Genomic DNA, 60,948 nt, shown 5'->3' with positions numbered 1-60,948 from the left:
ATTTTTCCCTATCTTTTTCCCTCTACTCCAAGGTTCTCAGAATGCCTTGCCCTCTCAGAAATCTGCAAGATGTCAGGTCAGTTTATTGTTTGTTATTGGAATATAATTGCTTAGCAATGTTGTGTTAATTTCTGCTGTGTTAGATCAGCTATATATACACATATATCCCCTCCCTCTCAAGCCAGCCTCCCCATCTCATCCCCCTAGATCATCAGCTAACACTGAACTCACCTCCCTGTGCTAGACAGCAGCCTCCCACTAGCTATCTGTTTTACACATGGGATTACAGATCACTTTTATATGGTGTCATGGATAAGCCACTGTCAGGGGCAAGTGGGTTTCTAGCCAAACCGCTCCGTGAAGTGTCTACCAACCTCCCTCTGAAACTTTGGTCACTGGCAATGTTCCAGCATTTTCCGGCTCCCTCCTGTACAGTATTAAGTGAAGAAGTGGTCAAGATGCAAACAGAATAGATTATTATTATCTTCTGGATATACAACTCCTTAGGCAGATTTTTTAAATATATATATAAGCCTCTATACAAATATATGCAAGATACATATATGTAAGTATGTATAAAAATTTCCCAGATTTCCCCTGTTAAAGAGATTTCTCACTTGGGCTCGTCAGGGTCTTCCTTTCACCCATATTCTGAGAAGGATCCTGACAGCCATTTTGAGTTTTGTAATGAGGAATTGAGAAGAACAAGACATGGGAGCTGGAGCTGAAATTAGAGTATTTGAGGAGAGATGAGGTGGTTATGACACGGAAGCAATTTTGGGTTTAAAATAAAATTTCCTTCCATCTTTTTTTATCTCTCCTTCAAAGCATCTATGAGTATGAGAAAGAGTTATTTCAAAATTACTTCAGTTGCTGGACTGTGTTTTCTGACCGCAAGGTCATTCTCTAAGACTGGACGACGTCTGTCATGATCACCAGCACTGCGGAGATTGTTTATCACTCGACAGACTCACCATCTGACAGAATTAGATCTTTTTCATCATCTGGCAATAGATCAGTAAACAAATCTTTATAGTCTGAAACAAAATTAGATAAAACATGGTGGGTTTAGAACATAACTAACAGCCCACGAGATGTTCTATGTGAGTGCTTTTCAAACTTTGTTGACCGTTACCCACTATAAAATTTTTTTTAACATTCCAGATCAATACCTGCACTTGTCTGTAAGCAATGAAACAAAAAGCTACATGAGAAAATACCCGTTTCTAATTTATTCTTACCCTTCTCTTTTCTACATACCTTTTTCTTTCTATTAATATTCTATTTAGTTTACTGGAAAAATGAACTAAATAGAATATTTAGTTTCTGCTCTTCTTACTTACCATTTATTATCTATTTTATTCTAGCTCAAGAAAAATGCTAGTTTTTATATCCACTTCATACCTACTAAATTTTTTCACAGTTTACCTTTCGATATGGAAAGCACCATACTGTTATAATTGATTCCAGTGCTCATTAAACAAATAGCCCCACAACAACCCAAATTCAACCCCATTTTTCCCACTTAACCATCACTAAAATTTTTTATGAATTAGTTAAGCCTAAGAGCCTAAGATTTTAATGAAAAACTTATATGGTTCTGGTGCAAAGACTCCATAATTTGGCTTTTCCTCCTCTGTCCTGGGAAGCTGCCAGTCATCCCCTTCATGACAGACCTTATAGTTTGCTCAGTCCTCCCACAGGGGCCCCAGTGGATTCCTGCTTTCCATGGGCATTGCTTATCACCAGTTGGGTTGACTGTTACCCAGATACCTAGAGACACTGGTCTAACTGAACCTCTTAAGATACATATTCTGAGTGGAACTGAATTTGCCATGCTCCTCTGGACAGTGATTTGGTCAGCTTGACCAACCTCTAGAGGAAGCTAGATTCGTTCATCAAGCCTGCCCCCATTCATTTCATGCTTTGTCCAACCACCCACCAGGCATGTTGCGAAGTCTTCCATCAACCATTCAGCCGAACAGCTGATGGCCTCTACCTATCTCTTTCAGCTCTCTCCATCCTTTCTGGATTCTCTGCTCTGTCCCAGCTACCCTGCTTATCATCTGAATACAATTTGATGCTGCCAAAGCATCAAATTGATGCTTTGACTGTATGCATCACAATAAACTGTGGAAAATTCTGAAAGAGATGAGAATACCAGACCACCTGACCTGCCTCTTGAGAAACCTGTATGCAGGTCAGGAAGCAACAGTTAGAACTGGACATGGACCAACAGACTGGTTCCAAATAGGAAAAGGAGTAGGTCAAGGCTGTATATTGTCACACTGCTTATTTAACTTATATGCAGAGTACATCATGAGAAAACACTGGGCTGGATGAAGCACAAGCTTGAATCAAGATTGCCAGGAGTAATATCAATAACCTCAGATATACAGATGACACCACCCTTATGGCAGAAAGTGAAGAACTAAAGAGCCTCTTGATGAAAGTGAAAGAGGAGAGTCAAAAAGTTGGCTTAAAGCTCAACATGAAGAAAACTAAGATCATGGCATCTAGTCCCATCACTTCATGGCAAATAGATGGGGAGACAGTGGAAACAGTAGCAAATTTTATTTTTTGGGTTCCAAAATCACTGCAGATAGTGATTGCAGCCATGAAATTAAAATATGCTTACTCCTTGGAAGAAAAGTTATGACCGACCCAGACAGCATATTAAAAAGCAGAGACATTACTTTGTCAACAAAGGTCCATTAGGACCTTGACCATAGTCAAGGCTATGGTTTTTCCAGTAGTCATGTGTGGATGTGAGAGTTGGACTATAAAGAAAGCTGAGTGCTGAAGAATTGATGCTTTTGAACTGTGGTGTTGGAGAAGACTCTTGAGAGTCCCTTGGACTGCAAGGAGATCCAACCAGTCCATCCTAAAGGAAATCAGTCCTGAATGTTCATTGGAAGGACTGATGCTGAAGCTGAAACTCCAATACTTTGGCCATCTCATGCGAAGAGTTGACTCATTTGAAAAGACCCTGATGCTGGGAAAGATTGAAGGTGAGAGGAGAAGGGGATGACAGAGGATGAGATGGTTGGATGGCATCACTGACTCAATGGACATGAGTCTGAGTAAACTCAGGGAGTTGGTGATAGACAGGGAGGCCTGGTGTGCTGCAGTCCATGAGATCGCAAAGAATTGGACATGACTGAGTGACTGAACTGAACTGAACAGTTTCACACCTCTGGCCCTGCCTGGACTCCCTGACATGCCTGCTTTGCTCCTGTTTTTCCTTCTGGTGGGACACCTTTCCCAATCTCTTTCCTACCTGCCCCTCCATTAGCACGCCTCCTTTTCACCAAATTACAGGAGTGATTCTTACTCCTCCTTTGAGGCTCAGTTCCCATTTTATCTCTTCTTGAAAGCCCCTTTCCTGATGCTCTTTATATGGTTCCCCTATACCCTGGGCCTCTCTGTCATAACACTTATCTCTCAGCAGTTTTTGCTCTGCTTTGCTGTCTCCAACGCTAGATGGTGAGCACTTTGAGGGCAAGGAAGATATCTGATCTATGTTGACATTACTAGCACCTCTCACAGTGTGTGTGTGTGACTGTGTGTGTGTGATAAAAATACATAACATGGAATCTACCCTTTTCACAAACTTTTAAGTCTACAGTACAGAACTGTTAAACATATGTACATCGTGTATGGCAGTTTGCTAGAATTTTTTCATCTTGCGTGACTAAACCAGCACAGTTTCTGAATAAATAAATAAGTGCCCATTTGATTATTTTTACCATCTTAAGTCTCAACTAGATTTCAAAATATTATTAAATTTCCTCCTTCATACATTACAAGGATCTGTTCTTTCCTTGTGAGTTTCTAGATTACTTACTTTGTTCCTTTGTGTCCTATCTTGCCCTGTTTCGTTGCATTTTTTAATTCACTGTGTATCTTGGTGTTTACTTTTTCATATTCTCCAGGGCTCCTTTCCCTGAATTTGTGTGGCCACAGCTGCCTTACTATGGGCCCCAGTGTCTTTCACAGTGACCAGCATCTAGAAGGTACTTAGTGAATATCTGGTACTTTCCTTCAAAGATTTCAATAGATTTTTAACAATGATATTTTTGAGTATAGGATGAGGGAGATGAAAGATTTAACTCCCGTTTTATAGCTAACAGATGATCCTTTCTCTGAAATTTCATGGTAAGCCTTGCATAAAAGCACACTTCTTTTTTCCAAATGATATACCTACCATTCGACAATTTTCGATGTCCCTGATGGTCATTTTTGGTCGGTAAGGTGGTCGTTACATCTTCTTGGTTTAAGTCAGTTTCTAAAAGTAGGGAAATTAAGTATTAAACTAATTGAAAAGATTAAATAAATCTTATACATGAATTATCTCATTGATATGATAATGAGCAGAAATTTCCACAACCTGCCAAGTTCTGATTATTTTCAATGCTCTAATCTTGGAATCTTTGGAACAGTGTTTTGGGCAAGGTACAAGGGTCCAATGTTGACAGAGTCATGATCAAATGAATGAACACACATACATATATATGTGTGTGTATGTGCACGCATGTGCGTGTGTGTGTGTATGGGGCTTCCCTGTTAGCTCAGATGGTAAAGAATCTGCCTACAATGCAGGAGACCCAGGTTAGAAGATCCCCTGGAGAAAGGGAATGGTTACCCACTCCAGCATTCTTGCCTAGAGAATTCCAAGGACAGAGAAGTCTGGCGGGCTACAGTTCATGGGGTTGCAAAGAGTCAGACATGACTGAATGACTAACACATATATGTATATGACTTAACTTTTGTTAATAAAATCACAGCACAAAATCAGGTCATTTTCTTTCAGAAAACCTTCTACAATGCAAGGGTTATGGGAAATTTAGGACCAATTTAGTCAATAGAGTCAAGTTTAGAATGACTGTCTTATCAGTCAATATCATGAGGAGTTTGCAACTCTTGCCTGCCAGGCAGGAAAAGAGCGCCTTACATTCTGAGCATGCAAGAGTTTGAGGTAAATGCAACTCCTCATTGGACTTCTGTACCCACTCCCACCTGCATGCTGTCTTGAGGCTTTGTTTGGTCTGGCCCACTCCTGGCGACTTGACCACCAGCCAGAACTGGGTCTCAATTCTCAAAAGCTACCCTCTGCGCATAACCTCTTTTCCTCGTGGTCTCTCTGCACTTCCTTGCACTGCTGGTACTTTGACCTCATTAAACCTTCTTGGGTATGACCAAGGGCACTCTTTTGTACCCTGCCAGCTCCTTTTTACTAGTTAATCCATTCTGAGGGGCAGCAACTTCTTGAATTGGTTGAAATCTGTATCACACTGATTGTTAAATGGTTTCAATATTACCCTACCCCTGCCTAGATTTTCTAAATTTTATTTCTATTTATTGCTTTCTTCTTTATCCAATAGAGACCCCCTGTAGTCTATTACTTCATCAGCTTTCTTTCAATTACCCTCGTCTTCACTGCCTCACTTGCCTCCAACCCAAATGCCAAGCAGAGTAACAAAAGTGAACCCATTTTCTATCCCCATGTTCAATACCAATGACCAAATCATCCGAGCACCCATTTAGGTTGCCAGTCAAACAAGACACACCCATACAAAAAAAAAAATAGGAGAAACAGGAAAACTTTGGGAAGATAATTTGATATTCCATATAAAGTCATCATGGAAATACTCAGAATTTTGTTGGAATACTGTATAGTGTCATCTTTATTCCAAATGTTATTTGTATTCTAAGTGCAGGCGTGGCCGCACTCTCTGATATTTCAGAACTTACTGCAAAGTAAGATCCCATGGACATGGGAACCTGGTGGGCTATAGTCCATGGGGTCACATGGACATGACTTAGTGACCAAAGAACAGCAACAATACACAAAGTTTATAAGGGAAAAGGGAATAGTGTCATTAAGATGTGGTTTCGTGGACTTCCTTGGTGGCATAGTGGATGAGAATCTGCTTGCCAATGCAGGGGACACGGGTTTGATCCCCGGTCTAGGAAGATTCCACATGCCGTGAGGCAACTAAGCCCGTGCCACATAACTACTGAGCTTATGTGCCTGCAAGCTGAGAGCCTGTGCTCCACAACAAGAGCAACCACTGCAGCGAGAAGCCTACAAGCCGCATCTGGAGAGCGGCCCACACGCAGCACCAAGACCCAGCATAGCCAAAAATAAATAAGCAGAAGAAAAAACTTTTTAAGGTGTGATTTCTTTAGCATTCTTATCAGATACTTTATTTCAAAAGATACACTAAACCTAAAGTTTATTTTGTCAATAATTTACCTGGAAAGTGATGAAATATGGATATTTATTTATATTAAATAGTGATTTTATTTTAACACATATTTCAATACTATTTTAATAGCAGCCCTCTAAAATATCGTATCTAATAGATTACCTGATTGATACGGCTGAAAATTTGCCAACTCTCCAAGTGCAACAAGTTTCTCCTGTGGAAACATTTTGCAAAAAAATTTTGTAATCAGAGAATTAAATGACCACATTACTAACCTAACCATTCTTTACTAGAAACGCACTTTGATTCTGGATATTTAAGTAACCAACTACTATCTTTAACATACTAGAAATTATACAATCAAATAAGTAGTGTTCTTCTGCGGATTTCTCCAAACTTCTATGGCCTTCTATTGTTTCTAGGAATAAGATGCAAATTGAAACCGCAGTAAAACAGTGTATGCCTTGATCTAGGGGAATCCATTTAAGACCATTATTAAAATCAGTTTCCTTGTGGCTATTCTGACATTACCTGAATTAGATCACTTGCCATTCTGATCATTACTTGTTGACTTATTTCTGTATTTTTGAGATCTGTAAGAACCACCCAAGTTCCATTCTCAAATTTCACAGGCATAGAAAAGACAATCCCTTTAGGAATCCCAAACTGGCCTGCAGGGAACAAACACAAAGCAAAAAGAAGCACTCAGATAAATAAAGCTTCCTGGTGACCCTGCAGAGAAGGACAGACCTAGTTTTTAATGATATGGTTTTTAATGATAATAGCGGCCCTAAACTTCTGCTGTTCCCTCTTTATCCCTTTCATCCCTGCTAGGTTCAGATGGCCTGCCTCTGCCTCAGGGACTAAAGCGGTCCTTCTCTCCCACCTCGTCTGGATTCCTCTGGTCTGCCTCCTTAGCTTTTCCTTGGGCCTCTAGGTGGTCCCTGAGCCCCAGACACTTGTCCAGTCTGGCCTTTGCTCTTCCAACCTATGACTGCAATCACAGAGCCAAAGAGCGAGCATTGGGAAGGAGAGCTGGTGATTTTCTCACAATTCCAGTTCCCAGTTTAAATGTGCTCCAAATAAAAAGATTGATAATGTTTATTACTAACCGAGCAACCTTCAGATAAAATGTCTCCTGTTTTCGTGCCTCAATGAAGTAGGAAAATTATTCACACCATTCTAGTCATCAAAAATGTTGTCACTATGGAGAACAGTGTGGAGGTTCCTTAAAAAACTAAAAATAAAGTTACTATATGATCCTGCAATCCCACTCCTGGGCATGCTTGTGGAGAAAACTCTAATTTGAAAAGATATATGCATTCCAAAATTCGTAGTACTATTTACAATAGCCAAGATGTAAAAGTAACCTAAACGTCCATTGACAGATGACCGGATAAAGAAGATGTGTTAACATATTATAATGAAATACTACTCACCCATAAAAAAGAATGAAATAATGCCATTTGAGTAATATGGATGGACCTAGAGATCATCATACTAAGTAAGACAAAGACAAATACCATATGATATCACTTATATGTGAAATATAAAAAAAATGGATACAAATGAACTTATTTACAAAACAGAAGTAGACCCACATACATAGGAAACAACTCATGGTCACCAAAGAGAAAGAGGGGAGGGATGAATTAGGAGGATGGGATTGACATATACATACTGTGCTATGCTGCGCTCAGTCATGTCCGACTCTTTGTGACCCCATGGACTGTAGCCCGCCAGGCTCCTCTGTCCATGGGATTCTCCAGGCAAGAATAATGCAGTGGGTTGCCATACCCTCCTCCAGGGGATTGTCCCAATCCAGGGATCGAATCTAGGTCTCCCGCATTGTAGGTGGATTCTTAACTGTCTGAGCCACCAAGGAAGCCCAAGGATACTGCAGTGGGTAGCCCATCCCTTCTCCAAGGATCTTCCTGACCCAGGAATTGAACTTGGGTCTCCTGCATTGCAGGCAGATTCTTTACTAACTGAGCCACCAAGGAAGCCCATATATACACCACTATATGTAAAACAGATGACCAACAGGGAACCAACAAGGACTTATTGTATAGCATAGGGAACTATGCTTAGTATTCTGTAATAATCTATATGGGAAAAGCATCTGAAAAGTATGTGTATATATATATATCTGAGTCACTGAACTGCATACCTGAACGTAACACGACATTGCAAATTAACCATACTTCAGTGAAAATAAATGTTGTCACTAGGGCAAAATATTGAGGAGAGTCAAGAAATCAGGAAACCAGGATCTGGAAGACTTTTCCGTAGAGGATGTCCCACTCTGTCCACTCTGTTTGGTCTGTAAGGAACCAACCTTACAAGCAGACAACAGATGGGATCTTATATACCTGGTACCATCTCAGGGACACAAGGATCACTTGCTTCTCACCTCACTTGCCCCCAGCATTGAGCACTTATTGATGAATTCCTATAGAGATGAACTAAACTTTATTTATTTATTTTTTTGGAATCTTCGTTCCCTGACCAGGGTTCAAATCCATGCCCCCTGCAATGGAAGCACGGAGTACTAACCACTTCCCTAATTACACCAGGGACTTCCTAATTAAACATTTTACCAAGAAAAGGTGAGGTTTTAAATGCCTATTTCACTAAAAAAGGTAACATAGTGGTTTGAATTCACATGATGGGGATGTTCATGCACTTTCACTTTAATTGAACAAGACTCTTTGAGCATCTACCCATGAAGGAGCAATAAGAAGACCCAGCCAAGGCCCTGCCCTCAGAGTGGATGAACTCTAATGAAGAGGACATATGCAGCTCACAGCCCATCCATAAAGGCAGGCCGTGATATCCTCTCCAATAGGGGAACACACGCTATGTGAGTACAGAGGAAAGACAGACATGAATTCTGACTTGCAGGATTTGGGGAGAATTCCTTGAGCTGTACCATAGTTGCTGAAACAATGGGAAGAATCACGGTTCCATTAATAATATAAAGGATACAAGAGGTGGGTCACACCGGGGAGCAAGACAATAGGTTTAATTTGGTGTATGTCAGTTTGAAGTGACAACATGACATCTAGGTGGCAATGTTTGACAGGGCAGGGATCAGCAGTGAGACCCGGGCCTGGTGCTTTGGGAATGAATGGGCTATGCCCAGGGAGAATAGAAAGCTAAAAGGTAAGAGATACTCTAGGTAGAGCCTACACTCTAGGTAGAGCATCAACTATTCTTTCTTTCCTATATTTTAAACACAGAAGTGCTTTGTATAGTTTTTAGCAGATTAAAATAGTAAGGATATAAAAATATATACACATCTTTTGCGGATGGAGAGCAAGCTTTCCACATCCCGGTTGCTGCCTGGTACCCAAAGAGCCGTGCCCTTTGTATCTTGCATCTGTGTCTTTGCTCCTGTGGCTCCAGCACCCAGGTGTTTTCCCCACACTTGTCTGTCAGGGAAACATGACTCAGACTTGCAGGGGACACTTCTGAAGTGTCCCCTCCTTTATGATGCCTGTCTTGATCTTCCTGCTGCCTACTGAAAACTGACATTGCTTTCCCCTCCTCAGCTGGGAAACAGTGAGAAAAACTCAATGGGATGATTTCATTGACATATGTGACTCTCTTCTTCTCTGCTGTGAGTTTCCTAATAGGCAGAAGCCAGGCCTTCTCCCTGTGTGTGCTCCCAGCACATACACACAAACTACTGTGGCATTGCTGAATGGACGAGTGAAGGAATGCATGCATGCATGATTATGGAATCGTGAAAATCCAGGTAGCTCACAGAACCTGTAAGGAGGTAGACAGGTGAGGACACAAAAGTAGGAGCACAAGGCATACATTGAGGTTTTTAACCATCATAAGATGTGAAAAAACCCAGATTTACCTTCGCTCAACACCCCTAGAGACACAGTCTCCCCCGGGGGTGAGCCATGGCACCAGTATTTCAGCGTAGTGGCCACACTGTGTGCGGCTAACATGCCTCCAAATTGTCTTCCTGTGGCAGTCAGCGTTTTAAGACCTGCCACAAACTCTCTGCTTACCCACTCCCTGTGAGGAGAGAAGGAAACGATTTTATAATGGAGAAAGGACTAGGAATGGAAAAGAATGTTCCCTGGGTCAGTGCATCTAAACACAAGAAATCACCTCCACAAAACAGAAATATGACTTCCTGAACCTCTCTTCAAACCTCCTCAATCCCACAAAGAGTCAACTGAAAAGTAATGAAACAGGGCAGAAAAGGAGTCCTAAAGTTTCAAACTAAAACCACGATGAAATCAATATGAACACAGAAGCATGGCCAAAGCCTGCGAGAGCAATTTCATCACAAAGAATGTATCCTACGTAGAAGCTATCTTGGAGCCAGGGGTATCTTTCATTTTAATTAAAATAGTATCATGAAATGTTGACTTCCTCATATTGGGAAGTAAGGAATTATTAAGTTTTTTATAATCTGAAGTTTAAAAACTCGGGGAATGGCCCAGCTGGACTAGAACAATCATGAAAAGGCCGTCCCTGCTGAGCCAGCACAACAGCTCCAGGGGATGCTGGCCCCGCCAGGAAGTCATTCAGCGGGACCGCAGGAACCATCCTCCGGGATGGTGAGCCCAAGGACACAAACTCTAGGCATGGGTGAGGGAAGGGAAGGGAAGAAAGGGCTGATGAAATGCATGTGCTACCACTGGGAAAGTACCGCAAAGCTTAGAAAAAAGTTCCAAGTGCGTCCCTCCGTCCACTTCTCCCATACTCTCTTTGTGATGGTGGTGCTGACTGTGACGGGCACAGTTCTGAGGGCCTCGCCTGTCTGAACCCATTTCGTCTTTCCAGGAACGCTGTAAGGCCCGTACTCTGTTATTGTTTCCAGTTGGCACATGGAAAAACTGGGGCACAGAGACGCTAAGTAACTTCTCTAAAGCCACACAGCTAATAAGTGACTGGATGAGAATTCCAGCCCTGGTGGCTTGGCTCCAGAGACAGTGCTTCTTAGTGCGTCTCGATTCTGTCTCTCCTGAGACTGAGCACCCAGCTTGGCCTGGACCTGCTCACCATCGGAATTCCTAATTCCTGAAGCTTGTTTCAACTAGTTTCGATTTGAACACATATCTCTGTCTTTGCATTAAGCACTTTACATAGGTTTGCTTTAGCAATAACATTAATGGAATATGTGAACCACTTTAAGGATAATCTGACATATAAAAATTCATAATTCCAAAATCAAATAAATTGGAGGTGGGGTCTGACTAGTTGAAATTCTGTGGAATTTTCTTTGCTTCTTCAATAAAAAGCATAAACGAGGCTGAGTATGAACAATGTCAGGTTATTTTTGTACACAGATTTCTAAGATGATTTTTAAAAGATTGTAACAATTATTATATGTTTATTCAATCTTGTTAGAATACTTCACTTAAAGAGATACCATACCTATCAAAAAGCAGGCTTAAAACAGGGCGTGAATAGTGCGGAGGTCCCCAAATAGCGCTCTCATATCTGTAAACCTTGGCTTTTCTCAGATCAACGTAGTTATTTCCACTAATATTACCCCAAATGATCACATCTTTGATGCCTGTGAAGAAAAGAAATTTTAAAAATAATATAACATAAAAAATGGCCTGCAGCCTTTCTGTTTGTGTGCTTGTTTTATAACTGGTCCTTTTAAAACAGACAAATTTATGCTCCCTAAAACTCTGCAAATGATGTGGATCATCTCCTTAATCGCCAGGGTTTGGCCATTCCTAATAATGGCTGTTGGTGGTGTGGGCATGTGACTGAATTCAGGAGACACTGAAATGCTCCCTGAGTGAAACTGCTACTGAAAATGAAACCCCTGCTGTGGTCCTAACTTCACCACTCTGCTTGCCATGAAGAGGATTGTTTTTTATCCGCTTTGATTCTGACAGTGAGTCCTTGATTCTAGACTAGAATGAAAATTTGGGCAAGTCACTTGACTCCCTGCATGGCTTGCATTTCCTGCAATATGGGGGTGTTGAAATAAGAGGACCCCTGAGGAACATCTTAATCCACAGAGTTACTGAATCAGCTTGTATGTAGGAGGTACTTTTAGATGGGAGGCTCAGAAGAAAACAAATCAGCCCAAATTCCTGCAGTATTCTGGGGGTGGAGGGGAGTGAGTGAGAAAATAACTACTAAAAACATGATATGTACTTTGAAGAAAAAGAAGAGGATGCAGTTAGAGAGAAATGGGGATTGGCATTTAATACAATTCTAATAATTGTGGATTTTTTTTACAAATGTAACCAAGGTGAAAGAAGGCATTATTGATTTATTTATGAAGTTATTTGCTTAAAAACTTAATTTCTTATAATTTCACACCATTTTCTAGTATGGTGATAGAATTCTTCCCTGTTCTGTATGAGTTAAGTTTGCTGTCGGCTTCAAGTAACAGAATATCCTTCTGACTTAGCTTAACTGGAAGTTCACTTTTCTCAAATAATAAGTAGAGGTAGGCAGTGACACTGGTGTTTGTTCAACAGCTCAAAGATGTTACTGTCTTGGCCTTCCCCTCATGGTCCAAAAATGGCTCCGGCAGTTTCAGTTATCACACTCATACAGGTGCGTTCAAAGGCAGGCAGTAGGAAAAAGAATTTTTCTTGTAAGCTTTAAGGCCCTTTATGGTTCTAAATGCCTTAAGTTACGCTAGAGAAAATTATAGTGGACATCTGCTATTTTTCCCTTAACATCTCTATTTTTTTTTTTTCCTTTAACTGCATACAGGTTTTTCTTTAAGGTATCCTGCCCCAATTTCAGTCCATTTGTTTTGGGTAAAGCTGTTCTCATACCTCAAGTTTATCAATGAGTATGAGACCGAGATTCCAGATTTCTGATCACAACAGTTGATCTGATCTCCTGTTCTGATCACAAGAGTTGAACAGATCTCCTCATCTCTGATTAGGAGACAGGCACATGGTCCAAGATTGAAGGCAAAAGGAGAAGAGGGTGGCAGAGGATGAGATGGTTGGATAGCATCACTGATTCAATGGACATGAACTTGTGCAAACTCTGGGAGATGGTGAGGGACAGGGAGGCCTGCTGTGCCATAGTCCATGGGGTTGCAAAGAGTCAGACACAACTTAGCGACTGAACAACACATGGTCCAAGCGTAGCCAATGAGAAAATATTCTGCTAGATTTTATACAAAGAATTAAGAGAGTGTTTTTTTTTTTTTTTTTGCCCCATGGGGTTGTTGAACGATAATGCCAGGGGCCATTTTGCCACTTTTTAGAGAAAGTCAGTCTGAGAATCAGCCCAAAGCTATGGAAAGTAGAGCTGAGTGATGAGGCAAGTGACAGCACAGACTTGACATCATCATTTAATTGACATCATCATTTGAATTCCAGCATCTGGCTATGCCTGAAATAAGAACTACCCCTGCATTCTTATGTGGGAAAACACCCTCTGTCTGACTTCCGTCTCTTTGAGTGGACTTTCTGTCACTTGTATGAAGCGAAAAGCAGAGGAGAAAAGGAAAGTTATACCCATTTGAATGCAGAGTTCTGAAGAATAGCAAGGAGAGCTAAGAGAGCCTTCTTCAGTGATCAGTGCAAAGCAACAGAGGAAAACAATAGAATGGGAAAGACTAGAGATCTCCTCAAGAAAATTAGAGGTACCAAGGGAATATTTCATGCGGGGATGGGCACAATAAAGGACAGAAATGGTATGGACCTAACAGAAGAAGATATTAAGAAGAGGTGGCAAGAACACACAGAACTATACAAAAAAGATCTCATGACACAGATAATCATGATGGTATGACCACTCACCTAGAGCCAGATATCCTGGAATGTGGAATCAGCTGGGCCTTAGGAAGCATCACTGTGAACAAAGCTAGTGGAGGTGATGAAATTCCAGTGGAGCTATTTCAAATCCTAAAAGATGATGCTATGAAAGTGCTGCCCTCAATATGCCAGCAAATTTGGAAAACTCAGCAGTGGCCACAGGACTGGAAAAGGTCAGTTTTCATTCCAATCCCTAAGAAAGACAATGCCAAAGAATGCTCAAACTACCACACAATTGCACTCTTCTCACACGCTAGTAAAGTAATACTCAAAATTCTCCAAGCCAGGCTTCAACAGTACATGAACTGTGAACTTCCAGGTGTTCAAACTGGTTTTAGAAAAGGCAGAGGAAGCAGAGATCAAATTGCCAACATCCAATGGATCATAGAGAAAGCAAGAGAGTTCCAGAAAAAATCTATTTCTTCTTTATTGACTATGCCAAAGCCTTTGACTGTGTGGATCACAACAAACTGTGGAAAATTCTGAAAGAGATGGGATCACCAGACCACCTGACCTGCCTCTTAAGAAACCTGCATGCAGGTCAGGAAGCAACAGTTAGAACTGGGTATGGAGCAACAGACTGGTTCCAAATTGGGAAAGGAGTACCTCAAGGCTGTATATTGTCACCCTGCTTATTTAACTTATATGCAGAGTACATCATGAGAAATGCTGGGCTTGGTGAAGCACAAGCTGGAATCAAGATTGCCGGGAGAAATGTCAATAATGTCAGATATGAAGATGACACCACCCTTATGACAGAAAGTGAAGAACTAGAGAGCCTCTTGATGACAGCAAAAGAAGAGAGTGAAAAAGCTGGCTTAAAACTCAAGATTCAGAAAACTCAGATCATGGCATCTGGTCCCATCACCTCATGGCAAATAGACGGGAAACAGTGGAAAAACAGTGACAGACTTTATTTTGGGGGGGTTCCAAAGTCACTGAAGATGGTGACTGTAGCCATGAAATTAAAAGATGCTTGTTCCTTGGAAGAAAAGTTATGCCCAACTTTTTTTAAAGTATATTAAAAAGTATATTAAAAAGCAGAGACATTACTTTGCCAACAAAGGCCCGTCTAGTCAAGGCTATGGTTTTTCCAGTAGTCGTGTATGGATGTGAGAGGTGGACTCTAAACAAAGCTGAGCACTGAAGAATTGATGCTTTTGAACTGTGGTGTTGGAGAAGACTCTTGAGAGTCCTTGGACTGCAAGGAGATCCAACCAGTCCATCCTAAAGGAGATCAGTCCTGGGTATTCATTGGAAGGACTGATGTTGAAGCTGAAACTCCAATACTTTGGCCACCTCATGCGAAGAGCTGATTCACTGGAAAAGACCCTGATGCTGGGAAAGACTGAGGGCAGGAGGAGAAGCGGATGACAGAGGATGAGATGGTTGGATGGCATCCCCGACTCAATGGACATGAGTTTGAGTAAACTCCGGGAGTTGGTGATGGACAGGGAGGCCTGGTGTGCTGCAGCTCACAGGTTCGCAAAGAGTCAGACATGACAGAGCAACTGAACTAAACTGAACTGTACGGAAAACGTCCCAAGTAAGCATCCCAATGCACTACGTCTGAGAAACAGGTTTATGTGTGACTGAACTCAAGGAAAATTCTGAAAATGTTTGCTACCTTCTTGGCATCTGGAATTTTCCTGAAATGATTCTCCATGGAGGCTTACCTAGTTCATGTCACTTTAACTCTGTCATTGCCAACTTCCTCCCTGCTACTCCACTTCAACTGCTACCCCTCTATCATTTCCCTTTCTTTGTCCCAACTGGTCTCCATTTGTTTTTCTTTTCTGCTTCTCCTGTGCTCCCTTTAAACACAATGCATTTTCTGATTCTGTCTCATCCTCTTATGATTCTGGAGTCTACCAGCCCAAACATTACTAGGAACAGAAACTGATGAGATAGCATAATCTTAACAAGTTTACTATCCTTACAAACCATTACCATGTGCCAGGCACTCCTCCAAGCCCTTTTGAAATGCTATCTCTTTGAGTCTTGGCATCAATTCTAGGAGGTAGGTGGTACACACATCCTGATTCTATAGGTGAGGAAGTAAATTAGAGTAAGGTTAAGTGATTGCCCCAGGTCACACAGCTGGGAAGTGGGGTGGGGCCATTTTAACAGAGCCCTGAATATGTTTTCAAAAACACTGATGACCTTAGATAACTATTCTCATGGGGGGAAAAAGATTGAATATTAAGTTTCAAATTACTACTTGAAAAATAGGAATCTTATTATTTAAACATTTGTTTCTTAATTTTTATAATGATGTTAAAAGATCAGCTAGTCATAAAAACTAAGGAAATCAAACCAGTCAATCCTAAAGGAAATCAACCCTGAATATTCACCAGAAGGACTGATGCTGAAGCTGAAGCTCCAATACTTTGGCCACCTGATGGGAAGAGCTGACTCATTGGAAAAGTCCCTGATGCTGGGAAAGATTGAGGACAAGAGGAGAAGGGGGTGACAGAAGATGAGATGGTTGGATGGCATCACTGACTCAATGGACATGAGTTTGAGCAAACTCAAGGAGATTGTGATGGACAGAGAAGCCTGAATTTCATGGGGTCACAAAAGTGCTGGTCACAACTGAGTGACTGGACAACAACAATTAAAATGTTTGCACAGAGTTGAAATCACACAATCAGAAATTCTTGGCATCTGCTCCATACTTTCTAGTCCGGATATCCTGGCTGATTTTAGAAGGGACAGGTTCTTCCTGGAACCTGCTGCTGTGACATATGTTAAAAACCAGACATGGAAACTCGAGTTCACTCACATGAGGGAGTAACGTTCAGTTTCCTGGCCAGTGCTGCCTTCGCTTGGCCTTCCACACCCAAGGCCACAGCGATAATATTGCAGGCAAAGGTTGGGGCATATTTCATAAGCAAAGCTGTTTTGAGATTCACAAAGGTTTTCCCTCCCACAATAATTCTGGCAAATTTGTGAGCATTTTTCTCAATCAAGGATCCATAGAGCTGACACAGAGAAGCTCTGCTGCGGATGCAGTCTTCCAGACTGTATATCTCCTTGTCCACGTGGTCATCCAGGATGATGATCACGTGGGCCCCGTGGAAGGCCTCCTCTGCTTGGGTGCAGATGGACACACTCTGGAGGTAGGGTGAGGCCAGGTCCTCAGCCTCTTGTTTGTGGCTTATGAGTATTTCTTCTGTGTGCTTATTGTCAAATAGGTTTATGCTGATTTCCATTTGTGGTCCAAACACTTCACCACTTGTCAAGATGGGAATTAGATGGTAGCAGGCAAGAGATGATGCACTAATAAAAATGGAAAACCAGATTATGAATGGTTAAATCTTTGGCTCCTTTTCAGGTTCTATTCTTAATAGGTATTTTTTTGCATGTGCACTAATACTTGATTAGTATCTTAAATTGACCTACACAGCCGCACAGATATTTTTAAGGCTAGGAATCAAAAGTAAAACAAAAAATTTATCACTGTTACCTTCTTGTTTTGGTTTTCTGAAAACAATCCCAAGGTAAGAAGTGTACTTATTTATAAGGCTTTTCCAATTAAACAGAATAGGCAGAAAGCAAAATTTAAAAGAACTGTGTCATGTTACTATAATTTCATGTTTGGAAGTGTGAAAGTGTTAGTCGTTCAGTTGTATCTGACTCTGTGCAACCCCATGGACTGTAGCCCACCAGGCTCTTTTGTCCATGCAATTCTCCAAGCAAGAATACTACAGTGGGTTGCCATTTCCTTCTCCAGGTGATCTTCCTGACCCAGGGAATGAACCCGCGTCTCCTGCATCGGCAGGTGGATTCTTCACCACTGAGCCACCAGGGAAGTCCATTTAACCACAGCTCTTTTCTATTTAGCCACAATTTAGCCGGTATTTGAGTACTCTATAGCTTGGCTGATAACGAGAGCCCTAATGACCCCTGCGGGGACTTCAGGAATACCTCTGGGCACTTTTGATTTTCATACTGGGTTTGGAGACAGCTGCAATGGGGTTTTCAAGAGCATCTGTACCATTTTAATCCTTTAAAAATACCTAAAGCAGATGTAATATTAAATCTGGGTGTCTGGTTCATGTACGGTTATTACATCATTTTCAGTTCTTTTAGCATTTGGAACATTTCATAATAAATAATTTTTCAGATGAGCCTGTATATTAGGATACACACATAAGCAGTAAGAAGGGCAGTGTGAGAGACAGATTAAGAGGTGAGGAAAGGAAAGGGGGAGGGAGAGATCCAGTAAGATGGACAGCAAAAGAGAAAAAGAGAGACACAGTGCAGAGAAAGAGAGAAAAAGCAGTGACAAACATTGAATGTGTCCTCCCAGCACTGAGAGCGAGGGTGATGAAAGTGAGAAAGAGAAAAAGAAAGAAGGGGCAGGAGTGAGGAGGGCAGGTTACAGAGCATGAGGGCATCGGGAAGACCCAAGGATGAGGACGGCGCTGGCACGTGTGGAAGAGGAAGAAGGCAGCAGTCAGGAAGACGGGGGCGGGAGGAAGGAAGCAAGGGGAAGGGAAGGATGGCACGAGGACGGACAGCGTGAGGCACACAGACAGAGGGCGGGGGGCTGGAGACAGTGACGCAAAGTAAATGTCCTTGCTATAAAGCTGCTCTTAGATTCAGTATGTGTGTGTATTACATACACATTAAAACTGTATGTAGTCTAGAACTCATGGTGGTGGTTTAGTCGCTGAATTGTGTCCCACTCTGTGTAACCCCATGGACTATAGCCCACCAGGCTTCTCTGTCCATGGGATTCTCCAGGCAAGAATACTGGAGTGGATGGCCTTTTCCTTCTCCAGGGGATCTTCCCAACCCAGGGATGGAACTGGGGTCTCCTGCATTGCAGGTGGATTCTTTACCAACTGAGCTATCAGGAAAGCCCCACCACTATAAGTAAGTAAGTGAAGTCGCTTAGTCGTGTCCGACTCTGTGACCCCATGGACTGTAGCCTACCAGAATCCTCAGTCCATGGGATTCTCCAGGCAAGAATACTGGAGTGGGTTGCCATTTCCTCCTCCAGGAGATCTTCCCGACTCAGGGGTCAAACCCAGGTCTCCTGCATTGCAGGCGGATTCTTTACAGATTGGGCCACCAGGGAAGCTCTAAAACTCATATATGGGGCTATATTAGGTGATATATATGCATATACATATACTGTGTATCTATAATAGTCTTATACCTACATAAAAATCTCAAACTTGACATTCAGAGATTCTTCCATCATGTAATTAATTCCATATCATTTTTCCTTTCTAAACATAAAAAGCCAGTCTCATGAATCCTGGGATTTGATGGTCCCACCTGGTGATCCAGACCTGCAAGGGGTTAACAAGACCTTTCAGGGATTCCTTCTCCAGCTCTTTTTCTATATGTGTCCCCAGGTTTTCTTCAGCAACTCTCTTCATCAGCTCAGTCGTCATGCTAGAGGTGACACCATAGTAAAGCTAAATATTGGGAAAGAAAAAAAATCAACAACAAGATAGCTGACAATGGCTATAATGGAAAGTTCTTGTTTCAAGCCCAAATATAGTAAAAACAGAGCTGAGAGACTACCTTATAAAGAAAGACATTTGAAAAATACAATAATAGAGCAATAATGTTTCAGACAGATAAGTCAACTTAATTTTTATACCTGTGCATGTTCTAGGAACTCGTTATATCCTCCCAAAAGCAAACCCTTTCCTCCACGATCCAACAGCTCTCTCCAGATGATAGGAGACTTGTTGTGACTCCACCTATTCTTTTTGCACAAATCTTCCAGCCACTCCTAGGGAATGATATTGTCCATGAGAAGTCACACATTGCATCTGCCTTGGAATTCAGTTCAGTACTTTGGACTTCAAACAGTAAAATTCTAGTTTTTTTTTTTTTTTTTTTTTAACCACCTCTGTGTATACATAATAAAATTTAGATATCTTTAAACTATAAAATACATATATAGAAATAGTGATGAGTTGAGTAACAAATTAATCAAGTAAGAAAGAGCATTCTTCAAATTCATTGACCAAATAAAGGTATTGAAAGTTGCTCTCTTTCCTGAGCAGACCTGAAGTGCAAGTGTTTAGCTTAAAGTAGAAGCCAAATTTTCTGACTCAAACGGTCTTTTGTATGAGCTGTCTCTGGTCTTAGGGCCGTATAAATTTGATATGGCTTTCCAAATATGTGAATATAGTTTATATTTTTTAGACTGAATTAATGAGCTAAAATTATCTGGGGATTTCTGATAATATTTACTGAGAAAAAGCTGAAATCATCATTATCTGGTTTGCACACACCAGGCCTTCCAATGATAATACCTGCAGAGAGAGAGTGCAATGTTGCTATGGGGATAAACCATGTGGCAACATCCTTGTCTTTGGAGGTGTGTGTAATGAGGCTACCTTACAAATAACATCTTAGAAATGAATTTCCCTTGTTGATGTTTTCACGATGACGATTCCCCCATGGTCCCTCCGGCTGCAACCGAGGCTGGCCAGTGAAGTATTGGTGAATCTGGAGGAAAGGGACTCTACCTCAAAGGCCTTCAGCAGCAAGCGGGGTATGGGGATATCCTGGCAGGAGCTGGGAGAGTATGTATAGAACTGGCCCCTGAGGGAGCTGAATCAGAGTGGAACATAAACCTGGATGAGAGAATTTATCAAAGTGAGGCACACTTCTGTTCAAAAGTGCTCCCTGACGAAGGCCTCAGAAGAGCGTGCTAACACGTTGCTAGGACGGTTCTTCAAAGCTTTGAGGAAGGGATGAAATAAAACGGAAATGCTAGAACTGTCATGAAAGATCATGGAAGAAGGGATGAAAATGCTTAGGAAAAAATGGGCTCGTTACAGTGGGTATGTTACAATGGAGGGCTGGAAACTCACTAGTCCGCTGTGTCCTTTGGAAGGGCCTGGAGGACACTACATTCACCAGAGTGACAAGGAATGCACCCATGAGAAGGGTCTCAGCATCACTGAGAAGCTCTGTGTGGCTGCCATTTCTGGGCCATGGCTGTAAAAGGTCACACTGTCATAAAAGAGCTGGACCCCCTAGGAACTGGGATGATAGAATTCTGAAATAAAAGAAGACAGGGGGCAGTGCCCACCAGAGGCCGTCTACTGTGAAAGAACCACTAAGCAACCCCAGCAGTAAGAAAACTTAGACAGCTGAAGGCACAATGGAGGCATGAGAAAGTTATGCAATGGCCCAAGAACACAAGTTATCACTCCACAGAGCTAATGCCGCCATTGCTATTGCCATTAATGCGGACTTCCTGTTAATGGCGCTATCCCTCAAAGACTATAACCAGCCTCTTGGTGGCAAACTGATTACGTTGGATCCCTCTTCCCTGGAAGCAGAAGTGATTTATCTCGATTTTAATCAACATATATTCTGGTAGAGAATTGCCTTTATTGTTTATAAGACTTTGGCCAGCACCCTGTTCAACACTTTTGAAAATGTTTAACCTGAGTGTGGGTAAGCTCTGGGAGTTGGTGATGGACAAGGAAGCCTGGCGAGCTGTAGTCCATGGGATCACAAAGAGTCGGGACATGACTGAGTGACTGAATTAAACCTACCACATGGTTCCTGCATAACGTCACTTTGAACCAAGAAGCCCAGTGCAGAGGAAAGGATGTATGGCTTTGAGCATGTAGCCAGGGGGTCCACTGGCCCTGTCATGTATGGAAGCATCTAGCAGCGCAGTTAAAGGAATGGAACAACCCACCAAAGGTGCAGGCACCAGCTTAGAGACTGATACCTGCACACCTGGGTAGCAGCTTGCTCAGTTTTGTCGGCAAATGGACAAGCACAGCGGTCACATCCTGAAAAAGGAGTTGAGACGAGGGCTTGGGCCGCTGAGGATACAGGTCTAAGTCACCACACCTACTGAGTCACCGGGATCTGCAGAGGGTGAGGGGGCTCCACAAAGGATAGAAGAGCAGAAATGTGAGGAGTGTCAGTTACGGTGCGGAAATGATGTGCAGTGGAGACCACTGTCCGTTAACTAAACTTCGACAGAGGATGAGATGGTTGGATGGTATCACCGACTCAGTGGACAAAAGTCTGAGCAAACTCAGGGAGACAGTGAAGGACAGGGGAGCCTGCTGTGCTGCAGTTCCTGGGGTCGCAAAGAGTCAGAAATGACTTAGCGACTGAACAATAACAATTTCTTATAAAGTTAACCAGAATTCTGGAAGAGTTGTTCCCAGATAGTGTGAAACTTACTATGTGGAGCATGTGGATCCCAAAGGCACAACTGTTGAGCTAGCAAATCCTGTTACACGTTGTCCCTATTTCTCCTTCGTGACCAAGGCATGCATGCCTTCTGCCACCGGGTTTACTGACTACTGATGTTCCAGTGCTGAGCATCTCTCTGGAAATTGACCTCAACCAAAATGTTCCTTTGCTTAAGGTTAAGTGTCTTCCCCAGGGCAGTCCACATCCTGTGACTGTTAGCTGTCGGAGAATAGAAACCTGGCCCCCTTGCTGACTTTGGGGGTATCTCTGCAGGGTCATACCAGCTTTAGAGTTCCCTGTAGGGCCAGCTGAACAATCCTGCATCCTTCATTCTTTCTCAGGATGCTGTTCCCAAGAGTATTCCCCAGTAAGGGAAACTCCTTCACCTAAATTTCCATCTCAATTCAAATGAAGGTCGTGTCAAGTAAACAAGTCCCTTATGCCATTAGAAATCAATATGAAGGAGAATTGAAAGTTAAAGAGTGCATACAGGCCATGTGGATTCTTATAGGAAAAAGAACAGCCAAATTTATTCTACTTACTGATTAGGGCCTCATTTGTTCTACTAGGCACTAGGAAGAAATATGAATAATGTTTTGATCCTGAGAAGTAGGGATTTATTAGTATCAAAATATCAATAGTACAAGAACATTCAATACTGGAAAGCTATCTGATACACTAGCTAATATTTAATAACCGGAGCACACTTTTATGTGTATTTGAGTTTAACAAACTATAAAGGCCTCTTACCTCCCAAACATCAGGATGTTGTGTAATTTTATGTATCCGGAAATCAGGAAGATTCTTTTGTAAATAATCTGCCAGAAGTTCTGCTTTTGCATAATACGGGCAATCTGCTCTACCTAAAAGAGTTCAAATTAGCAATATTTTCTTTCATCACATGGAAATTATCATGTAGTTCTAAGCATTTGTCATATAATTATGGAATTAATCACACAGTTACAATGTAATCTATATACAGTTATAACTTAAACTGTCATTCCATAAACTTTTGATTTTTATTATATTGGCAAAATAAAATGAATTTCATAGGAGAGCAGAATCATAAGTAATAAAATGTAGAAGGGAAAAAAAGACTAATGAATATTTATTCTCCAGTTCTATTTTAGACCTCAGATCCTCTAAGAGACTGCCAGGTTACTAATTAAGCATGAACTACTAATAATAAATGACTAATTAGTAGCTACGAAAAGGCAAAGTGTAAAGTGAGGAGTGGTAAAATCACTGGAGGATCTGATATATGTGGCAGGAATGCTGTGGGAAGGGGAAGTGGAGGGAGAGAGAAGAGTCTGGGATAACTTTTTGGCGTGGGTAGGTGATCCTGACCTTACTAGAGAGAAATTGTGGGTGCGAAGTTTCAATTATAGGCAAGTGCAGTTGTAAATGTCTGTAGTATATCTGAGTGGATATGACCATCAGGCAGCTGCATTATTCAAATCTGAAGAGCAGGCCTCATGTGATGCCTTAGGATACAGATTTTGCAGTCATCAACATAGAGAAAGTGACAGCCACTCAAGTGGGTGGGACTGAATGGATGTCTGGGGCAGAGGACAAGGGCAGCACCCTCTCTATGGCCTTCTTCCCTGGTTACTCCCAGTCACCAGTTCTTCAACCTTCTGGTGACTTCTAAGTCATCAACTCCTCTCAAACTCCTCCTATTATCTTCCCTATCTAGTTCAAATCCAAGGCTCACTAATTCAGACCACTCTTTGGCTCTTGTCTTAAATTCTCTTGCCTCACTGTGCCTCTGGCAAACTAGCCTGGTAAAGGCCTGTCACCCTGGATGAGCCCAATAATCTGCCTTTCCTGTGCCTGAGTTCCATGTACTTGGCACCCCGGGATAAACATGGTAGAACCAAGCAGAGGAGTCATTATAAATTCATGGTCACCAGTCTCAATTGGCATCACCAACTCATGGACATGAGTTTGAGCAAGCTCCGGGAGTTGGTGATGGACAGGGAAGCCTGGCATGCTGCAGTCCATGGGGTCGCAAAGACTGAGCGACTGAACTGAACTGAGTCTCGGTTGGCCCCCAACACTTTCTGGAGATCCCTCTGTTTCCCTTAGCAGCACTCTCTTCTGTTCTCTACAATTACTGTTACAAACTTTGTCTACTTCCTTCTCTCCACTATTTTTCTGCGATATCAGAAGACAATAGGAAATTCTTTCTGCTTTACATAAACTAAACCAAACCATACAAAAAGGCATCAGCTGGGAAATCCCTCAACCTCCTGCCATCAAACCTATCAGCCTACCTGCGTTTGGACTCATTCTTACCTTCTTTCTTCTATTTGATGAAAGAGGGGTTCTACCTTCCATCCAGGTCTAATCTCACCACTTATGATCTGAACACCAACCCTTTTCCACTTCTATTGGTTATCTCTCTAACATCTTAGCTCTGCTTCTAATGTTAGCTCTGCTTCTAATGGCCTGTTTCCATCATATTTAAATATACTCATTATATTTAAGTTTCTCCTCTCCTAAGAAATAAAAAGCCAACGATTCCCTTTAGCTATTGCCTACTACCTGCTCTTTTCTATTAAAGCTTTTTGAAGCAGTTCTTTACACTTGCCATCCCCAGTTCCTCACTTCTGTTTCTCATTCCACTGCAATCTGGCTTTTCATATAATTCTCTAGAAGGTCACCAAGGACCTTAATGTCACTAAATCCAATGGATGCTTTTTGATGCTTTTCTTATTGACCCTTGGTAGCATTTGTCTCCCTTCTACTCGAAATACCCACTATGGTGGGGGCATTCTTCAGGTTGTTTTTTTTTCCTCCTTCTCTGGCCCCTCCTCATCATACTTTTAGGTTCCTTTCATTTATCAATTCATTAAAAGATTAACATTCTGCAAGGCATCTTAGCTTCATTCTCTATGATTCTTCCTGTATAATCTCCTCCATTCTTTTGGTTTCAAGTAGAAATCTGTATTTCCAGTTTAGAACTATTTCCTTATCTATCTTTATATGTTCTTATATTTTTTCAACTCCTTCTGAATGTCTCATAGGCACTCCGCATGTTTATCATGTTTTGTCACTATGCCCCCACAATATCTGCTCCTTCATTTATGTTAAGTCCATCTATCCAGTTATTTGGGCTTCCCAGGTGGCACTAGTAATAAAGAACCCACCTGCCAATGCCGGAGACATGGGTTAAATCCTTGGGTTGGGAAGATCCCCTGGAGAAGAGCATGGCAACCCCCTCCAGTATTCTTGCCTGGAGAATCCCACGGACAGAGGAACCTGGATTCAGTTCATAGGGTCGCATGGAGTCGGACATGACTGAAGTGACTTAGCATGCACGCACCCAGTTATTTAAGGGTATTAGGAGTACTCACAGTATGAAGCCTGCTCTTCTGCTTTTTATCAATGACTTCCCATCTACCCAGTTAAGCAAACTACTGCTAGAAAATAATTTTAACTCTTCCTTCCTCCATCCAGTTAAATGTCTAGTTCTATAGATTCTGTCTCTTTAACATCTCCCCAGTCCATTCAGTTCTTTCCAACTCCATTGCCCACCATTCCAGGCCAGGCCACCAGTATCTCCTTCCTGGACTACAGTACCTAACAGGGCTCTGGATAACCAGTCTTTTTCTTCTCACACTGTAGTGATAACACTCAGATAAAATGCAAATTATGTATTTGCATTTTTCTATTTTGCATTGATTATGTATTTACAAAATACAAAATCAATGTATTTTGCACTGATTATGTACCTCCTTTCAAAAGCCTTCCATGTACTTTGGGTAAAGTTTAAAATACTGAACATGGCTCACAAGAATCTTTTGATATATTATCTAACTCTGGCCTCAACTGATAATAGTCTCTTCCTTGTACTCTATGCTTCAACCCTACTAAATCTCTTTCAATTTTCTGCTTATATTCTCCATCATTACCCAACTAGTGCTCCTCATTCCAGCCCTGCTCCCAGCTATCCATGCCTAATTTACTCTCTTCCTTATAACTTCCTCTCTGACAGGTTATGCTCATCTTTCAGGACTCTGATTAAAAATCCCTTTCTCCGGGAAGTCTCTGCCACTGCTACTGCTCCGATAGAACCCAGCCTGGCCATTGCCACAAATGCTTCTTTGCACATTTGTTTACCACTGTCTTCCCAGCATACAGTCAGTCATTGCTCAAAAATATTCTTCTGAATGAAAAAAGAAACAAAGGAAATAGGTTTCAGGCAGATGGGAGATGTCAATTGTGTTGACGCTTCCAAGAGGTCAAATAAGCAATGACAGACAGCTCCTGTAAAAGTCACTGGTGATTTTGGTGAGGGCCATTTTGGAAAGGAGGCAGAAGTAGAAACCAGATTTAGGCAGCAGCAGAAGCCAGATTGAGGACCTGGAGATAGACGAACAGTCTACTCTTGAGAAAGGTGCTGAGAAGGAAAGGAGACAGGTACAACAGCCTGTTGCAGTAAGACGGTCTTCGGTGGTTTTCTGGATATCAGTCCACATTTCCAATCCTTCTCCTCCACTGCTGACAAGGTGGATTTCCTAAAATGCAAACTCATTAAGATACCCGCCTGCTTAAAAATTTTAAATGACTCCTCATTGTTTTCAAGATACAGCTCAAACAACTTTGCTTGGTGTCTCTGAAGGGCAAAGATCTGACTCCTTCTCCCATTCTTTTTGTTTAAGCCTTTAAAAAAATTATTTTTAATTTTTAATTGGAAGATGATTCCTTTGCAATGTTGTGTTGATTGCTGCTGTACAACATGAATCAGCTATAGGTATACATACATCCCCTCCCTCCTGAGCGCCACCCCCCCGACCCATCCCCAATCTAGGTCCTCACCAAGAATCACTTTACTTTACCTAGTGTATACCTCGACGGTACCCTCTCAATGTGTCCCACTCTCTCTCCCCTCACTGTGTCCAGAAGTCAGAACTCTCTGTGTTTCTATTCCTGCCCTCCTGCTCCCATATTTGACCCATGTCCAGTCACTTCCTCCATATCCAGGAACTTCTAGCCTCTGTCCCTTTATCTGGAATATCCTATTCCAAACTTTCATAAATCAGCTCATGTCACACCTCTCAGAGCCCTGTGCACATTTCCCTCATTGCATTAACCGCACCATCAAAATTATTTGTTTACGTGCTACAGGATCCAGTGAGACCAAAAGCACCTCGAAGGCAAGGATGTCTTTCCCTTCACCGTATCCTGCTTCCGGCAGTGTTTGTATATAATGACTGCTCAATTTAAATTTTTGAATGAAAGCATCATAAAGCCTGGGTGGCCTGTATAGAAGCTGGAGCGGCCACAGGAGGTGAGCAGTCGTCGGTGTTTTTGAGGGATCTGCTGGCGTACGGGTGTATCACTCACCCGCGAGCACGAATTTGGCCATGTCGAAGCCGGGACGCTGGGCCTGGGACCGCGGCGCCACCGTTTCCAGGTAACCGCACCGCCCAGGACTTGGCGCAGGCGCACTCTCAAGCTGAGCGCGGACTCTGGCGCTCAGCTGGAGAGATGCTGGGGTACAGAGTTATACATTGCTATTAAAACCTCTGTGGTCTCCGTTGTGCCTGTTGCCTGCAGCTAAGAAAAAGTAGTCATTGTTTTCGTTAGGCTTTCTTCACTCTAAATATTTCCAACCGTCCGCGAACACACCCTTTTTGACCTATGAAGGATCCGTAAAATCTCGCGATAGGCTCAGCTCGCGAGCAAACTGTCATGGCTGCGCCTATCTACAATCACAGGCTTCTACTCTAAGGTGAGTGGAGGACGAACTTAAGCGGAACAGTTGCTTGTACTACGCTTTAGACTTCTTGCCTTTCGGAGAAAGTTGCCCGGGAAGTAAGTTGAGGGAGGTGGGTTCATACTAAAAGGTCCGGCTCCGGAAGCACGGACTTACCACACCGGTTCTGAGACCTGGTGAGACTGGTTGCATCTCTATCCCAAACTCAGGCATCACGTGCAAGCATCACTTTAGTTTGCGGCTTCCTCCCCTGAACCGTTCTGCTTGTCCAAGTCCATATTTTAACAGTTCGTGTTTCAGTTCAGTTCAGTCGCTCAGTCGTGTCCGACTCTTTGCGACCCCATGAATCGCAGCACGCCAGGCCTCCTTGTCCATCACCAATTCCCGGAGTTCTCTCAAACTCATGTCCATCGAGTCGGTGATGCCATCCAGCCATCTCATCCTCCCCTTCTCCTGCCCCCAATCCCTCCCAGCATCAGGGTCTTTTCCAATGAGTCAACTCTTGGCATGAGGTGGCCAAAGTATTGGAGCTTCAGCATCAGTCCTTCCAATGAACGCCCAGGACTGATCTCCTTTAGGATGGACTGGGTGGATCTCCTTGCAGTCCAAGGGACTCTCAAGAGTCTTCTCCAATACCAAATCCTCGGGTTGAAAAGTATCCATCAAGGTTAACCCCTTAATTTTTATTGCCGAAATCTCTGTAAAATCTCTTACTGCAAAGAAAGCTTTATATGAAAACTTTCCCGTTAGAGATCCACTTCTTCTTCTTTTTTTTAAGCCTTATTTATGCATACACTACTTGCAAAGTAACCTTGCTCCTTTAAGACTGTGTATACACATTGCAGTAGAAGTGGAATAAGCCCGTATTTGGTACCCTTCTAAGGTAAATCTTAATGTCTCCCTAGGTCCCCACTTTAGTCTCTGTTAAATGGATTTTATATTTTTAAGTAGAAATTTTACTCTAATTTTTATTTCTCTTATAACCCCTTCCCCTGCAGGAAAACGACGGCAGGCATGAGTTTTTTTCCATACGTAGAAGCGACGTGTGTGTCATCTTGATAACTTTAAAGTCTTTTGAAAGTATTTCAGTAACTAGAAGATGAATAACAGAACAGGTTCCTTTTTATGGAACCTCAGACAACTCAGTACTTTAGTTCCAACAGGCAGAACTGTGAGACTGTATCCTTTGGCTTTTTGCAGACCAAATATTGCTTATTCAAACTGGAACCGAAGAAACCTCTTAAATACCTTTGATAATAAAATGCAATCATCTATTAGATATCTCTTTCAGGATGCTTTAATTTTTAAATTAGGAGGTGATGGCTGTCAAACAAAGGGCATAAGCACAGTAACAGTCTTTACAGTTGACAAACTACTTTGTCCTAGAAGACTGTCCTTGGATTCAAAACACTTTCTTGCCTCTGATAATGAACTGAAGAAAAGCTTTCATCAGGAGGCCTCTGAGGAAGATGTTCTCACCAAGAGAAGAAAACCAACCCTGATCAACAGTAGAAAACTGTCTCAGGAGTGTAATTCCCTGAGTGATGTGTTAGACATATTTTCAAAAGCACCTACATTTCCTAGTAGTAACTATTTCTCAGCCATGTGGACAGTTGCCAAACGGATGTCCGAGGACCAGAAGCGCTTTGAAAAACAATTGATGTTTAACCACCCTGCGTTTAGCCAGCTGTGTGAACAAGTTATGAGAGAAGCCAAGATCATGTATTTTGACAACCTGCTGTTTAGTCTTCATGCTATAGTGAAGCTTGGGATTCCTCAGAACACACTGCTCGTACAGACTTTGCTGAGGGTGGTCCAGGTAAAATCAAAAGGAGGTGTAAATAAACTCGGTTTAGCAAATCTTGAAAGAATGATAGGAAGTAGACATATAGCCTCCTTGAATGAAACTTATCGTTGGAATGGTAGTTTACATTTGTTTCTGCATAGATACTAATATTCTATGGTTTAGACACCTTAAGTTAGCAAGATCTTCCTTTTGCTTTAGAAGTTTATGAACACTTGCCCAATTTTTCCTCTCCGGAGTTGAGTAATAGTGAATAAGCTAAAGTGGGAAGAGATACAAAATATACAAGAACAGGTTGTGTAGTTGAAAGGAGGAGAGAAGGGAAGGGAAGGGAGCTAGTATTTATTGACTACCTGTACCTTTTACTTGTGTTGTCCTGTTTAATCTTCATAATAGCCCTGTGAGGTTGGTGTTACTCTAGCAGATGAAGAAAGAGATTTGGTTATGTTAAGCAACTTGGCTAAAGTCACAACTGCTGAATTTATTCATGCAGTAAATGTTCATTGGCTGTCAACTGTGGATTAATTATTACACTTGTTACTAGGGATGTAAAGATATGGAAAACATAATTCCTGCCCTTGTAGCGGGGATAACAGATACTTTGTTCAGTTCAGTTCAGTCGCTCAGTCGTGTCCAACTCTTTGCGACCCCGTGAACTGCAGCATGCCAGGCCTCCCTGTCCATCACCAACTCCCGGAGTTTACTCAAACATCCATCGAGTCGGTGATGCCATCCAGCCATCTCATCCTCTGTTGTCCCCTTCTCCTCCTGCCCCCAATCCCTCCAATTACAAAAATAACCAATATTCATTCATACATTTACAACATTGTAGGCACTATGATATTGTAGCATTGATCATTGGAAATACAATTACAAAATAAGGGCCACATAGAGCTTTTCTTGCAATGAAAGAAAAATATACACAGTGTGTAACCAGGGGCTTCAAGCCTATTTGGGAGAATGCCTTCATGATGGGAAGAGGTGATGGTGGGGGTGGGGGGAGAAGGATACAAGATTACTGTTTGAAGCAGTGATATGTACAGAGTTTGAAAGGAGGATTGTCTCACATAATTCTCAATGTAGCTTGTAAAAGTAGTTATTGTTACTTTCTTCTTCCTTATTAGGAAATTTAGGCTTAGAGAGGTTATATAGCTTGCCCAAGGCCACATATTTGTTAATGTCACCATTTGTAGGTATTTGATAAATATTTGCTGGTTTAATGAACAAACACCTTGTCATAGTAGAGCTAAAATTCAAGCCCAGTAGGAGATGATGTCTAGGCTGGGTGCAAGAGATGGTGTTTCAAGTAGAGAAGACTGTATGTTCAAATCCTGGAGAAAAGTTTGGGGAGCTGAAAGTAGTTCACTGTGGCTGGAAGTACAGATTATTGGGGTTATGAGTTTGAGGGAATTGGTAGGAAATTGTGCCTGTGGTTGTCAAGGAGGAGGGGTTGGTGTCATGACAAGGCATGAGGTTGGGGAGAAAAAGAGGTTGAATCAGAGAGAGCCTTTTATGCTTGGCTAAGGAGTTTGCCTTTATGGTATAGGCAGTGGGGATCCACTGAAGTATTTTAAGCAAAGGTCAAGCTGCTCCAGTTAGTATTTAGATCACTCTGAGTGGAAAATATATTGGAAAAAGAATGAAATTGGATGGGGAAACCACTTTTAGTTTCAGACAAAGGAGTCAGTGTCCTCTTCGATGTCACTGAAATGACACCAGGTTGGCCAAGGGAAAGAATAGTTCCTTTAAGTAATTGTTTACCTCTTAAGAGTGGGCTCTTCAGACTTCGAAACTCAATGATCATAATTAAATAATTTTTTTTAAAGATAGGAATTTCCTGAGGATAATCTGACATGTATCTTATCTTACTATAGAATTCAAGGATTGAGTTTATAGATCTTTGAGAGTTTTTAACTTTAACATTACTGTGATTTCCATATGTTTTCAACCAGGAACTAATTTGTATTGTGTGTGTTTGTTTAAACTGCAGAATATCTGTGTTTTTTGGTAGACTCTGTTCCCTATATAGTTACTTAAAAGTAATTGTAGTAAGTCACTTTACCTGGTCAGTGATTCTCTAAATGAATTTTGGACAGGTATTCCCATCATCATAGTATCTGCATTGGAGAGATATGAACAGTGGGTATTTGGGGTCAGATTATCGGTACATATAATTGTATCTCACTAACATGGGAAAGTTGCAGAGACCTTTTAGCTAGGTATGAACTATATCGTCAGTGAATCTTGCCCTTCCAACAGCCAGGTGGTCTTTTCTTTTACAGGAGATATTGATGGAATGCTATAATGGAAACCCTCTCGTGGGAATGAGACCTTTTTTTCCTTCCAGCAGTATCCATTTCTTCTCATTATCTGGTTCTGACTTGAGGCTTTGTGGCTTGTTGGTCATGTAATTTTAGCAAAAGAGCATACATCTTTCAGGTGTGATTACAAGTACTTTTGTTAGGTGTATAGACTAGTTGTGATTAAATTGTCAAGCACTAGGTGAGCTGTGCTATTACTGTTCACTTTCTAAATTAGGTCATTTCTGGAACTAAATTAATACCCTGATTCAAAGGGTTTGAAAGAAGGATCCAGGGAGCCTGGGTTACTCTTGAGATCCAGATAGTGGTGGTAAAATGTGACAGCAGATGTGAATTAGAAAGTTCACAACTGAGGTTGCAGTTTGGTACTCAGGAAAGAATATAGGGAAATTGTAAGCACAGCAATGTAAGATTCATTAGGGGTGGGAAAACTGTCCTATAGCTTATTATTGCACTCATCACCATGATGGCCTTCAGTCTCAAGAAGGGGTAAAAATAATGCTTGATGAAAGTTATTTCAGAAGTGGAGGAATATAATCAATGTCAAATCATTTTCAGTGGTAATTGAAAGTGTAAAGAAATTGTTGATACAAAAAGAATGTGTACAATTATTTGAAAAGTTCACTTACTTATAACTTCTGGTTTTCCAAAGTTGCTTTTTATTGTGGACTGACTGTGAATAATTGGTTTGATACTTAATCCTTTAGTTGAAAGCATCAGTTCAGTGGTTTTGCTTGGGTGAGGTCATCTACTATGAATTCATTACCTATCGTGTTTTTGTGATTACATTTCAATAGGAACGTATCAATGAATGTGATGAGAAATGTCTTTCAGTTTTGTCAACTATCTTAAACACAATGGAGCCATGCAAGAATGTGGATGTTCTTCTGGCAGGAATGCGGTGAGAACTCTCTTACACTTTCTTCAAATGGCTTTCTCTTTTTCTCTTATCTCAAATCAAAAACCAAGATGAAAGTTGACCTTTTTTTTTTTAAGTGGGGGCATGAAAGACTTTGTTGGTGGCGGTGGCAGTTTGGTTGCTAAGTCGTGTCCGACTCTTTGCGACCCCGTGGACTGTAGCCTGCCAGGCTCCTCCATCCATGGGATTCTCCAGGCAAGAATACTGGAATGGGTTGCCATTTCCTTCTCCAGGGGATGTTCCTGACCTGGGAATCGAACCCAGGTCTCCTGCATTGTAGGCAGATTCTTTACCAACTGACCTATGATGGAAGCTGGTCTTTATAGCTTATTAAAGTCCTGACTTTGGAACAGGTGAAGCTAGAAATAATGCTTCTTTCAGGATTCACTATGAAAAAAGTATGGATAACATTAAAATTATCTTAAAACATAGTATTGACAAGGGCTGGGGGAGAACTGATACATGCTCAGTTCATAATGGTTATTTGGGTACTATGTGGAGGTCACGTGACAGTAGCCCAGCTTGAAAAGGAGGTTGAGTTTTTGTAAAATTGACGCACCTAATCTTACGTCATAGGTTTATGAGAATAATTTTTAATTCCCATTTTCATTGACTTTGCATTGGGATGTCTTAATATAATCTCCTGGTATTTGTTTATGCACGAAGATAGCAAAATAATGTGAGAGAAAAGAATGCCAGTCGGGTCCTGGAGCTTTCATTAGCTGTTTACACTCTCGTGGGCAGATATTTCATTTCTTTGGGCTTCATATTCCTTGCCTATAAGTAGGAACTGGACCAAATGACTTTTAAGATTTCTCTTCTGGTTTTAAGATCCTAAGACTGTGGTATTTGTTGTGTTTGATGACAGGATGCTAGTTGATGAGCAAGTTTGGAAAATAAAACATGTCTTCACATTACAAACTGTAATGAGAAGTATTGGAAAAGATGCTCCGATTGGTCTTAAAAGGAAATTGGAGGTAAATACTTTCTGAATTTTCACTATTGTATAAAATTTGAAAAAGATATATATATATATTTTTTTCCTGTGATTTGCTATCATCTCCTAAAGTCAGTTCATTAGGAAGACATTGTTGTGCTTTTGGGTATAACTTTGCTTAAGTGGAATAATAGAAATATTTATGTGTATATGTATTTACATACATTTATATATGTCTGAGTCATTTTGCTCAAACTTTATCCTTTTTTATTTAAATATAAGATTTTAATTTATTTTGCCACAAATGATAAATTAAAGTTTATTTTTCTTTAGATGAAAGCCTTGAAAGAATTAGACCAATTTTCTGTTTTGAATTGCCAGCACATGTTTGCGGTACTGGCCGCCATGAATCACCGTTCTGTTATCCTTCTGAATGAGTGCAGTAAGAGAGTCACAAGTAAGGGGAATTTTTCTTACATGGTCTGTAGCATCTGATCTGTTCTGAACTATATTTGTTTGCTGTTATATGAAAAAATATCTGAAGATATGGTTAGATCTAAAGTTTATTTTTGCCTATAGTTATTGTTTTTTGTTTTTACAAAATACAGTGCTGTTTTTCTAAAGAAAAGTGCTGGGTATATAGTATCTTAAATCTTACAGTCAAAACATTTGGTAATTTTTGTTTGTCTAACTCATTCTTAAAGGTAACATCCATGGGTGTCCTTTTAAAATATTGATCAACATATTGCAGTCTTGCAGGGACCTCCAGTATATTAATATAGACCTTTTTAAAGGAATAGCGGATTATGTGGCTACAACCTTTGACATCTGGAAGCTGAAAAAAGTAAGTATGTTAATAGTTTAGAATAAGTCTCAGAAACTTTCAAGAAATGTATTAACTAATTTATTTGTGAATATACTTCTCTATCATTTTAAAGTGGTTTAGATTCCAAAATATTCCAATGCTAAATTGGTTTGAAAAATTAGCTCCTTACAATTTCTGAGTGTTACCTATTGATACACTGTTCAACGTCTTGATCGTCTTTCTATCCGAAACAAAAATAGTATTGCCAAAGTCTGTTTTTCAAAATATTATATGTTACTTTGGTTGGATACTAAGGATTATTTCTGCCTTTCTATGTTTCCTTTGTTAGATTTAGAATAATAAAGATAGCTAATGTGACAGGCTTAAGCTTTTTGAAGAATAAAATGTCATTACTGTCTTCTATTTATGGAAAGTTTGCTTGGTTCTTCAAGGGTAAGAGCCTTTAAGCTCAGGGCCTGTGTTAATAATAAAACGTCTAAATGAAGCAGCTGGTAAAAACTTCTTTTTATAGTGAAGCAGAGGTAACCATGTTAGATCACTGGCTTAGTTCACTTTGGAGGTTGAGGTGAATATTGTGTTTACTATGGAAATTGATTTTGGAAAGAGAAGTCCTTATTGTAAGAAGGACAAAGAGGGAGATGAAAGGTGAGGTGGAACATTTATTTTAATCATCATTTTTCAGCTCTATTCTCATTTCTAGTATTTAATATTGAACATAGAAATTTTTGAGTTATCTTTTATCTGTTAGAATATAGGAAGCGTCTAGGTTTGGAAAGGAGAGCAATTTGAAATTGACTTGGTCATTTTGAAAAACTTCAGAAGAGCTATATTTAAAGGTAGTTTGCAGAGATTTTGTATGAAAAGCATGTAGGAAAGGATTTATTTTAAATGACATTGGAAATGGGAACCATTGTGTGCTCTGCTTCTCGGCTTATAAAAAGAGGTTGGTTATTAACTTGATATTTTATAAGGAAAAGATAATTATTCCTTTTAAGGGAATATTTTTCAATCAGGACAATTTTGTTGCTATTTAAACTGTTTGAGATCGAAAAGATTGCTGATAACATACTGTAATTCTTAAGAAGTTTTCCCTCAATTCTTTTTTTTTCTTAGGTTCTTTTTCTCCTCATTTTATTTGAAAACTTTGGCTTTCGACCTGTTGGTTTGATGGACTTGTTTATAAAGAAAGCAGCAGATGAATCTGGCTTCTTAAATGTGAAAAGCCTTGTCTGTATTCTTAATGTATATTCTTCTCTCAATCACTTCTACAAATGCCAGACCCACGAGTATGTACTTGTTCCATTTTATTTTTTCTATTGCCACATACCATATTTATATAAAAGATTACAAAGCTCAATGAATTCTTACAAGCAAACCCATCCATGGCCAGAAATAAAACATAATATTCTTTATTTATGAAGTTAAGCAATTTTATCTTTGATAAAGATACGTGCTTTGCTTTTGCTTTTTTGGTGGTGTTCTTTGCAGTGTATTTGATAATTCAGTGTAGGAGACTTCGTTTCAAACTTTTGCCCAACTTATTCCCTTAGCACCCTGGTTTATAGTTCATTTGACCCTAGCTCTTTATCTGGTCCTAAACTACTGCTTTCTGTTCTTTTCATTTTAACTCCAATCATACATTTCTACTAATAAACACAGCATTTCCTTGGACGTCCCAGGCTCTTTCAGACCTCTTCTTTCCACCCAGAACATCTTTCCTTATTCTCTAGATCAGTTAAGTGTTCGTTAAAAACCAGAAACGTATATAACATGTCATTTGTTAGAAGAGTGATTAAAAGTGCAGACCCAGGAGACATCTTGCTTAGGTTTGAATCTTAGCTCTGCCATTCGTTATCTACTTAACTTTGGCAAATTACTTACCTGTACCTCAATTTCTTCATTTGTTAAAATAGGGATGAATAATGACTTATTTCTAATCATACTGGACAATTTAATAATCGTTGTTATGAGGATTAAGTGAGTTAACCTGTGTCAGAATCTTAAGGCAGTGCCTGACACACAGTAATTATTAGATTAAAAAAAATAGATTATAGGTCACAGAGGCCTTGGCGGAATAAACTGTGGCAGTTCTGAGGGTCTCAGTGGCAGGGTTCTCAGGCCATTTCTTTGCCACCAAGTGGCTTGGCTCCCAGGTTATGCAGTGGTTAAGAATCCACCTGCCAATGCAGGAGACGCAAGAGACACGGGTTTGATTCCTGAGTTGGGAAAATCCCCTGGAGTAGGAAATGGCCACCTGCTTTAGTATTCTTGCCTGGAGAATCCCATGGACAGAGGAGCCTGGAGAGCTACAGTTAGCTAAAGAGTTGGACATGGCTGAGCAACTGAGCATGCATGCCCAGCTTGGCTCTATCAGCTTTTTGTCCCTGTGGTTTTTTTTTCTTAAGATCCAGATTTCCAGAAGAGAAAATCTGATTGACCGAGTTTGGGTCACATGCCCGTTTCTTTGGCTTTGGTGATCAAAGAAATGTCGGGCCAAGAAAAGCAGCTGCCCACTGAACCCCCCATTGTTCCAAAAGGACTCACTTCCTATACGTGTCCTGTGCTTTCCCTTATGTCTCCATCAGAGCTCCTGTGCTTGTCGTGTCTTATGTAAATCTCTGGTGGAACTTTGACACATAGCTGCAGTTATTTGTCAATAAACCTCTCTCCACAACTGCAGAGCTTTCTAGCGTCAGACCCAGGTGCCTGTGTTTCTAACATAGCACAAAGCCTGGCACAGAATAAACATAAAATACAGGTTGAAAAGATTCTCCCCAAATTCAGCCTTCCTCTACTACCCACTCTTGGTTTTATTATGAAGCTGGCTCCTATGCGCCTCCTGCCCCTTCTTGACAAATACTCTTAAGATGTGAAAGTGAAAAGTGTGACACTGTTAGTCGCTCAGTCGTGTCCGACTCTTTCGGCCTCATGGATTGCAGCCTACCAGGCTCCTCTGTCCATGGGATTCTGCAGGCAGGAATGCTGGAGTAAGTAGCCCTGTTAAGCTGAGTAGTAGTTAAAACTCCAGAAACAGCCCCATGGATGCCGTAGAATTCAGAGAACAAACACTAAGTAGTTAGGGAGTTTTTCAGCTGACTGTACGTGTCCCAGGAGGTAATTTGGTCCAGTAAAATTGTTATGTTGGAACTAGAGGATGGATAACAAAGGGAACCCTAAGTAGCTACGCACAGGTTAGGAAATTCGACAGAACACAACTGGGAACAGGTCATACTGAAGGGGAGTCACGAATGTGGTACTTGTCTGTCCGCTCTGCTTCCATCTGACTCATTGGTTCTCGGCTGGCAGTGATTTTGCTTCCTAGGGGACGTCTGGCAATACCTGGGGACGTTAGTTTTTGTGTGGTTGGGGAGGTGGGGGGAGAGGGTTATTGTCCAGCCTCTGGTGGGTGCAGGCTGGGGATGCTGCCAGCGTCCTACTGTGCATAAGACAGCACAGCAGCGAAGACTCACCCGGGCCAGACTGTCAGCCGTGCTGAGACTGAGGAGCGGCGGTCTAGTCCTCCACTCCCACCCCAGCAGTTCTCCTTTGGAGAGGTAGGGGTGATAAGAGTAGCTAAGAGATTGAGGTTAATCGATAAGAAATTCCTGAATGTCCGTGAATGTGCAGTTGCCTGAAGTTGGTATTTTGCGGACTATAAATAAAGAAGTTTGTGTTCTCTATCCTTCTTAGGATAGAGGAGGAGGCAGTCATGTATATTGAGAGGAAGGCAATATGATAGGTACCAAATGAGTGCTTTATGGAGGAAGGAGGAAGGAAGATGGCCTCCTAGGATGGAATGGCAGAGGTTTTAGGAGCAGTAACGTGAAGCATTTGGGAAGTGAGTTGACTGGAAGAGATGGATTAGGTAGGAGAGTTGTAGAAAATTTATTGACTTAGCACTTTGTATATCCACACGCTGTTCCTTAATCATTTTATTTATGTTATGGCCTCTGGTAAAGAGAATGTGTTAAATCTAGAATATTCTCCTGGGTTTGAAGCCCCAGGAAGAAAACATTTAACATTTCAACTCTTTGGTTCCAGTGCTTTGGTTTCTTCTCTTTTGGATCTGTGCTTGCCACCCTGCAGATAATCCCGGCTTGTACTTCTGGTCATTAGTGCGCTTCTGGGCTCCAGGCTGTGAATGGTCACTGGAGCTCCCACAGGGTTTCAGCTTCAGTAATTCTGGAACCAGCGCATTCGTGGTTTTCTGTTTGTTTGTTTGTTTACCGTTTGTCAAGTACCATGTCAAGTGGGTTTTTTTAAACCGCTTTGTCTGCTTGTGTGGGCGCTCAGTTGTGCCCGACCCTTTACGACCCGTGGGCTCCTCTGTCTGTGGGACTCTCCAGGCAAGAGTGCTGCAGTGGATTGCCGTCTCCTGCTCCTCTTTATTGAGGTATGAGTTAGCAGCATGTAAAGAGCTGTGCATGTTCAACGTTTACAACGTGGTGAATTTTTAGCTCAATGTTATTCTTGACTCCTTTTCCAGTAACATTCTCCTCTCCCTCTTCTGATTGTGTTTGTTCATTTAGTCAGAACACGTGTACCAGGTGCTCAGGTCCTTCAGACAAAAGTGAGTAAGACATAAGCCTGTTTTGCCAGAAGATTCTGTGTAATGGGTAACGTAGACATCAGTTGGCAATTAAATACAGCACGAACATGGAAGTAGCAGAGTTACAGGTTACCTATACAGGTTACCTAGGTACAGAGGAGGAATGTGCCGGGATGCTAGCCTGGTGAAGTAGACGGTCAGGGTGGATGTCAAGCGTCCTCCCTAGAGGAGATGGTACCTGAGCAGATCTTAAAAGATGGATGCATAGGCGTTAGCCATGGAAAGAGCATCCGGTGTAGAAAGGACTCTATATTCACGTCAGGAGGGAAAGAAACAGCGGAGCACGTGCGGGGAGTGACACAGATTGTGCTGTTGCGGAAGATGAAGTGCGGCAGAAGGAGTGGGAGAGGTGATGACCCCTCGGGCTCCGGGTCAGCCCTTTCCGGCTGCCTCCTCCAGACTCCCATCGGTCTCGCCTTTTCCTCACTGTTGTCTCTAGGACCTGCCACAGCCTTTCGCGTCACCCATCCCCAACCCCCGTGGGCTCTCCCAGTCGGCCTCAGACGTTTCCCTTTATGCCCCGTTCCTCGGGGCTCACTCCCGGGCACACTGGCCTGCTGTGGGCCCCGCCTGTGCCTCACTGGTCACTTGCCACAGCGTGAACGGGACACACTGTCAGGGCGCCCGTTTCTGTGCTTAGTTACAAGTGGTCTTTGCTTTTGCCATCTTTTCTGCTTACTGAAATTCCCCTTATCCCCAAAGCCACCCTATCTACATTCTTCCCTGTACACTATCACAGTACTTTGCATGCACTACTTTTTTTTTCTGGTATAATGAAATATAATCTAGGTCCTAAGAGTCAAACTGACCTGGGTTCAAAGTGCGCCTGGGCCCTTTATTAGCAGTGTCACACTGGGCCATGGCCTCAACTAACCTTGATCTCCCTTCTCTTCATCTCTGCTCACCTGCTTTGTTATCCTGCATAACCTTAGCTGAGGTGGTATGATTAGGCTTATGGTTCTTTCAGCTCAGAGCATTAATAGCAACAGAATTTTAATAGGTTATAAACCTGTAGTGGCATTCCAGGCCTTGTAGATTTACTCAAGGATAAAAGCCTAGCACAGTGGTTAAAAGGCTCTGGACCCTTGGATTTCAGGGCTGTCCCTGCTGCTTCCTGGCTGTGTGCCCTTGGATGACTTACTCGACCTTACTGAGCCTATTTACCCATTTTTATTATGAGGACAATAATAACACCTATCTCATAGAGTCTGAATGGGAATTAAATGAGTTAAAGCCTATAAATATTTGCCCTATGTAAGACATACCATGGCAGCTATCATTTATTGAGTGTATATGTCTGTTATGAGAGTCAGCTGACCTGAAAGATGTGTGAAGACCTAGTGCAAACGCAAGCCTGATGGTTTTATCCACTGAAAGCCGTTGGTTCTGTGACACCTCGCTAGCTCTATCATGATCTTGTCTTCTCTTCATATTTGGAAGCCAAGTTTCCTTTCTGCCCCTCTAGGTTCCTAGAAGTTATGGCCAGTGCTCTGACTGGTAGTCTTCACCACATATCTTCTGAAAACCTGTTAAATGCAGTGTGTTCATTTTGCTGGATGAACCATTTTCCCCTGGCCCTCATTAATCAGCTTCTTCAAAAGGACGTCATTGAAGATCTGCTGACGTCAGGTAGGATGTCAGTGCGCAGTGTGAGTGAAATAAGACAGTGCTGCCAGGCTTCCCGGTGATTCTGAATAGGGGCTTGGTTGCAGCGGTATCAGCTAAACCTTCTGGAGCAGGTGCTCCTAATGAAGGGAACAAAGATGGTGAAGTCAAAGGGCCATGCTTTAAACCAGCAAACCTGTAAAGTAAAGTGAAAGTCACTCAGCTGTGTCCTACTCTTTGTGACCTCACGGACACATGGCTCCTCTGTCCATGGAATTCCAGGCTCCTCTGTCCATGGAATATTGGAGTGGGTAGCCTTCCTCTTCTCCAGGGGATCTTCCCGACCCAGGGATCGAACCCAGGTCTCCCTCATTGCAGCTTTACCAGCTGAGCTACCAGGGAAGCCCAAGAATACTGGAGTGGGTAGCCTATCCCTTCTCCAGTGGATCTTCCCAACTCAGAAATCAAACCAGGGTCTCCTGCATTGCAGGCGGATTCTGGTAAAGAATCTGAGCTTTGAGGGAAATCCCTGTGGAGCCTCCTTTAATGACAGACTCTGCACATAGATGGCAGGAGTAAGAAACACATCGTCATTGTTTTTCTTTATTTATACTTTATGCACCTATACAAAGACTAAATGTTCAAGTTGCTCTTTATGCCATTATCAGAGGTGTTTATACTTCTAATTTTTACATGTCACATTTGAAGCCAAATTAAGTCAACTTTTGCAGCTATAAAGCTTTGCCACTCATGGTCTGTAATGAGGGCACAGCCGTTAGATTAAAAACCAAATAGTTACCAAAATAATGAATTTATTTACTCTTGGAACCAAAATTAACTGTTTACTTTTGGTTTTTACTATTAAAAAAAGAAAAGCAGGGACTTCCCTGGTGGTTCAGTGGTTAAGACTCCACGTCCCCAATGCAGGGGGCCTGGGCTTGATACCTGGTCAGGGAACTAGATCCCACACGCGGCAACTGAGACCTGTTACAGCCAAATAAATAAATATTCTTCTTCCTTTAAAAAAAAAAGGGGAAAGCAGCATCAGGCTTATGCCCATGTTCATTTGCTTCGTCGTGTCTGACTCCTTTGCGACCCCGTGGACTGTAGCCTGCCAGGCTCCTCTGTCCATGGGATTCTCCAGGCAAGAATACTGGAGTGGGTTGCTATATTCTGCTCTGGGGGATCTTCCCGACTCAGGGATCGAACCCAAATCTCTTGGGTCTCCTGCATCGGCAGGTGGATTCTTTACCATTGCGCCACCTGGGAAGCCCATATTTGGGAAACAGGGTTATTTGAAATCCTTTTAAAAACAGTGGAATGAAATTTCAGAGTTGAAGTGTGGAAGAGGAACACTGTGTGCTGATTTTTCAAGCAGTCTAATGTAGGGGAAGCAGCCGTGAGCCCAGGAGACTTGAATTCTAGTTCCAACTTTGCCCTTAATCAGGAGGCTCGTTTTAACATTCTTGAGCATTTCCCCATCAGTTCAGTGAAGAGTGAGGCTAAAGCACCTTGAAAGGTATTTTAAACCTTAAAACCTTATCAGGTACAGGCACAGATCTACACACTGGGAACTTGGGGGGCACAGAGAAATCCCTCCTGATAAGAAGCAAATAATCAGAATTATAGGTACATTAATGCAGTTTCTTTAATGTGACAATATTTTTCTTAACTACACTTTTTTTAGGTGACGTGGAGAGGAATGCTCACAGGCTGCATGTTGTGGCTGCTTGTCTAAAGCTCGATGATGCTCCTCGTCACAAGGACCTGGACTTGGCGCTGCCGCGGTTGCCCCCTGCACCCTCATATCCTCAGCCAAAGGTTGCCGCAGCGCTGAGTGACCTTCTGGGAGAAGGACGCTTCTCTCAAAGTGTACGGTTGCCGCACAATTATTTTATCGGTATGGGACTTTATATGAGTGTCTTCTGTTTGACTTTATATTTTTTTTTCTGACAAAAGGTTAGGGGTTTACTGCGGCAGCTTGTGTGGGGCAGCACTGGCCCTGGAGCTGTTCTAGCTGGGTGTGGATGTTCACTCCCCGGCTTCCGAGTGCCTCTCTCAGCACTCGCCAGCCTCTTTCCTTATGTGTCAAATGGCAGTCATGGTACTACCCACCTCACAGGGTTCCTGTGACCTGCAGGTGAGACCGTACAGGTCACACCCAGACTAGTGTCCGGCACACGTACGCGAGCCCAGCACAGCTTCGCTGTTGCCGTTGCCATTATTGGTAGGAGGAGTAGTAATTTTCAAACAAAAAAACTCACTGAGCAATGTTTGAAAAATTAGTATCAAATTTTTTTTTTTCTTCCAGATTTTGAAATCAGAATGGATAATAACCGGAGCCAAGTGCTTCCATTTTCCGATGTGGATGTGGTGACTGCTACAGATATTCAGAGGTTGTTTACACACACTCATTTGCTGAGCTCTCTGTATTTAAATCTTAATTCTCAAAGACTTCATATTAAATAGCAGTAACAATACAGAGACTTTCTATTTGTGTGGAGCTTGTTATGCACCTAGGGACTTCTCATCCATTAGTCTGCTCCTTGGGTATACATGTAGGCTCTGTGGTTGAAGACCGTGGGTTGGAGTTGGCCATCCATTTAATGAAACAGGCAGTTTTTAAAAATCAGGAGTTAAGGCTAAAGAGTGCACTCAAACAACACTGACATCATTGAAACCATCAGCGCAGTGTGAATTTTTGACGAGATAATGCAATAGTGAACCTAAAGAATTAAGACTTCTACCCAAATAAAATACCCAGTATAAATATTTTGTTTTACCGGTCAAACCTTTCAAAAGGTAGAAAAACTTTAGTTTTTTAATTAAGGTATATTGTATATGGATCACATCATATTGAGGTTAGTTAGAAGTAGTTGCCTCGACTCCCACAGTACAGAAGGTGTCTCTGGGATAAGTTGATGCTGCTCCCCAGGAGCATGTTCTGCCTTGTAAGCAGCTGGGTCAGGTCGTGTTGCACACACCCTGTGTCCACACCCCCTGTTCAGTCAGCCTTTGTGGAATGGCTCTGCGAGGGCCTGCAGGGCGCACACAGCTGAGTCAGGCATGGATCCCGGCCCCAGGCGGCTTACATCCCCTACTGCTTTGTAGGACATAAATACATAGAGAGAGGTACAGAAAAAAGTCTGTAGGGATTCAGACTCTTTTATCTGCCCATCACTTCCCACTCACATGCAGCTCTGTAGCTTTTGCTCCTTTCCAAATCCGTCCAGATTGCCCCTTGGCCATCTTTTCAGCCACTGTCTTCCCTATACGTAGTGCCTACCTGCCCTTAAGAAAAGCCTTTCTCTCTGGCCTCATTGAAAGATCATTTTTCTTTTTCTGGAATTCAGCTGTTCTGGCATAATAATATAATGTAATAGCTCTCAGCCTAAAGTACTGAGAAGAAATGAGAAATCAGTGTTCCTTTAAAGATATAAAATTTCTTTCTCTTTATCTCAGATAACAGCCAGAGTAGTATCACAGGAGACAGTAAGGATACAAATGTCTTTTTCCCCCAATGAACTTAATCTTTCTAAAAGGCTGTGAACAATGAAAAAAAATTTCACCTTCAGTGTTTTTTACACATACAGATATTATCTTTTCAACAGTCTTGTCTATCTCTTCTTTGTTTTTGGTCTCCCCATCCTGGTTTTTAAATGCTTCTCTCTTGGGGAGACAATATGTACAAACAGAGCATTTTCCATTTAGTGTTATCTACACCAGTACTTGTAGTGGCATAAATAATTATATTTAGATCAGAAGTTACCTCTGTATAAGAAAGCCCTAAAATGGGTGCTTTCATATCTGAAAATTTTCCTCATGAATGTAGCCCTTCTTAAAGATGGTTAAGAGACACTGTTTGTATAAAACATCTTCATAAGCTTTTGGTTCCTAAGTGGCCTTCACGTACTGGAATGTCTGCACAGCCAGGTCATAAGGAAGTGAAGGGCTAGCACAGGAGGGAACGGTGAGGAATGTGGTCAGTGGCGGCTCAGCTTTGAAATCTCCAAAGAACAAGCATACAGCAGGGTTGTGCCCAGTCACCTCATTAGTAACTAGTTTGTATTTGTGTTTTCAGAGTAGCTGTACTCTGTGTTCCTAAATCTGCTTACTGTTTGGATTCAACCCACCCCAAAGGATACCTTGCTATGAAAATGCGGCATTTGAAAATAATGGGTTTTCATGTAATCGTGGTAAGAAAAACTGCAAATGAAATCATCTTCAATTACTGATGCTCATTTTGCCAGGAATGTTATGGTTGAAGTTGGTTACTAGGACTAGAGGAACTGCCAGCAGTATTGGAATAAGTGTTTTGCTTATTGTTTTCTTTGAAAAAGAACATTTCTGGTACATGATTTGGTTCCTGCTCAGTTGATTACTAGGGGTTTGATAATTTAATCTTTTTTGTTAAGTGGAAAAATGTAAATAATATGTTTTCCTTTTTAAGAACATGAAACCATATTCAGTTTCTAGGTTATCTTAAATAGGAGAAGAAAAGATGTTGATTAAAGCTTTGTTTTCATGGGTCAGTGTGAGGCCATTAAGGATATTTCTCACTAGAAAATGCTGGAGGGTTGTAAGCGGATATTCTTCCCTCTTTGTGCTTCATTTGATTCTGAACACTACAACTTGAGCAGCCTCAAGGTATCTGTATGGAGTGAGGACCATACAAATAAATTTATATTAATGTTAGGATCGATCTAAATGCCAGTCATTTGGTCCTGCATATAATGTGAAATGTAAACATTTGAATCTTCATTATGATACTTTAGTATCTAAAACTGGATCATGCCTGGATCATCAAGGTTAAGATGGCCCATTTCTCTAATGAGCTAATCTGTAAGACTTTTTTTTTTCATTTTGGCTATTATGTATATTCTAAGGAAGATTATCCCAAAAAAGAAATGTTTGCACCCTTTAGAGGACCTTTAAAGTTTTTTGTAATTTTCACTGTGAGAGCTTTCTTCAACCCTAGTATATATAGTCATAACTAAACTTTTTAAAATGTGCATAAATTGTAAGTGGTTGGCTTGATGTTATTTTAATATCCTTGGGTGTCAAAACTAGCTTTTATTTTATATGTCATCATCTTCTTGCAAACTGATTATTTTCCTCTTTCTTTGGTAAGGTCAATAATTGGGAGGTGGAAAAACTACAGATGAAGGATGCAGTCGCATTTTTGAAGACTAAAATCTATTCACCCAAAGCACTGTCTGCTGCTGATACACATTTGCAAAGCACATGTTAAAGTAAAAAGCAACCTTTTAATGTTTTGAGACCTGAATTTGTAAAAATAACTTTAATAAAGACTATAATTCAGTTGTTGATGTAATTTACGTGACTGCTCACCATAATACAAAGTGTTATTTCAGTTCACTGTTAAAATTAGTGTTAAGAATGAAAGAAATGTTGTTACTGGCACTTTAGAATATGCTGAGAAAATTCCAGAAGGGTCATCTTTGCAGTAGTACCTATTCTTTCCAGTACGCAAATACCCTACAGATTCATGAGCTGTAGATTTTACTGTTTCTCATTAGCTTTGATGCATTAGAAACTGATTTCTTGGCTGTGATGGGTTGCAGGTAGTTTGGTGTGGGCAGTCCTCAGCTTGGAGTCTAAGCTGTTTTAGGACTCAGTTGTGGACAGCATTTTCAAGCACTGGCCACAAAGCAATTGGACTAGGTTCTCAAGTTAAAAATGTATAAAAATTAAGGAGGTGGCTTGTTAAAAATGAGTGAGTATCGGGCATCTGCAGTTGTAACAAGCATTCTAGGTGGAAGTAGTTTGTGGACCAAACTAAGAGAAACAGAGATGAGATAACACAGAGATGGCAAGGAGTCCAAATTCCTTAAGATTGATAGGCTGTGGGTTGCCTCTTTTTTGAGGTCATTCCTTTCTCCCTCTTCCCCACTGCTTTCACCATTTCACAAAGTCTTAAATATATATAGCTGAACTCTTGTGAGCCAGACTTGGGGGCTATTTTTCAGTTATGTGTGTAATTCTTTTGTGGAAATACTTGTTCACGTTTGTCATATGCCTGTCTGTCTAATATTTGACTTGCTGATATAGCAGGTTTGACTTGCTTGATATAGCAGGTTTTACCATGTGTATGTTGGTATTATTTTACCCCCATGCAAAAGCCTGAATGTGAGGTGAGTGTGTGGTGAGGCCCCACCCTCTCACCATCCCTGAAATTCATTTATTGAAACCTAACCCCCAGTGTGATAGTATTTGGAGGTAGAGCTTTGGGAGATGGCTAGATCATGAGGGTGGAGGTCTCATGAATTGAATTAGTTCTCTTCTGAAAGAGGCCTCAGAGAGCTCCCTATCACTTTTCCTTGTGAAGTCAGTGAGAAGATGACCATCTGTGAACCAGGAAAGGGGCCCTCACCAGACACAGAATCTGCCAAAGCCTTGATCTTGGACTTCCAAACCTCTCCCACAGTTATTTGTGAGAAATACATTTCTGTTGTTTATAAGCTACTTAGTCTATGGCATTCTGTTAATGTCAGCTGGGATGGACTGAGATACTCCAAATACACAGACGTGCAGTTACTGAACATCTTACTCTCTGCCGGGCACTGCTAAGTATTTGGGTATATTTCTTCATTATCTTAACTGCTTGACATGTGAAGTCGCTCAGTTGTGTCCGACTCTTTGCGACCCCATGGAGTGTAGCCTACCAGGCTCCTCCGTCCATGGGATTTTCCAGGCAATAGTACTGGAGTGGGTTGCCATTTCCTTGGGACCCTTATTTCCTCTTATCTAATAAGAGGATAAATTATTTATAAAGGCTATATAAATAGGATAGGGCTGGAATTTGAACCTGAGCTCATATGGACTTACAAGAAAAGTAGTTGAGAAACCCCAAGTTGGCAATAAAAAGCCTCTAGCAATATGACTGCATCTGTCACAGGTTTTATCAGCTTATCCTCCCTGCATTTAGAAAAGGTTAGAGCTGAAAGGAAATACATCAATCATTTAATCCACCTCCCTCATTTTATGGATGAGGAAGTAAAGGTTCAAGAATTTGATTTTTCTGGAGTTTCAGCCACATCATTGATTTCCACGTTATTTCCTTTTCTGCTGCTCTGCAGCTTGTGTATCAGCAAATCTGGCCTTTTATTCCAGATTGGACATCGTCTAGTTTTATGTACTTGACCAAATGATTTAATCTTACAAGCTTCAGAACAAGAGTTGAAAATACTCTTATTAGGGAACTAACATTTTCATTCTTGAAATAGTAAATACATATGTAAGTTTTTTCTAATGGCTAATTATGACTCATTTTCAAAGGATTGGACAAATTTATGGATTCTTTGGAGGAGCCAGCACTCCTCTTTGACTGTTACTACTAGTATTAGCATTCTTCATTGCTGTATAGTCTAAAAAAAATCTTATAATTTAATAGTACATACGTCTTCTCAGGATTAAGATTTACTCTCCACTCCAGGAAAATATATAAATATTTTCCTTTTCTGGTATTTATTCAGTTGATTGAAAACGAAAACCACTTAACTCGTCTGATTTCATGGGCCCATTTCTCACACAATTAGGATCAATAAATAAAAGATGGGAGTTTATAAATCTAAATCCTGACTCTTCCTGATTAAATCACAAAATATGTTAATATTTTAGTTCCAAACTCTAAAGAGGATAAAGTAATCTACTTTATTAACCAACTGAAAGAGTGAATATGAAAGATATAAAGTTGGATACATTTATGTATATGGCTTGCTTCTGATGCAGCCTTATGCTAATAAGTCAGCCACCTTGTGAAGGAAGGCTGTAATAGATGTAAAAGATGTAGATAGATGTAAAAGACTGATTTTTTTTTTTTAATGTTTAATTTTGAGTCCTGACTGACCTTTTTTTTTGGTTGTGTTTTGAGCAGTGTTAGGATTGGCTTTTGTTTTTATTTTTTGATTCTTAAACTTTTTTAATATGTCCATTTGTGTTGCGTCACACAAATGTAAACATCTAGTCAAGAGAAAAATAAAGGTGATATGTTTATGACACATATCTAAGTAAAGAGCTCCTATAGTTTGATAAGATACACATTACAAAAGAAAAACGAGTGAGGAGCTGATCAACATCAAAAAATTTCAGTCTGTTCATAATCAGAGACATACACATTCAAACAAATGAGAGGTTTTGCCTTTCTAAATTAGCACCGTGTGTTTTTTTTTCCTTTAAGAATCATAGTGGTGACAGGTAATGAGGCAGGCACTTGCGTATGCTGCTGGTTGAATGTAAATTAATACAATCTTTCTGGAATGCATTTTGTGACTTTTCCCCCTGTACTTTAAAAAATAGCTTTATGGAAGTATAATTGACAAACAGCAAACTGCATATATTTAAAGTGCCCAATCTGTTGTTTTAACAGATTTCACATATATATAAAATATCCATGAAAATGCCACCACAATCAAGGTAGTGAACAGCCACCATCCCCGAAAGTTTCCTCCCTTTTTGCCTTTCCTTTTGTTCCCTGGAAACCAGTGACGGGCTTTCCACCACCATGGAATGCTCTATTGTCTTGAAACCATTGATACCTATTGACATGGACTAGGAGTTAGATTTTTAATTGTCTTTGTGACTTACGCACCCTTAGTATACACATGATAAATATTTGTATTATTCCCACACTGTATGTAAGGATTCTTACCACTCCATTGATTTCATATTTTACTGCATATAGCCTAACACCGGGAAGTACTTAAGCGTTCCTCATTAATGGAATATATATCTTCTAAGCCCTTGCTACTCAGAATGTGGTCCACAGATTAGCAGGATCAGCATCTTCTGGGAGGTTGTTAGGAATGCAGACTCTTGGAACCCATCTCAGACCTACTGAACCGGAACCTGTATTTTTACAATATCCCAAGTGATTTGTATGCTCATGAAAATGCGGGAAGCGCTGTTCTAAGACATCATTTTAATATTTGTAAAATATCTAGATATACCATAATTTAATGATGTGGAGAAAACTTTACACTTCCATTAAATGGGAAAACAAACACTTGATTCTATATGTAGAGGATTCAAATTTTGTTTTCCTGTTTTTTTCCCAAATTTTGTTTTAAATAATGGCAAGAGGTGTATAAAAATGTAGAAAGTGGTATTTCTGAATAGTAGAATTGAGTAATTTCAATCCTTTATGATTTATTTTTTGTATTTCAAGAATGAATATGTATTATACTTAAAATAGAAAGTAAAATGATTAAAAGTGAAAAGAAAGTGAAAGTGTTAATTTCTCAGTTGTGTCCAACTCTTTGCAACCCCATGGACTGTAGCCTGCCAGGGTCCTCTGTCCATGGAATTCTCCAGGCAAGAATACTGAAATGGTAGTATTCCCTTCTCCAGGGGATCTTCCCAACCCAGGGATCCAACTTGGGTCTCCCACAGATTCTTTACTATCTGAGCCACATATTAACTGATCTTAATCCATTTCTAATGTTTGATTTCCCAAACAGCATTTTGGCTATTAGTGGTAACCAGTAAGAGCTTAATATATACCCAGAACTGTGGGGGATATGAAGAGATGAAAATAGAGAACCTCTCAAGTTGCTCATAAGATGCCATTATTATATGTTGAAAGATAAACTGATGTATGACAAGGTCCAAAGCAGAAGATAAGAGGAAGTTGGGGGTGGGGCAGGAAGGGGTCACTGGGTTGGGTTTTCAGAGCTGTACTCAGCTAAATAGAGGAGGATGAACAAGATTTGGCAGCAAAGGGAGACCATATATGATCTGAAAATTATTTCTCCCAGGTTTTTTGAGATGGAACAATATTGATGGTGGTACATGTGTTAATTCTGACATCTGAATTTTAAAAGGGAGTGGAGCCAGGAGCAGTATCCTTAGAATGTTAATGTTGCAAGTAAATACTTTTCTTGTGTTTCCTGTGAAACCTTGTGTATGTGACAGGGCAGCCTGTTTTGCACATTGGTTCCTTCTACCCTATTCCGTGGTTTATCTTTTTTAGGTCGTGGTGCACACAGGGAATGGCAGTTCTTTTAGCACTAAGTGGGAGAGTATTTTGGTGTTTATTTGGAGCCTTGTAGAACAAAATTGCATACAATATAACAAGAACTAAAATCAGTAAAATTCCAAGTATTATTAAGGACTACTTTAAGTATTGACTTTGTATAAAATTCCCAAACACATTAATTTTCCCAAGTTCCTTAATGAGAAGCTTGATCTTGCTTTCTAGACATAACTATTAAATATCAAGTTGTGTGTTTGAAATGGCTATGTGCAATTTTTGATCAAGATATTTTATCAATTCTTGGTTATCACTGTTGACAGGACACTTTACGTAAATAACTGGTGAAATAATTTTAAACTTTTTGAAAGCATTCAAAAACTAAGAGTTGTATTTAGAGCCTAACCGTTTTCTTGTTCTGTCATTGACAAATGTAATGATATTTTTTGTGATAATACAAATTGATAAATGCAGTTAAATTTCTTCATATCAAATATTTACAAATAATAATGGAGTTCTAATTTGCACAGTGTGTGTGTGTGTGTTGACAGAGCAGTCACTCTGCAACTAGTTCAGACATCTCTAAGCGAACAAATATAAGTAAACATAAGACAGAGATTGGGAACATCTACCCAGAGCCGTACTTATGAGAATCTGGCCTTTGTCAGCCCCTGACTGCACCTTACGATGAACTTATTCAGCAGTTAGAGTGTTTTTTGTCCATGAGGGTCAGTGTCTCACTCAGTAGCAGGCATCTTAAGAAGCTCTCTAGGTGACTGGACATGTTTGGCTTCACGCAACATCATAGCAGCGCGTCATGGGCCAGACGCTTCTCGTGTTTATCCTTAGGTACTGAGAAGTGAACCATCAACCTCCCCACCTCCACTCTGTCCAGGCTACCTTCTAGGGAGCACTAGGTGAGGAGGTTACTGGCCACTTGGCCTTTGGCTGCTCAGCCGCTTGTGGCTACCCAGAAGGCTGCGGAAATAGTTCTTTCTTGATACACTTATGACCCATTTGTGCCACATGTGTGTGTGAGGCTCACTGGTGGGCCCACAACACTGACATCTATACATTTTCCAACCCCTCCCCCTTACAGCTTGAATTCCAGATGTGACCTAACCTCCCAAACAAATGTGCCTGCCTGAGATTAAGAAGGCCAGATGAGATGGGGGCCTTGTTTCTGCCATCAGTCAGGGACATTGGATTTTCCTGGAATAACAATAGCAGAGATCCCAGGGTGTGGTGCAGCAGGATGTGGGACTTCCATTTTGCTGGGGGCACAGTGGCTCAGGTAATGTGGATCTGGACCCCACAACAAGGCAGCATCTTCATGCTTTCCTACCTTCGGGGCTGTAAGCAGAGAGAGCAGCTCTCTGGACAGCCAGTTCTATGGTGGCGTTCTGAGAGGCATTCCTGGAAGTCAGATTAAAGGCTGCTGCTTCAGCTCATCCAAACATCTCATCAGCAGAAGGAGGCTTCTGTGAATGCCCAGAAGTTGACATCCAAGTATGTTGTGTTTGAACTAGTGGTTTCTATTATCAGCAACTGAACACTGATAAAGACACTGTAATATATATTATAGTATATATATATATATATGTTCTATATACATACACATATAGTATACATGTACTACATATAATGCATTTGGTGTATGTACACACACATAATGGGATACCATTTTTTAACACTTTCTGAATTTTGCCCTAAAGAGTTTCACTCAAGGTAAGAGACATATATCATGTAACTAAGACCCACTAAGAATATCCACATATACTGTCAACTGGTTTTACATGTACGTTACCTTCAGGAGGCTCCTCCAGGCAGCAATAAAATTTCACTGGCAGGTGAATGGCAAAATCAGCCAACTTGACTTTGTTTTCTACTTTTTTCTCCTTCTACCCAATTTTCCCCATACTTCCCCATTTTGCAACCCTGCCAGTTCCATCTCGGGCAGTTTCTTTACACGAGGACCCACAATCCTAGTGTAGAAAGAGAGAAAGAAGAATAGCCTCAAACTTTTGCTTAATTGTCTTGGGAAATTTGTTCATATTTTTACTAAAAAAAAAAAAAAATGCAGTGAAGGGAAACTTTCATCTTGTCACAGCGTTTAAGTTAGACAATAAGCCGATGCTATCATATTTTGGGATCTTTGAAGTGCTTCAATGTCACACTCATCAAAATATATTTCATCTACCCTGTTAAATGCTAGTCTTGAAGAAAATCAGCTGAAGATAATAGAAAGGGAGGGGCAATGCCCTCTTCTCCAGCTTGAGGCTCACATGAAGTAGCCTCCACTGCTGCTCTAGGCCACAGTGAAAACAGGGTCCCATCCAGAGCAGTCCACAGGCTATGCCCCTGACGCACCTGCCTGTATTCAGCTGCACAGACACCCTCTCTCATCCCCGCCATGCCGAACTCTGCACAGACCCCTGCATTTTAAGATTGCAGATACCACTTGCTCTAAGTTTTCCTTAGGGTGTGCTCTGATCCACAGCCATTCTTCTCAAAGCACTCTCCTGGGCTGAGGTAGTAAACTCAGAACAAGTATTCTAGTCTTAACCTCCTCTCTTGCCCAACAATATATCTTGGGTAAACACGAAGCTTTAAAAGAAAAACAGAGGCAACTAAAGAAGGTCACCCTTTTGAGAACTTACTTGATCATTTTAAAAAGGTTGCACCATATGCTTTTCTAAGCCACAGAATCTCACATGGCACTCTTTGTCCTAGAAAAACAAACCAAGCAAGACACTTCCCCAATGGCTCAGCAGTAAAGAATCTACCTGCGATGCAAGAGAGGCAGGAGGTGTGGAGGAGGAAATGGCAATCCACTCCAGCATTCTTGCCTGGAAAATCGCGTGGACAGGGAAGCCTGGTGGGTTACAGTCCAAAGGATCACAAAGAATTGGACATGACAGAGCAACAACAAGCAGAAAACAAGACATTTCTCAATTTCACCTCAACTGTGATTTTGATATCAATCTGGGTTTTTAAGAAGTTGTGTAAAATATACAAAATTTGCCGTCTCTCTTGGCCATTTTAAAGTGTACAGCAAGAGGGCAGCCAGAATGTCTTCTTATTGATTGTGCAGCGTCACCACCGTCCGTCTCTAGAACGCCATTCAGCTTGTAAAACTGAAACTGCGCTTATTCAGCTCTAACTCCCATCCCCTTTCCTTTGGCCCCCAGCGATCACCACTTTCTGTCTCTATGAATCTGATACCTACCTCATATGAATGCACTCATACAGTATCTGTCCTTTTGTGTGATGGCCCATTTCGTTTAGCGTAGTATCCACCGTGTTCACCCTCACTGCAGTGTGTATCAGAATATCCTTCCTTTTTAAGGATAAATGATATCCTCTTGTATATATGCACCACATTTTCTTTACTCCTCCATCCTTGAATACTTGGGTTGCTTCTACCTTTTGTATCAAGGTGTTGTTTCCGCCCCCTCCCAGAAACTTGTTATTCTCCTGAGTGTCAAACTGTTTTAAATCTCAGTTTCATATTTCTAGAGCATTTTCTTACCCCAAAGATTATATATCGCTGAGCACTGACATATATACACTGCCATGTGTAAATTAGATAGCTAGTGGGAAACCGCTGGACAGCACAGGGGGCTCAGCTTGGTGTTATGTGATGACCTGGCGGGGTGGGATGGGGTGGGGGGTGGCAGAGAAGCGCAGAGGGGAGGGGGTCTAGGTATGCATATAGCTGTTTCACTTTGTTGCACAGCAGGAACTAACACAACATTGTAATTATATTCTAATAATGACATTTTAAAAATAAGTACAATCACCAAAAAAAAGATTATGTATCTCTGTCTCTATCATCTACCAATCATCTGTCATTTTTCCTAAGAAAATCTTTAGTTGTTTATTTTTAAATTAAGTACATGTTACTATATTATATTTTATGTATCCTCATATTCTTTTGCTGTGGATTTAATTTTTGGAAATAACAAGAAACCACAGAAGGCAAGTTTGATGAATTGAGAGTGGGTGACTAGGTAACAGTAGAAATGGCATTTATTAAGTGCCTACTCTGTGCCAGGTGCTATACTAGCATTTCACACCCATAATCTCATTCATCCTTATCACAATCTGTTTGGAAGCCGTTGATAAACATTAATATTCATTTTATAGATGAGGAAACTGTTGCTCATGGGCTTTAAGCTTTAAATGGGTTTCCCAGGAGTGCACAATTAGAAAAAAGACAGACCTAGATCTGCAACCTGAGTCCTTCTGATCCAAAACTCATGTGTCTTTACACCACTATGTCTAAAACTTTCCTAATGATTACAATCACTTGCATACTTGGTGAAAGTATGAATTCCTGGGCTCTAGCCCAGACATACCCAATCAAAGTATACAGAGGAGGGGCCTGAAAAAAATCACACTGCTTGAAGTCAGGGTGTCTCCACCGTGTTTTTGTTAAATGTGTGACATGCATTGAAAATAAAGAGATTGGGTTATGCAGCTCACAGTTCTGGGGCACTTCCCACAACAGATACTAGAAATGTTACAAGCATTAGTTATTGGAATGACAGTACAGGCTTCAGGATGACTTCTTTGGAAGCTGATATTTGAATGTTCTCTGCTTTATTGTCACTAAGATGAGCAGACTCACTGGTATGTAGGCACAACTCGTGGCATTTTATAGTGGAAAGAGTAAAATAGCCCTGATCTGGGATCCTGGATAAATCTTTTAACTTTCAGAGCCTTGGTTTCTTCATCTGTAAAAATAACAATGCTAGTACCCATTTGAAGGACTGTTGTACATATTAGAAATATTCCTTGTCATGTAGCAGATGCTTAATTGGTAATTCTTATATTAATAAATAATATGTATTTATATTATTTTAATATATTTTGTGTGTGTGCTAAGTTGCTGCAGTTGTGTCCAACTCTGTGTGACCCCATGGACTGTAGCCTGCCAGGCTCATCTATTCATGGGATTCTCCAGGCAAGAATACTGAAATGGGTTGCTGTGCCCTCCTCCAGAAGTTCCTCCCAACCCAGGGGTCAAACTGGAGTCTCTTGCATCTTCTGCTTTGGCAGGCAGGTTCTTTACTATTAGTGCCACCTGGGAAGCCCATTTTCATATATTGAAAGTGAAAGTCACTCAGTTGCGTGGGACTCCTTGCAAGCCCACGGACTATTCAATCCCTGGAATTCTCCAGGCCAGCATACTGGAGTGGGTAGCATTTCCCTTGGGATCTTCCCAACCCGGGGATCGAGCCCAGGTCTCCCACATTGCAAGCGGATTCTTTACCTGCTGAGCCACAAGGGAAGCCCAAGAATACTGGAGTGGGTAGGTAGCCTATCCCTTCTCCAGAGGATCTTCCCGACCCAGGAATTGAACCATGGTCTCCTGCATTGCATGCGGATTCTTTACCAACTGAGCTATTGATACAATATTAAATATATTTTATATGAATATATAATATTTATATAATGCTTAACATTATATGTATTACATTCTATTATATATGATATATATTTATATAGTAGAATATAAAATATTCTGTTATAAAATCTATGATCTATTATATATAACATAATATATATTAATATAATATATTGATAATAATATTATAATTAAGCAAAATTTCTATGGTGATTATTACTTTGTCAACAAAGGTCCGTCTAGTCAAGGTTATGGTTTTTGCAGTAGTCATGTATGGATGTGAGAGTTGGACTATAAAGAAAGCTGAGCGCTGAAGAATTGATGCTTTTGGACTGTGGTGTTGGAGAAGACTCTTGAGAGTCCCTTGGACAGCAAGGAGATCCAACCAGTCCATCCTAAAGGAGATCATTCCTGGGTGTTCATTGGAAGGACTGATGCTGAAGCTGAAACTCCATTACTTTGGTCACCTGATGCGAAGAGCTACTCATTGGAAAAGACCCTGATGCTGGGAAAGATTGAAGGCAAGAGGAGAAGGGGACGACAGAGGATGAGATGGTTGGATGGCATCACCGACTCAATGGACATGAGTTTCGGTGGACTCCGGGAGTTGGTGATGGACAGGCCTGGCGTGCTGCGGTTCATGGGGTCGCAAAGAGTCGGACACGACTGAGCGACTGAACTGAACTGAACTGAACTGAACTGTTTAAGTGTGAACAGCAGCCCTTGGCAGTGATCCTTATATAATGAGCTAGCCAACCAGGGTTTCCTGCTGAATTAAGGCTGGAGCTGAAATCTTGAAAAACATGTACGGAAAAGCTTCTATACCTATCTCATGTAGATACGGGGAGCTGGGGGTGGGGGTAGGGTGCCGCAATATTTTAGAAGGCATGTTACAGTGGAAAGCGTAGGAAGTGAATACAAATGTCCCCTAGGTGGCGCTGCATCATCGTGCAAGTGCAAGTGGGAAATTTGGTATTTTTAGAGGTGACTTCCTTCTGGTTTGAATTTCAAATGAGAGCAGGACAGCTCCCTGAGATGTCTGGGAAAAACTGACCAGGAAGAAAGAGTCTTTTTAGTCGGATTGAGTATACAATACTCTTGCCGGTGAGGCCCCTTCGGGTGTTGAGTTGGCTGTAGCTGGAAACAGGAAGCGGGGTCAGGCCAACTTTTATTCATTCTCTGTTGGAGCCCTGCCTGATTTTGACAGGTCGAGAACCATTTATAACTCTGCTGTGGGGGATACTTTAGCCTGGGATGTTAGTGCTTGCCCCTCTGGGGACTCAGTGTGGGATTGGAGGGACGGGAGGACCCCTGGAATATCCATATAGAATATGCTAATGAATTCGAACAAGAATCGCCCTTGACTGTTTTGTGTGTATCACTGTGCATTTCTCAGCTAGATTCATCCCCTCCAACCTCAATTTCTGGGCAACCTATTTTTCTTTCGGCATCAGAAGCGATAGCATCTGGGAAGTGAGTCTGATGAATTCTGTCTGGCAACCACCATCTTTCAGACTGCCAGATCCTGGGGGAGCAAGCTGAGATGCTCAGGCGTTGGTTCAGGGCCAGGTATACCTGTCCTTGAGGTCCCAGTGATGGGGGGAAGGAGACCGGCCAAATGTGAGGCAGAACTTCTGAAACTCTGCTTCCTGAGTTCATTTGCATTTTGGCAAAATGTGACTTTGGTTTCCAAGGGAAAGAGTTCACATGGATTAAAATGTCTCAATTGCCGAAGTTGCTTTGTGTCCCCCACTAAAGCCTTCTGCCATCAATCCCCATCTCCCAACACATTTTCAAATGTGGTGTCTTTGGACGGTAACCATAGCAACTAAGCTTATTCAGAAATGACTGAATCTAGGCAATAAAGGAAGAGGTAACCCCATGGTATTTTTTACTGGTAACTCACAGGACACTGGTGATTCTAATAATTGTATAGAGTGAGTATCGTTACCTATGAACAAGGCACTGTATGACTTGAAGATGTTTGATTCTTACAACCATGCTATGCAGTAGTCATCATTATTCTTTTAAACAGTTGAGAGAACTGGAGCAGAAAGATTCTGATGATTGGTCTCTGGTTGTCCAGCTAGTTAGATCTTCTGGACCCTGATATCAAAGGGCCTCCGATGTCCAGTAAAGGCACTGCCTTCTAAGGAAAGCTGGAGAGAGGTCTTGTTGTGTCCATTTTGCAGGTGGTGAAAATGAGTCACAGAAACATCGAAATTGTTCAAGGCAACAGGAGAGCTCAAAACCTCTGTCCCCACCAATGCCTTTCCACCATATACGGCTTCAGCACTCTCAGAATGACCTCATTTGATGCTTGCAGCTGGTCTTCATGGTATATCCACTTACAGATGAGGGAATTGAGACATTAAGAGGTTAAATGACACTTCCCAAGGTCTCAATGATTCTGTTGAAGAAAAGGAACCACACCCATCACCAATTTCATGCTGCCTTCCTAGATTTGGTGCTTTAAAAAAAAACCCTTCCACTTATCCATCCATTCACCTACTCATCCATTTCATAAGAATTTATGAATGTATTAGGCACCATTTATTATGTGTGGTTGACAAGGTTTTCAGGACCAAGTTTAATTCATCGGAGATGAGTTCTACTATACTATAATAATAGGACCATCTTTGACTTGACTGTTGTGGAAATACTATGTATGAATATAAGCTTTTATATGTGAGAATTATATATTCTAAGTAGTCTAAAAAATGCATGCTATATGTGCTATAGATATGATATCATGTTTATAAATTGCCTAAAATGATCACAGGGAAGGATGTTATGCTTAAAATTTTTAGTAAAGTCAAAGGCTGATGGAGACTCAAAAGTAACATGATCTGTGACTCCAGCTAGAGCCATCTGCCATGCAGGGAACTCAGAGTGCAGAGAGGAAGAGGGGTGGCCCTTGTCCTGAAGGGCTTGTTTGCTGGCTCAGACCCGTTGTTCACTCGGTGAAATAGAGCCACGACTCAGAGAGGAACGCTTGGAAACCTCCACTCAGAATTCTTTTGAGAGCTTGAAATGAGTCCTTTGAGCACTCGGGGGCTTGGAGGTAGGATCATGACTTTTGCCTGAAACAGCTCAAAGGCCTGGAGTTGCTAGATGGCAGAGCAAAAGCAGAGGGCAGCGGGAGAGGGTTGCAGGCTTCCAAGCTTTACTGAGGAGGGGAAGGCATGATCTTTTCCATCAAATAAACAGATGCCAAGGAAGATGGCAGGATTGAGTCCTCCTGAAAAGCATCACCCTGGTGGCTCAATGGTAAAGAATCTGCCTGTGTTGCAGGAAATGCAGGTTCAATCCCTGGGTCGGGAAGATCCCCTAGAGAAGGAAATAGCAACCCACTCCAGTATTCTTGCCTCAGAAATCCCATAGACAGAGGAGCCGGGTAGGCTACAGTCTGTGGGTTCACAGAGTCGGACACCACTCAGCAACTAAACAAAAACAGAGGACTTCCTGCTAGGGTGCAGCAAACCCAGCGGAAGGAGGCTGTGTGAGCTCTTCACAGTCAGCTTGAGCCCACGGTAGGGTCAGGGCAGGGGCCCGTGGTGTCAAAGGGCTGCAGCCAATGGAAAGGGGTGTGTTGGTGGTCGAGTGTCTCTTAAGAGCCCCCAACGTGGAAGAACTAGCATTTGCACATCCAACACACAAAAAGGCACCTTCACAAGTCTCGGGTAAATATAAAGACCCTGATGCTGTACCTCTTGTCTTTGCTCTCCATTCTGACCCTGGAGGAGCCATAGGGATCACGGTGAGGGGGGCAGGAGGAGGGAAGGAAAGAACGAGGTGGACAAACAGCAAAAGAAGAGATGCTGCTCCAAATTGAGCAGGAGGGAGCCTTAAATGTGGAGGCAGTCTGAGCTCGGGTTGGAACAGAATTTCCAGACACAGAGCATTTTAGAAGAGAGAGAATTTATGGAGGACAAAGTGCTGAGGTAGTGAGGGTCACTGCAAAGATAGCGGACCCACTTCCTGACAGACCAGGGAGAGCTGACCCCTTTCATGGGCTTGGGGCCAACTTCTAAAGTCTCAAGACAATACTCCTGTGGGGAAGGGTGGCATTAGGTCAATGGTCAGTGGCCTTTGGTGCCCATCTTTCCTGGTATGGAGACAGGAGCTGGCTGGTTAGGGCCAGGCTGGTTCACAACAAACAGGATGGCTCATGACCATGGTTGCCATAGAGCTTGGCTAATTCTGGAAATATTGCCCTATGACCTCAGCATGGGGCTCCACATTAAATTGGATGAAAGATTAGTATTTGGGGAATCAATCAGTAGGTGGACTTTTTAATACCTAACAGTGAGATTATTCTAATAGTCAAGTGTGGCCCCAAAATGTTCCGGTATAGGCTTGAGGTCTCCTCACTGGGGGAGGAAGGAAAGGTGGCTGAGCAGGCATGCCAGGCAGGGGGTGGGGGAAAATTGAGCTGTTTCCAGTCTAAGTAAAGGGCTTCCCACGGGGCGCTAGTGGTTAGGAATCTGCCTGCAAAAGCAGGAGATGTAAGAGACGCAGGTTCGATCTCTGGGTCGGGAAGATCCCCTAGAGTGGGAAATGACACCCCACCCATTCCGGTATTGTTGCCTGGAAAATTCTA

The 60,948-nt window shown here is 41.5% G+C and overlaps 2 protein-coding genes across 2 annotated transcripts; one reads left to right on the top strand and one right to left on the bottom strand.

Annotated features, from left to right (window-relative positions):
* Positions 1–341: 341 nt before the first annotated feature.
* Positions 342–27,674, bottom strand: MDH1B (malate dehydrogenase 1B). Its single transcript, XM_043910255.1, has 11 exons — positions 27,548–27,674; positions 22,946–23,058; positions 19,614–19,748; positions 19,283–19,425; positions 16,776–17,272; positions 11,619–11,760; positions 10,084–10,247; positions 6,744–6,883; positions 6,375–6,426; positions 4,208–4,288; positions 342–1,037 (listed from the first exon to the last, which is right to left on the bottom strand). The coding sequence occupies exons 1-11, from the start codon at positions 27,567–27,569 to the stop codon at positions 958–960; spliced, it is 1,569 nt and encodes a 522-aa protein (XP_043766190.1). The 5' UTR covers positions 27,570–27,674; the 3' UTR covers positions 342–957.
* A 118-nt stretch (positions 27,675–27,792) lies between these two features.
* Positions 27,793–46,276, top strand: FASTKD2 (FAST kinase domains 2). Its single transcript, XM_043910254.1, has 12 exons — positions 27,793–27,935; positions 28,919–29,739; positions 32,843–32,946; positions 33,833–33,941; positions 34,235–34,358; positions 34,606–34,745; positions 35,841–36,013; positions 40,802–40,965; positions 42,629–42,841; positions 43,253–43,337; positions 45,023–45,137; positions 46,073–46,276. The coding sequence occupies exons 2-12, from the start codon at positions 29,020–29,022 to the stop codon at positions 46,190–46,192; spliced, it is 2,067 nt and encodes a 688-aa protein (XP_043766189.1). The 5' UTR covers positions 27,793–27,935; positions 28,919–29,019; the 3' UTR covers positions 46,193–46,276.
* The last annotated feature ends 14,672 nt before the right edge of the window (positions 46,277–60,948 follow it).

This window comes from Cervus elaphus, chromosome 8, assembly GCF_910594005.1.
Source record: "Cervus elaphus chromosome 8, mCerEla1.1, whole genome shotgun sequence".
In the NCBI taxonomy this organism is placed as follows: domain Eukaryota; kingdom Metazoa; phylum Chordata; class Mammalia; order Artiodactyla; family Cervidae; genus Cervus; species Cervus elaphus.
This window is presented reverse-complemented; position numbering and strand designations above follow the sequence as displayed.

Bases quoted from the DNA above. Each gene is read 5' to 3' on its own strand.
- MDH1B (XM_043910255.1), bottom strand. From the start codon at position 27,569: ATGGCCAAATTCGTGCTCGCGG. The intron at 11,761-16,775 runs GTGAGTGAACTC...TTTTCTTCACAG, and splicing joins ACTGAACGTTACTCCCTCAT to GCATCAAAGATGTGATCATT. The intron at 1,038-4,207 runs GTAGGTATATCA...ATTTTGTTTCAG, and splicing joins ACATCGAAAATTGTCGAATG to ACTATAAAGATTTGTTTACT.
- FASTKD2 (XM_043910254.1), top strand. From the start codon at position 29,020: ATGAATAACAGAACAGGTTCCTTTTTATGGAACCTCAGACAACTCAGT. The intron at 36,014-40,801 runs GTATGTACTTGT...CTGCCCCTCTAG, and splicing joins TACAAATGCCAGACCCACGA to GTTCCTAGAAGTTATGGCCA. The intron at 42,842-43,252 runs GTATGGGACTTT...TTTTTCTTCCAG, and splicing joins GCCGCACAATTATTTTATCG to ATTTTGAAATCAGAATGGAT.